Source organism: Perissodus microlepis, chromosome 3 (assembly GCF_051167445.1).
Source record: "Perissodus microlepis isolate ML-2025 ecotype Zambia chromosome 3, ASM5116744v1, whole genome shotgun sequence".
Taxonomy (NCBI): Eukaryota; Metazoa; Chordata; class Actinopteri; order Cichliformes; family Cichlidae; genus Perissodus; species Perissodus microlepis.
In genome coordinates, this window is record NC_140463.1 from 18583670 (window position 1) to 18655308 (window position 71639).

At 41.1% G+C, this 71639-nt stretch overlaps 4 protein-coding genes, 2 long non-coding RNA genes and 2 pseudogenes across 9 annotated transcripts in view; 7 read left to right on the top strand and 1 right to left on the bottom strand.

Moving 5' to 3' along the window:
• Nucleotides 1-2722: 2722 nt before the first annotated feature.
• LOC146390336 (tripartite motif-containing protein 29-like) lies at nucleotides 2723-3906 on the top strand (annotated as a pseudogene).
• Nucleotides 3907-11004: 7098 nt separating this feature from the next.
• On the top strand, nucleotides 11005-13619 carry LOC146390337 (uncharacterized). Of its 2 annotated transcripts, XR_014799820.1 has the most exons (4): nucleotides 11005-11064; nucleotides 11225-11282; nucleotides 12944-13131; nucleotides 13299-13619. It is a non-coding gene; the product is annotated as an uncharacterized LOC146390337 (long non-coding RNA). The 2 variants fall into 2 exon arrangements; XR_014799819.1 differs by having other exon boundaries at nucleotides 12944-13619.
• Nucleotides 13620-13630: 11 nt separating this feature from the next.
• On the bottom strand, nucleotides 13631-16060 carry LOC146390338 (uncharacterized). The gene is made up of 3 exons (XR_014799822.1): nucleotides 16001-16060; nucleotides 15783-15840; nucleotides 13631-14118 (listed from the first exon to the last, which is right to left on the bottom strand). It is a non-coding gene; the product is annotated as an uncharacterized LOC146390338 (long non-coding RNA).
• Nucleotides 16061-18022: 1962 nt separating this feature from the next.
• Nucleotides 18023-30121, top strand: LOC146390339 (uncharacterized). The gene is made up of 4 exons (XM_084923387.1): nucleotides 18023-18268; nucleotides 25290-25724; nucleotides 26244-26507; nucleotides 28670-30121. The coding sequence occupies exons 2-4, from the start codon at nucleotides 25514-25516 to the stop codon at nucleotides 29752-29754; spliced, it is 1560 nt and encodes a 519-aa protein (XP_084779513.1). The 5' UTR covers nucleotides 18023-18268; nucleotides 25290-25513; the 3' UTR covers nucleotides 29755-30121.
• A 91-nt stretch (nucleotides 30122-30212) lies between these two features.
• Nucleotides 30213-37574, top strand: LOC146390340 (uncharacterized; annotated as a pseudogene).
• Nucleotides 37575-37965: 391 nt separating this feature from the next.
• On the top strand, nucleotides 37966-39985 carry LOC146390341 (tripartite motif-containing protein 16-like). Its single transcript, XM_084923384.1, has one exon. The coding sequence runs from the start codon at nucleotides 38051-38053 to the stop codon at nucleotides 39242-39244; it is 1194 nt and encodes a 397-aa protein (XP_084779510.1). The 5' UTR covers nucleotides 37966-38050; the 3' UTR covers nucleotides 39245-39985.
• Nucleotides 39986-41451: 1466 nt separating this feature from the next.
• On the top strand, nucleotides 41452-51297 carry LOC146390342 (uncharacterized). 2 transcript variants are annotated; one of them, XM_084923385.1, is made up of 4 exons: nucleotides 41452-41712; nucleotides 43272-43706; nucleotides 44954-45217; nucleotides 49865-51297. In XM_084923385.1, the coding sequence occupies exons 2-4, from the start codon at nucleotides 43496-43498 to the stop codon at nucleotides 50947-50949; spliced, it is 1560 nt and encodes a 519-aa protein (XP_084779511.1). In that variant the 5' UTR covers nucleotides 41452-41712; nucleotides 43272-43495; the 3' UTR covers nucleotides 50950-51297. The 2 variants fall into 2 exon arrangements, with proteins under 2 accessions (XP_084779511.1, XP_084779512.1); XM_084923386.1 differs by lacking the exons at nucleotides 41452-41712; nucleotides 43272-43706 and adding an exon at nucleotides 44336-44425.
• A 10171-nt stretch (nucleotides 51298-61468) lies between these two features.
• The window catches only part of LOC146390343 (uncharacterized), a 21776-nt gene continuing 11605 nt past the window's right edge, over nucleotides 61469-71639 (top strand). The window contains exons 1-2 of one of the 2 annotated variants that reach the window (XM_084923381.1): nucleotides 61469-61831; nucleotides 68603-68785. The gene's annotated coding sequence lies outside the window, so the exon portion shown is untranslated. The remainder of the gene's footprint in view (nucleotides 61832-68602; nucleotides 68786-71639) is intronic. The other variant, XM_084923380.1, reaches the window with a different exon arrangement.

Consider the following 71639-nt stretch of genomic DNA (forward strand, 5'->3'; position numbering starts at 1 on the left):
ACTTGAAAGAACGTATGCTGTCATAATACTGCGTGACAACTTTGTTGCATCCTTGCAGCTGTTTGTTCAAGTTATTCAGGTGCTCTGTAACATCCACCATAAATGCAAGGTCCTGCATCCATTCTGCGGAATGAAATTCTAACACTGGTTTGCCCTTTTCTTCCATAAACTGTTCAATTTCTTCTCGTAAATCAAAGAAACGCCTCAGCACAGCACCTCGGCTCAACCATCTTACTTCAGTGTGGTATGGCAGGCCATAGATGTGGTCTTTCTCTCTGAGAAGACTGTCAAACTGACGGTGATTGAGGCTTCTGGATCGGATGAAATTAACAGTTTGGATGACCACCTTCATGATGTTATCCATTTTCAGTGACTTGCAACACAAAGCCTCCTGGTGCAAAATACAATGAAAAGTCCAAAAATCACGTCCTCCATTTGCAGATTGCACTTTATCTCTGAACTTTTTTACAACGCCTGCTTTCTACCCGATCATTGAGGGCGCACCATCTGTAGCCAGGCTGACAGCGCGGGACCAGTCCACTCCGACCCTGTCCAGCGCGCCGACGAGTGCGGTGAAAATATCAGCTCCGGTCATTGTATCTGTCATCGGTACCAATTCCACAAACTCCTCGGTGACGGTCAATGTGTCATCAACTCCGCGGATGAAAATTGCCAGTTGTGCAACATCTGTAATGTCCGTGCCTTCATCAATTGCAACTGAAAACACAATAAATGACTATTTTTTGCTTCAACTGGCTGTCCAAATCCGCTGAAAGATCAGAAATCCTGTCGGCAACTGTTCTTGTCAGGCTGATATTTGCAAAGGCCCGGCACTTTTCAGGGCACACAATCTCCGATGCCTTCATCATACATGTTTTTACAAATTCACCCTCACTAAATGGTTTTGAAGCTAGTGCAATTTCGTTAGCAATGAGGTAGCTAGCTTTCACTGCAGCATCACTGATGTCTCGGCTGTGAGTAAACACAGACTGCTGTTTCTTCAGACCCGCCAACAGTTCATTCACCTTCTCTCTTCTCCGCTGTCCTTGAAATTTGTCATATTTGTCGGCATGAAGACTCACATAGTGGCGACGGAGGTTATATTCTTTCAGCACTGCAACATGCTGGGAACACACCAAACATACAGCTTTCCCATTCACTTCCGTGAATAAATAGGAGGATGACCCTTTTTCTTGGAACACTCTGCACTCTGCATCCGCTTTTCTCTTTTTTGACAGAGACATATTGGGGCAATGACGGTGCCAAAGCACATCAGGTTTAAATTTCGCGGGCAAAACAAAGTAGCTCACAATTGCTATTGCGCCATCCAATGGACACAATTGGAACAGCAGTTTCTTTATTGAAAAATTGCTGCTCATTTTTATACTTTACATAATCATCTCACGGGCCGGATTAAACCCGTTTGCAGGCCTGATCCGGCCCGCGGGCCGTACGTTTGACACCCCTGCTCTACGCTGTAGAGGAAAGATCAGGAGCCGTTGTACTCCGAGGGTATACTGTACAGTATACCCTCGGAGTACAACGATTTGCAGGAAGTGTTTAGCAAAAGCAAACCACTCACTCGCCTCACAGACCGTATTATTTCCCCATTGAGTTACTTCCCAGTTCTCCTCTGTCTAGTCGGCTCTACAACCTTTCCCGTCTAGAATGTTCAGTCATGGAGAAATACATTAAGGACTCGCTCGCGGCCGGCATCATTCAACGTTTCTCCTCTCAGGCTGGCGCGGGATTCTTTTTTGTGGGGAAGAAGGATGGTTCCCTCCTGCCACGTATTGACTTCTGGATATAAAGATATAACAATAAAAAACAAATACCCACTACCCCTCATTAGTTCAGCTTTCAAACCCCTCTACGGAGCCAATATCTTCACAAAGTTTCATCTGTGCAACGCTTATCACCTGGTTTGCATCAGACAAGGGGATAAGTGGAAAACTGCATTCAACACACCCCTTGGACATTTCAAATTCCTCGTGATGCCGTTTGGACTCATAAATTCTCCAACGTTTTTTTTCAGGCACTCATTAATAATGTTCTCCAGGATTTCCTGGACAGGTTTGTTTTCGACTCCCACATCCCGGAAGCACCGGCAACAATTTCTCAGATTCGCCAACTTCTACCTACACTTCATTGGCAACTATAGTCACGTAGCTACATCAGTCACACAACTCAGTAAAACACAAGGTTCCTTTTTATTGTTCTTGTCAAATATTTATCAAAGTTTTGTGGAGCTGAATGTGTTTCAAAACACTTTTATTTGTTTACTGCCTCATATGCCAACTACTAAATCTAGCGCACCCGCTCACGTTTGATGGTTTTTGAGGGAGAGAAACAATTGAAATAAACATGAACTTAAATGCAACATAAGCATCATGTCAGTGGCTTCATTATCTGTATATTTAGGATTATTATCCTTCTGTATTAACTGAAACTTAAGGACTGTTTGTTAACTTCAGGGAGAACTCTGACATTTCTAAAGGGAAGTTTTCTTTATAAAGAAAAATGGGCTGACAGGTTTAAAAGTTGAGGTGAGCAGTAAATAAAAAGGGTTAAACACACAGTATCGCTCTCAAACTGCTCCTCTTCCTGGAGTGAAGCACAGCCTGATAGCCCTCCCTCTTCTTCCTGCTCTTAAACACAGCACCTCCTCTCTGTCCACATGTTTCCTCCTCATGGGTGTAACCAACATGTGGTGACGTGTAGGATCTGATAAGCTCCGTTTACTGAAGAAAAAGACTTTGTGGAGATTACACCTCAGACTAGTTTCAGTTATACGGAAGAGAAACGCACACAGTCACTGACACTGAGAGGAGAAATGGCACAGAAAGGAGTTCAGCTGGACCGAGAAACCTTCTCTTGTTCCATCTGTTTGGATCTACTGATAAATCCGGTGACTATTCCCTGTGGACACAGCTACTGCATGAACTGTATTAAAACCCACTTTGATGAAGAGGACAGGAAGGGAATCCACAGCTGCCCTCAGTGTAGGAAGACTTTCATACCGAGGCCTGTCCTGGAGAAAAACACCATATTAGCAGCTTTAGTGGAGCAGCTGAAGAAGACTGGACTCCAAGCTGCTCCAGCTGATCACTGCTATGCTGGACCTGAAGATGTGGCCTGTGATGTCTGCACTGGGAGGAAGCGGAAAGCCATCAAGTCCTGTTTATTCTGTTTGGCCTCCTACTGTGAGAAACACCTCCAACCTCACTATGATTCACCATCATTAAAGAAACACAAGCTGGTGGCCCCCTCCAAGAAGCTCCAGGAGAACATCTGCTCTCGTCATGATGAGGTGATGAAGATTTTCTGTCGTACTGATCAGCAGAGTATCTGTTTTGTCTGCTCAATGGATGAACATAAAGGCCATGAAACAGTCCCAGCTGCAGCAGAAAGGACTGAGAAGCAGAAGGAGCTCGAGGTGAGACGACTAAACATCCAGCAGAGAATCCAGGAGCGAGAGAAAGATGTGAAGCTGCTTCAAAAGGAGGTGGAGGCCATCAATGGCTCTGCTGATAAAACACTGGAGGACAGTGAGAAGATGTTCACTGAGCTGATCCGTCTCATCCAGAAAAGAAGCTCTGATGTGAAGCAGCAGGTCAGATCCCAGCAGGAAACTGAAGTGAGTCGAGTCAAAGAGCTTCAGGAGAAGCTGGAGCAGGAGATCGCTGAGCTGAAGAGGAAAGACGGCGAGCTGGAGCAGCTCTCACACACAGAGGATCACAACCAGTTTCTACACAACTACCCCTCACTGTCAGCACTCAGTGAGTCTACACACTCATCCAGCATCAATATTCGTCCTCTGAGGTACTTTGAGGATGTGACAGCAGCTGTGTCAGAGACCAGAGATAAACTACAGGACATTCTGAGAAAGGAATGGACAAACATCTCACTGACAGTCACTGAAGTGGATGTTTTACTGTCACCACCTGAGCCAAAGACCAGAGCTGAATTCTTAAAATATTCACATGAAATCACACTGGATCCAAACACAGCAAACACACATCTGTTATTATCTGAGGGGAACAGAAAAGTAACACGAATGAAACAACAGTTTTATTCTGATCATCCAGACAGATTTGCTGATTGGTGTTTTCAGGTCCTGAGTAGAGAGAGTCTGACTAAACGTTGTTATTGGGAGGTGGAGTGGAGAGGGGGAGAGGTTTGTGTAGCAGTCACATGCAAGAATATAAGCAGAGTTGGGAGCCTCAATGAATGTGTATTTGGATTCAATGACAAATCTTGGGCATTATATTGTTACACTAACAGTTATCAGTTCTTGTACAACAGTGCACAAATTGTCCTCTCAGGTCCTCGGTCCTCCAGAGTAGGAGTGTACCTGGATCACAGAGCAGGTATTCTGTCTTTCTACAGCGTCTCTGAAACCATGACTCTCCTCCACAGAGTCCAGACCACATTCACTCAGCCGCTCTATGCTGGACTTTATCTTTATGGAGATGGAGTCACTTCAGAATTGATTAAAGTGAAATAGACAGAGAAGATATGTTCATGTTGATCCCTGACCATTATATGTAGTTGTGTAATTTCTAAATGAGGCTTTACATTTTAGACGGAGAAGTTCAGCTGTCCATTTGTTCTGGATTTTTTGAGGACATGTATAACATATAATCATGTATGCTTGTACACAGTAGATATCCACACTGGAAAGTTTTTCATAGAGGATTTACCCTGCTAAGCATTTAACTCTTATAATCAAACTCTATAAGACTCATATACTTAAGTGAAATATTATCCATATTCATATCATAAGGCTGTGTCATCTGTTGAATGATTACCTGTTCATGCATACAGTTTGCTCTGTAATTTATTAAGTACAACTTATTTGTAACCTTTGACAGATTTATAGACCATGGTGACAGGTTATGACATACAGATAGTCGAACTTGGCCCACTGGAAGATGCACCTGGTATGACAGTCCAAACTGGGCCAACAATCATTAAGTTCAAACGTTTGAGCTCACTTTGGCCCTAACCCTGTAAAAAGGAGTCATAAAAGTGATGGACAATAAGGAGGGGAAAGAAAGGCAGGGCAAGTTATGTAACACAAGTATTGAATATCAGAAACACAACAACGTGGGTAAAAATTGATGCATCGGAGTTAACCAGTGATTTAATCCATAATTGTTGTAATATCAACATTTGCAAAGTTGGCAAAATACTTGTACTAGTTTAAACTTAAAACTAAATCAGTGAAAGGACAAGGAATGGTAAAGTTACTCAGCAGCTGTTTGTTGTCTCCTATTACAGGAAGGTCAGATATGACCCCACTAGCTTTTTCTTTTTGTTACTTTGTGTGTCTCTACTGATTGTGCTTAAAGGCTCTACACCCTGGCCTTTGCTTTGTTTGTTTTGCCGTGTGTTGTCTTCTTGTTTTGTGTATTGTGATGTACTGTTTTGCTGTTCATATAACTCTGTTTAAAGAACCCTGTTTCAAGAATTCTGCTCCTTTTCAGAGAGAAAATTTTTTTGAGTGACTTGATTTTAATTCGATCTAAAAAGCTGAATCTCCACACCATTGGCCGAATATCACGTTATCACGTTGGCTTTAAAATTGCAACCCACCACATTGATGTGTGAAAATAATATTGCACTGATTCAAACTGTACTTACATTTATATACCTTACATCAATATAAATCTGAATTTGTTCTTATGGCTGATAATCATGTGAGTTTAAATGATACTACTCTTCATATTCAGCATGTTTGAAATCTGTCATCAGTCTGGTTAGTGGTTTTATTCTGTAGTTGCTGTAGTGGGTTGTCAAATGCAACAATATATTGGAGCTGCAGTGATTCATCAGTTAGTCAATGATTAGAGAATTGATTGTTTTAATATTATTTTAGTCACATTTAAAGCTGGTTCCAGTTTCTGAAATGTGAAGATTGTTGATTTTCTTGATCATATGTGACAGTAAACTTAATGTCTTTGAGTTTTTAAATGTTCCAATGTAGTAAGATTTGAATCCTTGAGGTTTTTGATATTGCATTATTATTGTGTCTAGAATGATGACATTTAATGTCATTTTTTGGGATGTAAAGTTTGATCACACTCGATCATTTATACATTGTAATATAAATACAAAATAACACAGGCCTGTATATTGTGGAGGATAGACATGTTTCTTGCCCTGAGCTGTGTCTGGCAGGCAGAGCGTCTCCACAAATCTGATGCTTCTGATTTGGAGAAAATGAGCTGAAGGGAGACACCTGGTGGACAAACACAGACATGACAGGAAGAAAGACTAAAGTGCAGAGTGGAGACAAACAGCTGGAAATACTTGTTGGAAAGGATTGTCATGCTTCAGAAAAACACACAGCACACACTCTAACAGTCCTTTATTTGCACTGAAGGAGACACGTGAAGAAACCAAATCACACAATAATGAAGTGAACACATTTATAGTCAGTGTTCAAGATGATGGATAGAAATGAGAATCATGGAGCATTTATACATTTATAGGTCTGTGACTTACAGCAGAAGCAGCATTCACATGAATTCACCAACTGTTTATTTCTCTGTTATTCTGATTAAAATGTCAAATAAATATATTTTCCACTTTTGTGGCAGGAATTTCTCGGTCCTGCATGTCGATAAATCTGCTGTTAAATCAGAACATTAACAGACTTCAGATTGTATTCAAAGACATGTTACTTTGTATCATCTGTCAGCAGGCATGTGTTAACAGGGACTATCAGACAGTTTAGTGGTAAGGAGAAATATTAATCGGATTGGAATCCACAATTCCCCAAAACAGGTTATGTATACAGTTAATGAAACTAAAAGAAATAAATCATTTAAACCTGCTCGAACACTCGATGTTTGTCATACTTTTTTGTCATTTTGTTTTACTTTTGTGACTCCTGGTTTTAGGCTGATTCAAAGAGGAAAACAAGATTAACAGATTATTGCTTTGTTGAAAGCACCAATGCAGCAAAATGTTTGAAAGTTACCTCTGTGGTAGCCGTCTTGTTTGTTTCTGTAAAGAGGAAGCTTGCCTCAACTGCACTTCTTTTATAGGCCAGTTTGAATTGAGAAGCTGTGGTCTCAGAGTATATAAAGCTGGCAGGAAATGAATAGGGGGTCATTGAAAGCTGTATATACTGGGTTAATTAGATCAGTATTGGACTATGGGTGTATAGTATATAATTCTGCTGCCGAAACAAGTCTTGGAAAGCTAGATAGTATCTAATAGCTGTGTACCAATCCAGTGACCGCACGCTTCGTAGTACGCGCACTTTGTGGACTAGTGACGTGTCGGTCACGAACGAAACGGCTCTTAGAGCCGGATCTTTGACGTGAACGACGCGAGCCGTGGTTTGTTTGTTTTTTCTTTCTCTCACCCTCTCTCTCGCACTTTTTTTCCCGCTTCACTCCGCACGCGAGCCTTGTGCTTTGCACTGGGCAGAGGGGGGAGGGGCGGTAGTTACACTCGCAGTAGCACAGGAACAGAGACCCGGAGGGAGAGAGAGAAAGAGAGCCAGGGACAACAACGTCACGTTAGAAAGGTATAGTAATCATCCACAACTATTTTCAGATGATAAAGGATTCAGAAAGTTTATTCATACAGGTCTATGTGACAGAGAATGTGCATCTTCTTTTTGTTTTCATATTTTAATTTATATTTAATTGTATTGTGGTTTGCAGTGTTTTGTGTTGTTTCACTTTAAATTTGTTTAAAAGGAAAAAACTGAAAATTTAAATAGTTAAAAGTTGAAATGTGAATAGTTGGTTTTTGTATAATATGATTTATTTATTACATTTTATGTGGAGTGAATAAATGAAAGTCTATTTACGGTGGCCCCAAAGCACGTACAAACTCCGAAGCACGTAAAAACTCCAAAACACGTACAAAAGACAACAGAAGTGCTCCAGAATGCTAGGCGCAACGTTGAGCTTTTGTTGTCTAGTGCAGCGGTCCCCAACCTTTTTTGCGCCACGGACCGGTTTATGCCCGACAACATTTTCATGGACCGGCCTTTAAGGTGTCGCGGATAAATACAACAAAATAAAACTAGTACCGGTACCGAAAAAAAAAAATTTATTCATAACACATGTGAAAAGACCAAGGAAAACCGAGTAAACGATAAAAACGATAACAAAATAACGCTGAAAACCGATTAAAAACCCTGAAAACCATACATTTCACACCTGAGCCTCAACTCTCGCGGCCCGGTACCAAACGACTCACGGACTGGTACCGGTCCGAGGCCCGGGGGTTGGGGACCGCTGGTCTAGTGGCTACACAAGCCAGCAAATACCAACGACTAGATTTGGTGTGTGGTAGTAACAGGTAAATGAACTTTTTTTTAAATTATTTGAATATATATGAGTGCTTGTGTATAAATACACAAACAATACACATATGCTTTCAATTGTGTAATTTAAGTGATCTAGGTAGCTCTGTTTTGGAAGTTCAGTTAACGCTAGAAATATGTTTTGGAATTTGTACGTGCTTTGTTTCTAGGGGCCACCATTTTTAGCTCCATTCTGCTGCTGATACATACTTTAGGTTTCTGAATATTAAACTTGTTGCTGCCTTTCATAGTGTGTAACTTGAAGGCCCTGAGTACTTTCTCCCACACTGAAAACACTGGAATGATAAAATTATTTGAACATTACCTAATAAGACTGATTCAGGACAGACAATTAGTTATGTTAAACTTTTCTAGCAGTCCTTCACAAACAGGGAACAGTCTGTCTATTCTCTCCATCTGTCAGCTGCTGCTGGCTCTTCCTCCTCCTCTTACTCACACACTGCTGAGTTTGTCCTGGTGGATCATCAGGGGTGCAAAGCCTCACAGATGATGTGCAGCAGTGGGTCCCTCAGTCTGTCCTCACTCTGGACACTTGCAGTTTTCACACATGGAAATCAAATGTGTGATAAGCTGCAGGATTCAAACACAAGTGTAACTTGTAAATACATTGATAGGTTCGTAGCATAAATCTATTCGCTGGAACGTTCAAGAAGAATTTGAAGGATGGCTGGTCCAAATTCAGGGGAAGGATGCATCAAATGCCAATTTGGAAGCAACGACAGTATACTGTGTATATTTATACTGGCAGTATGGAAAATGATTATTTGGAAATGCTTAAAATGGAAATGATCATTTACCGTGAGGTGAGGTGTGGTTGGGGTATGGACAGTGGTTGTGCTTTTGTAACGTTGAGGTATGGACAGCTACAGACTGAGGCCTCAGTCCTGCCTGTTCACATTTTATTCAGTAAAAACTAAATTTTCACTGCTTTTATGGCCTTTTTAGTGGGGAGAACATAGCTAGGATTTAATGATTTAACAAATCTTTTAAATCCTTTGTCCTCCACAATGCTAAATGGCTGGGAGTCCTCAATCACCATGCTAACCAGGTCTTCATCTATTTGAGATTGTTCTCCTGAGGAAAGACAATAAAGACAAAGCACAAATATAAATATCACACACGTAACTTATTACAGTTGTATAATATTGTTATATCATTTAGTAACATTACAGCATGCTATATTATCATTGCATTTGATGGCCAGAGATGGGCAGTAACGCGTTACTTGCAACGCGTTACTGTAATCCGATTACTTTTTTCAAGTAACGAGTAAAGTAAGGGATTACTATTGCAAAAACGGTAATTAGATTACCGTTACTTTCCTGTAGGAACGCTGCGTTACTGCGTTACTAAAACTGTGATTTTTTTTGCGAGAATGTCTCATGACAGTGACATAAGCAAGTGCGACATTCGTGACAACAGCTGTGTGCAGATCAACAATGGATCATATATCGAGTGCGGGAGAGAGTATGAGCGTGCAGCGTTTAAAGCGTGGAAGTACTGACCTTACTTTAAGTTTGATTCCATAAAAAGTGATAAAAACATTAGTGTCCGTTGTGCGTGGGAAGAAAACTTCTTTTTACAGCGAAAAAAACCCCCTAAACTTCCAAGCAAGTAGTGATGGGTCGTTTGCGAACGAAATGGCTCTTAGAGCCGGCTCTTTGAAGTGAACGACGCGAGCCGGCTCTTTATCGCGAGCCGTCACGTGGGGTTTTTTTTTTCTTTCTCTCACTCTCTCTCTCTCGCACTTTTTTCCGCTTCACTCTGCACGCGAGCCTTGTGCTTTAGGGCGGTAGTTACACTCAGTAGCACAGGAACAGAGCCAGACGGAGAGAGAGAGAAAGAGAGCATGGGACAACAACGTCACATTAGAAAGGTATAGTAATCATCCACAACTATTTTCAGTTGCTGATGATAAAGGATTCAGAAAGTTTATTCATGCGGGCCCATATGACAGAATATGCATCTTCTGTTTGTTTTCATATTTTAACTTATATTTAATTGTGTTATGGTTTGCAGCATTTTGTGTTGTTTCATTTTAAATTTGTTTAAAAGGAAAAAGCTGAAAATTTAAATAGTTAAAAGTTGAAATGTGAATAGTTGATTTTTGTATTATATGATTTATTTATTACATTTTATGTGGAGTGAATAAATAAAAGTATATTTACGGTGGCCCCTACAGACAAAGCACATACAAACTTCAAATCACGTACGAACTCTGAAGCATGTACAAACTCCAAAACATGTAAAAACACGTACAAACTCCAAAACACGTACAAACTCCAAAACACGTAAAAACTCAAAAACACGTAAAAACACGTACAAACTCCGAAGCACGTAAAAACTCAGAAGCATAGAAGAAATATAGTGTTGTCAGAATTCAAGTATTTTTAGACATTGAATTTATAACACTGAATTTTTATCCTCCAAATTTCCCTGCAAAAAATTCACCTGCAAAAAATTCACCTGCAAAAATTCGCCTGCAAAAATTCACCTGCAAAAATTCACCTGCAAAAATTCGCCTGCAAAAAATTCTCCTGCAAAAATTCGCCTGCAAAAATTCAACTGCAAAACTGGTGAACTTGAATGACCCAAGCCAGAGCAATCGGCACTAGATCGAGTCGAGCGGCTCTCAGCCAATTAAATTATGCTGTTTGATCACATGACACCGTTAGCCAGCAGTGTGTCTCCTAAAAGAGAGCTGTTTAAAGGTGAGTGATTAAGTGTTTCTCCTAAATAGAGATCATTACAGAACACCTAGTCCTACTTAAAATCCCATTTATTTTTATTTTATTTTATCATCTACTCGAACTAAGGAAAACGTTTGACTAACTCAAAGACAATTTCCACGCCTCCCCTGCCTGTCTGCAGAGGCAGTTTTGAATTTAGGAGCAGCAAGATGGAAGCGGCAAACCCTGGCGATTCTCCGGTAAGTAGCCTATATTGTTTTTTATCTTCAAGTTTGTCTTTTGAAACGTTAATTTTATTTAAATCCGTTGCTCACGTATAAAGTACACAGACGGGGTCTTTGCTCAACTCGTCTGAGGCGTGTCTCACTAAGCGCTACATGCTAGCATCCTGCTAACCGAGCTACCCTTTACATGCTGTGCTTTAGAAAATAGGATACTCGTTAAAAAAAATACTCCGCAGATATTGATAGATAGACAAACACTGCAAATATAATGTTGGAAACGAGAACGGCCTTTGGTGAAGGGGTAAAATACACCATGAATAAAGCCATAGAGTGAATGGCTGCCATGGTTGCAGAACGGCCTGATTTAATGACAAGAAAGGGGAAGAGTGAGGTGAAGTGAACCAAAGCCACAAAACACGGTCAGACAAGGCGGCAAAAGGGCAGTGATCTGTCCGTCAGTATGAAGTTGGTGTGTGCTTTGGTGAACAAAAACTCGAGACCGGTAGCAGGAAGATGGGAGACTCGTGTTTCACTGGAATAGTGGTGAATTAAAACATCCTTTGTTGGGGACATTTAGGTGTAAATGCATCCATACAGGCAAGACAGAGGCAGACCAGACAGTGAAGAAAACAAGGCAAACATTAGAAATATTAAAACGGAAATATAGGATTAATATAACATACAATTAGGGAAAATGTAAGGAACACAATGTAAATGATATTGTAAAGTCATTAAAACAGCATACTCTGATTAAAAGAAACATGTAATTGGGTAGGAGGATAATAATAATAATAATAATAATATTAAAAAACATGTACAAGATGGGTATGTATACTTGTACCCAGAATTTAACAACTATAAAGTTGTAGCATGTCAGTACCTTACCCCATCCATTATATCCACACTTTCAGAAAAGGATATGGTCAGTATCTTTCCAAATACTATCTAAACTTAAACGGGATATTCCCTCTGCTTCTTCTACTTCTCGTATACACCCTCAGGGTTTGTGATCAGCCAGCGGCTGATATGATCATTAATCCTGTAAAATAATATTCTTTCGGTTTATGACTCTGTTTGCATGGATTTCTTAATCCGTTTCCACTGTTAGCCGAAGTTGTGCATGCAGTTTTGGTGTGCTGCTCTCCAAGACTACAAGCTGCGTTAAAGTTGGAAGTAACTGGCCGATGTTCCACTGTTGAAGATCAGCTGTGCCCATTTGTTGCACATTGTGGGAATGGAGAAGTTGAGGCCCTTGCAGGCTACCCACAATTTCCCCAAACTGAGCGATTATACATCTTGCTTCCATATTTGTATCTTGTGTCACTAAAAATACATTTTATTTTATACATTGATTAATGACCTGCAGAATCTCCTCATCATATTAAGTGATTCATAATTGTCACTTTATGCTTTCTCCATCTCTAAAGTGATGACATCCTTGCGTTACATACTTTAGGTTCATTTTCTGCAGGCAGGTTTCTGACAGAGAACAGGCAGATTTACACTATAACATGCAGCGTTCTATAGATGGACACATAAAGAAATGAAAAATTACATGTATGTGCTAACTTTCTAAACACTTTGTTACATTAATGATTAAGTAGATAAAACACATTTATGTCGGCCTTGGCTCATAGTTCTTGTCTTTAAATTAACTTTGTCTGTGTGTGTTTCAGGTCCTGCACTCTCAAAGACTGAATGAACCAGCATTGCAGCCATGGGTCACTGTGAGCATCACAGGGAAGGTTGTTTAAAGGTTGTCCAAGATGTTGCAAATGTTTGTTGCAACATCTTGCAGAGAACAGAGTCAAGGTACCAGCTTGGTCAACCCTGAAAGACCATCCGTTCATCAAGAAATGACCAGGTGAAAAAGTCATAAACTAAACACTCTGCATGAGCATGGAATTTAGGATGCAACTTTATGTCTTACCTGCTCTACACTCAGGGCTTGAATTACAACAACAGTCAATCACATAAAAAAAAATATACTTTTGGTAGTTCTGTGTCTCTGTCTCTCTCCTCCAAACCCAGATGGCTGCTGGTACTGAACCGGGTTCTGGTTCTGCTGGAGGTTTCTTCTTGTTAAAGGGGAGTTTTTCCTCTGCACTGTCACTTCATGCTGCTCAGTGTGAGGGATTGTTGAGGTTGAGTCCATATGTCCTGCGAACAACTGCTGGGCAATGACACCATGCAATCTTCTGGGATTCCTTAGATAGAAAACCTGTGAACTGCACTTGTCCTTGGTCTTCACAGCTCACCTTTTTACTGTTTATTGAATCAAAATGCTCCAGTGACATGGATTCTACATTGTTACTGATGTGATGTTCTATAAAGTGGTTTTAATAAAAAAAAAAAGGCAAAAATTAGTTTGTTTCTTTATTCAATTTTTGAACAGTGATACTCACTCAGTAAATGCAAATTATTTACACAGCAGTGTACTACAGGCATAAATCTAGACCCCTAGATAAAACATTATGGCATTATAGCAGTGACAACTCCTCCACAGTAGCAGGTGGGATTTTTCTTTTTACCTGTCACTACAGATGGTCTGTTTGTTTTGATCAAGAGCCTTTTTTGGGGCAGCTGAAGAGAAGTCTATCTTACGGCCAACCACTGACTGTATCTTGGTCATATTACCCAGCAAAACCCAGTATGCAGGTTCATCTGTAACAGCCCTTGTGCCACAGATCAACACTGTTGCTTCTACATTAAACAGAAGAGCAGTGACATGGCTGCAGGTCTCTGCGACTCCGGCCTTACAGGTGCAGTGGGCGGCTTCAACCTTCCCTGTGATGCTCACAGTGACCCATGGCTGCAATGCTGGTTCATTCAGTCTTTGAGAGTGCAGGACCTGAAACACACACAGACAAAGTTAATTTAAAGACAAGAACTATGAGCCAAGGCCGACATAAATGTGTTTTATCTACTTAATCATTAATGTAACAAAGTGTTTAGAAAGTTAGCACATACATGTAATTTTTCATTTCTTTATGTGTCCATCTATAGAACGCTGCATGTTATAGTGTAAATCTGCCTGTTCTCTGTCAGAAACCTGCCTGCAGAAAATGAACCTAAAGTATGTAACGCAAGGATGTCATCACTTTAGAGATGGAGAAAGCATAAAGTGACAATTATGAATCACTTAATATGATGAGGAGATTCTGCAGGTCATTAATCAATGTATAAAATAAAATGTATTTTTAGTGACACAAGATACAAATATGGAAGCAAGATGTATAATCGCTCAGTTTGGGGAAATTGTGGGTAGCCTGCAAGGGCCTCAACTTCTCCATTCCCACAATGTGCAACAAATGGGCACAGCTGATCTTCAACAGTGGAACATCGGCCAGTTACTTCCAACTTTAACGCAGCTTGTAGTCTTGGAGAGCAGCACACCAAAACTGCATGCACAACTTCGGCTAACAGTGGAAACGGATTAAGAAATCCATGCAAACAGAGTCATAAACCGAAAGAATATTATTTTACAGGATTAATGATCATATCAGCCGCTGGCTGATCACAAACCCTGAGGGTGTATACGAGAAGTAGAAGAAGCAGAGGGAATATCCCGTTTAAGTTTAGATAGTATTTGGAAAGATACTGACCATATCCTTTTCTGAAAGTGTGGATATAATGGATGGGGTAAGGTACTGACATGCTACAACTTTATAGTTGTTAAATTCTGGGTACAAGTATACATACCCATCTTGTACATGTTTTTTAATATTATTATTATTATTATTATTATTATCCTCCTACCCAATTACATGTTTCTTTTAATCAGAGTATGCTGTTTTAATGACTTTACAATATCATTTACATTGTGTTCCTTACATTTTCCCTAATTGTATGTTATATTAATCCTATATTTCCGTTTTAATATTTCTAATGTTTGCCTTGTTTTCTTCACTGTCTGGTCTGCCTCTGTCTTGCCTGTATGGATGCATTTACACCTAAATGTCCCCAACAAAGGATGTTTTAATTCACCACTATTCCAGTGAAACACGAGTCTCCCATCTTCCTGCTACCGGTCTCGAGTTTTTGTTCACCAAAGCACACACCAACTTCATACTGACGGACAGATCACTGCCCTTTTGCCGCCTTGTCTGACCGTGTTTTGTGGCTTTGGTTCACTTCACCTCACTCTTCCCCTTTCTTGTCATTAAATCAGGCCGTTCTGCAACCATGGCAGCCATTCACTCTATGGCTTTATTCATGGTGTATTTTACCCCTTCACCAAAGGCCGTTCTCGTTTCCAACATTATATTTGCAGTGTTTGTCTATCTATCAATATCTGCGGAGTATTTTTTTTAACGAGTATCCTATTTTCTAAAGCACAGCATGTAAAGGGTAGCTCGGTTAGCAGGATGCTAGCATGTAGCGCTTAGTGAGACACGCCTCAGACGAGTTGAGCAAAGACCCCGTCTGTGTACTTTATACGTGAGCAACGGATTTAAATAAAATTAACGTTTCAAAAGACAAACTTGAAGATAAAAAACAATATAGGCTACTTACCGGAGAATCGCCAGGGTTTGCCGCTTCCATCTTGCTGCTCCTAAATTCAAAACTGCCTCTGCAGACAGGCAGGGGAGGCGTGGAAATTGTCTTTGAGTTAGTCAAACGTTTTCCTTAGTTCGAGTAGATGATAAAATAAAATAAAAATAAATGGGATTTTAAGTAGGACTAGGCGTTCTGTAATGATCTCTATTTAGGAGAAACACTTAATCACTCACCTTTAAACAGCTCTCTTTTAGGAGACACACTGCTGGCTAACGGTGTCATGTGATCAAACAGCATAATTTAATTGGCTGAGAGCCGCTCGACTCGATCTAGTGCCGATTGCTCTGGCTTGGGTCATTCAAGTTCACCAGTTTTGCAGTTGAATTTTTGCAGGAGAATTTTTTGCAGGCGAATTTTTGCAGGTGAATTTTTGCAGGTGAATTTTTTGCAGGTGAATTTTTTTTACAGGGAAATTTGGAGGATAAAAATTCAGTGTTATAAATTCAATGTCTAAAAATACTTGAATTCTGATGACACTATATTTCTTCCATACAGAAGCACATAAAAACTCAGAAGCACATAAAAACTCAAAACACGTACAAAAGACAACAGAAGTGCTCCAGGATGCTAGGGCGCAGTGTTGAGCTTTTGTTACCTAGTGGCTACACAAGCCAGCAAGTACCAACGACCGGATTTGGTGTGTGGTAGTAACAGGTAAATGAACTTTTTTTTTAATTATTTGAATATATATGAGTGCCTGTGTATAAATACACAAACAATACACACATGCTTTCAATTGTGTAATTTAAGTGATCTAGTAGCTCTGCTTTGGAAGTTCAGTTCATGCTAGAAATGTGTTTTGGAGGTTGTACGTGTTTTGTCTCTAGGGGCCACCGCATATATTTATATATAAACATATATAAATAAAACCACTTTTTTTTACGTTAGTAATTCCTTTTGTGCATAATTTTATATTATTGTTAATAATAAATTAATTAAAGCAACAAAACAACCTGAAGAGCCGGTTCGGAGCCGAAAGAGCCGGCTCTTTTTAGTGAGCCGAACCGAAAGAGCCGGATCTCTAAAAAGAGCCGGAAATCCCATCACTACAAGCAAGCACAGAGTAGCTACAACGCAATGGGAAACTCACAGAGAAACTTGCGGATTCTTCCACTGACCGCCGCGGCACACCTGCACCAGGGTAAACCTCCGCCTAACCTACTCCTGCTTTACAGGTGAAAATAGAGCAAAAGGACCGCTAGTCTTTGATTTTATTTATTTTCTGCTGTTTTACTTGCATCTATTTGAAAGACTGAGTGTAAACACACAAAAAAAAATTATTTTATTTTATGTGCTGGAATGTGCAGAAAATAGGTTTAAATATTAAACAAATTTCTTCCAGTCAGAGAATGTTGGATATAATTAAATTTTTGCTTGATGCATAAAGTTAAAAGATTAAAACAAATAAAACAAGTTTTAAAAAGGGACTTTTCCATTTGATTACATTTTGTATGATGGATTATGTAGAAAAAGTAGAATTGGGCTGAAAGATCTATCGCTTTATCACCTATTCAGGTTGTAAATCGTGTTTTTAAAAAGTAACTAAGTAACTAAGTAATTAATTACTTTTGAAAATAAGTAATCAGTAAAGTAACGGGATTACTTTTTTGGGGAAGTAATCAGTAATTAGTTACTGATTACTTTTTTCAAGTAACTTGACCAACACTGTTGATGGCTCACCTGGTCTTGCTCCACAATCGGTGTTCCCCTTATTCTCATGCAAAGCTCTGTAGTGCCTAAGCATGGATGAGGTGTTGTTGTTATATCCCAGCTCCCTGGCACATAGCAAACACTTCACCTTGTACAAAAGTAAAGCCGCTTAACATAAACTGTATTGCACCATCAGTATTATGAAAATGCATCTTCTGTAGAAATTTACATACCTTGTTGGGAGGAATGAAATCAAAATGTTCCCACACAGGGGAGGACATCCTCCTCTTCTTAGCTGGCTCCATTCTCTCCTGACTTTCTCTCCTCACTCTCATAAACCTCCAAACTGTCTCCAAACTCTCACTAACCGCAACTCTCCATCAAACACCCACATTTTGAAGTCTGAGGGGTTTATATCTCTGTCATAGCTCGCGGCAAAGTTCGAACCACTTCCTGAACCAGTCACGTGGTACAGCCGGGCAGCGAGGCTTCGGACGTCATCATTTTCAGCTCCTCCCATAAACGAAGCAAGCCCCGTTACGCGCATCGCGGAAACGCTTCCTCCATTACTCAACACAAGCTTTGAAGCCTCGATACAGAACGTCACATCACTAGTAAATATCATAAAAGATACTAACAAAGAACAAAGCGTAAAAAGAGAGCAATAACAAGAGTGAAAGTAAACCTGCAATGTGGAGGAAACGGACAGTGAGCGCAGTGTAACCGTGACAACGAGACACGAGGACGGATTTAAAGTGATCATAAAATCGTCTCCAGACGGTCGTCGTTCGGTGAGTGGAACCAGATTCAGCTACAACAGTGATAAATACGCCTGTAGGGAGATGAAGAGTGCTAAAATACTGAGAAACGGATCTCTGATGAGTGTTTGTAGGGGTGTGGTTCAGCAAGATAAAGACATCCGACTCTAAAACATGCTGGCTTATCCATAAGATAATAATTTGGTGTGTATTGATGTTGAAAGGGAGAAAGAGAGTTCACAGAGTGTTACTGATTTAATGTGCGGGTCAGCTGTGACAGCAGGTGTTAGTACCTGGGAAAGTCTGAAGTATTTATCACTATTCAATAATGCTAAATAAATGCAACTGATGATGAAGAAAAGGCTGAAATTTTAGTAAAGGCGCAAGTCACATCAGCTTTTTTTACATAGCACATTTAAAAGACATCAAGTAAGTAAAATTTGTTTATATATCACTTTTCACAGATAAAAATCCCAAACTGCTCCACAATAAAACCAGAAATATAAATAATAATATAAAACAATCAGAAAATTAAAAACGAGAAGAAAGAAAAGCATGAATAATCATCTCAAGTTCTGCCTTTGACACCAGTAGTCTGAGTTTATAAATGTTTCTTTAGATGATACAAACAGTTACGAAACAGTAGTTTTGAGTGTTTCTCAAGTGACAACTTTTCTGAGATTCGATTGAACTGAAGGGTCTAAAACCTGATATGCTGCTTAATTTCTGAAAACATGTAATCAGGAGCACAATTAAAGTTTCTGTTTTATCTGTATTTAACTGGAGGAAATTTATGGGCAGAACTTTGTGCCATCAGAAACTGAATTTGACTAAGTTAAGTTTGAATTTTAATTGCTCAGATTGAATCTGAATTCTAACTTGAATAAATACTTTTTAAAACTGAATATGAATTAGCCTAATTTGAAATTCAATTTATTGGTTTGAAACTGATTGTGACTAAATTAAAATTGAATTTTATATTTTGAAAATGAATTCATTTGCTTTGAATTCAGTTTCAGTTCTAAAATTCAGTTTTGGCTCAATGCTTACATATATGTATAAAAATAAAATTTACAAGCTGTGATAACTGTTTCTGATAAAATGAAGAGTAGACCGATATATTAAAATTTTCCTTTATTGGGTGAGAAAATCATACCATGTCATCTTACAGAATAGATATCAGAGCCTTAAACAGGCTGACTTCTGCTAAATGGGTCAAACTGGGCAAAAATTATACAACCTGGGCTGACTTGCACCTCTGCATGTCAGTCCGTTTCAATATGTGACCCCGCCGGGGTCTTGCTCTTGACGAAGGCAGTCACACTTTTCTCCTCTCCTCCTCTCCCTTAGCTTCCCTGCTTAGCCTCTTGTGTCCTTGTCTAGTCTCGTGTTTTATGTATTACTTTTCCCTGGAACACTCTCTCACAGTCTGTTCTCTAAAACCTAAAAGAGGAATTATGGATTTGATCAACTGGTCCCTAAATGCAATTGACACCCCTTTCTCAACGAGAAGTCTGGGCTCGGGTGAGCCTGAGTGCTGAAGATATCTACCTATTCGGAACCATGATAACAGGGTTCTTGCTGATCGGAGCTGGCTTGGCCCTGGCTTATCGAAGAATTAAGGAAGCGGAACCGGCTGTTCAAACCCCCACAAGGCTGCTCGCTGGGATTGAAACGATGGGAAGAGGCGTGAGTTTCTCAAAATGAGCTCATTGAGTGCAGCATGGATAAGATCTTGGAGAGGCTTACGGCTGCCGTGAATACTCAGAATAAGATCTCTGAGTGCAGACTGGATTACATCTTGGAAGGGCTCGCTCGGAGTAACACCTCGGGGCGCAAATTGGATGACATCTGTAACAGTGTGTCACTGTGGTCGTGAGCAGTGTTGGTCAAGTTACTTGAAAAAAGTAATCAGTAACTAATTACTGATTACTTACCCAAAAAAGTAATCCCGTTACTTTACTGATTACTTATTTTCAAAAGTAATTAATTACTTAGTTACTTTTTAAAAACACGATTTACAACCTGAATAGGTAATAAAGTGATAGATCTGTCAGGCCAATTCTACTTTTTCTGCATAATCCATCACAAAATGTAATCAAATTGAAAAGTCCCTTTTTAAAACTGTTTTATTAGTTTTAATCTTTTAACTTTATGCATCAAGCAAAAATGTAATTATATGCAACATTCTCTGACTTGAATAAATTAGTTTAACATTTAAACCTATTTTCTGCACATTCCAGCACATAAAATATTTTTTTGTGTGTGTTTACACTCACTCTTTCAAATAGATGCAAGTAAAACACAGCAGAAAATAAATAAAGTCACAGACTAGCGGTCCTGTTGCTCTATTTTCACCTGTAAAACAGGAGCAGGGTAGGCGGAGGTTTACCCTGGTGCAGGTGTGCCGCAGCGGTCAGTGGAAGAATCCGCGAGTTTCTCTGTAAATTTCCCATTATGTCATAGCGCACTCGGTGCTTGCTTGGAAGCTTAGGGTTTGTTTTTTTTCGCTGTAAAAAGAAGTTTTCTTCCCACGCACAACGGACGCTAATGTTTTTGTCACTTTTTATGGAATCAAACTCAAAATAAGGTCAGTACTTCCACGCTTTAAACGCTGCACGCTCATACTCTCTCCTGCACTCGATATATGATCCATTGTTGATCTGCACACAGCTGTTGTCACAAACGTCGCACTCGCTTACGTCACTGTCATGAGACATTCTTGCAAAAAAATCACGGTTTTAGTAACGCAGTAACGCAGCGTTCCTACGGGAAAGTAACGGTAATCTAATTACCGTTTTTGCAATAGTAATCCCTTACTTTACTCGTTACTTGAAAAAAGTAATTGGATTACAGTAACGCGTTACTGCCCATCTCTGGTCGTGAGTTCTCAGAATCGGCTCTTTGAGCACAAGAATGACAACATCACAGAGCGCAAGTTTGATAACATCATGGAGAAGCTCACGGCTCTCCAACGGGAGATTGAGAGACCAGTGTTGGACTGTTAGAACAGCTTTGAAATTCATATGAGCTGTTCGCACTAAAGTAAAAAGCACCATCACTTCATGCGGATACCCTTTCGGCGCCAGCTGCGGTGGCAAGGCTGAGCCGAACAAAAACACCCTGATAACGACTGTGTTTAGTCTGTTCCTTCCCATTCCATGCAAGGCCACCTGGGTTGGCTGGAAGACTGTTTACTTAGCCTAGCAGGGCGAAGGACACTGTCTCAGCTGAACTCTGGACACGCAGACACACACATACACTGATATGCACACACTCATCCCCCCTCCCTTTCCAAACGCCTTCGATGCTTGTTCCCTCCTGGGGACACGGCGGGTCTGAGCCCGCACTGGAATGGTAGCGCTGGGCAGGATGGCTGCTGTGTTTGCTTCGGATTACTCCTCACCCCCCACCCGACCCTGTGGTATGTCACGTGTTCCATAATGTTGTGCTGTGGACATTTATGTGCTTTTTTGTGCAGAGGAGTTTTTTTGTTTCCTGTTCTCATGCTGTCCTCCCAGGAGCCCAGCATGAGTAGAGGTCTCTTTTTTTCCTCTTATACTTTCCCATTGTAGTGTATATTTCAGTGTTTTTTCTGTAATGCCTCCCTGGTCTTGTCACGTTAATCACCCCCAGCTGTGTTCCCCACCTGTGTGTGATCTCCCTGTGTTCTCTGAGTGTTTTTAAGTCTTGTCTTCTGTCTTAGTCGTTGCTGGTTCGTCTGCGTTATTCCCCTCCGTCATTCTGTGTTGTTTCCCCTCGGTCTCCCTGCGTCTCTCCGTATGTATTTCCCCGGACCTCCCTGCATCTTCGTTTCTGGTTTGTTTTGTTAGTTTTACCCAGTTTAGGTTTTCCTGCTTCACCTTCACCCACGCCATTGCTGTTTGTATTTTCTTTTGTTAAATAAATACTCATCTGCACCCGAGCTGCCGCATTTTGGGTCCTATCTCCAATTCCACACGTCTGCCACCGCGGTCGTGACAAAGCTGGAGTAGCTGCAGGATTCAAACACAAGTGTAACTAATAAATACATGTTTATACTTTTACTAAACAATCAGAGAGAAAGGAAAATGGAGAGAAGGGAAATGTGCAGCACAGACAGATCAATGGAGCACCCTTATTTTAGCCTAACAAGATAACCGTCAGCTTGATAAAACTAAATAAGTGACATGATATTCAGTACTTTCTTTTAAAAGTTTACTCTTTAACCATCCCACTTGAAGCAGGGCTCGCAAAATCGCTAGCCCGACGTCCCGGGGCCGGCAATTTTTCCAGTCGGGCTACCAAAATCTATCTCTGTCCTGCCCGTCGGGCTATCATAGGAAGGAAAAATGTGTGTCAATGCTTTTGCATTCTTTCAGAAATGTAGCTGGGTAATTATGTCATTGGCATCGGTGAGCCACTGTCAATATGTGACATATTGAAATCGCGTTTGAATTTGCGCTTGTTTTTTGCTTTCACTTTGCAATCGCGCAAACTGTGTATAGAGAGCGACAGTACTGATTGGTGAGTGACGATAATTTGTGCACCAATTCCTCTGACATCGTCTTATCAATCGTTAGCTTACTATGCAAACATGACAAGTGAAATCTCCCACAGCAAGCTTAAACATGTGAGAGGTTGAACGTGCAGAGAATCGCTGAGCATTATGTGAGTGCGTGTGTAAAAGCAGCAGGATATATATTTTAGTTCTGCTGAGCCAAATAAGACAGGTCAGGGTGAAGAAGTGGCAGCCAAAGAAAAGCTTACCACAAAACGGAAAAATTATGACAAATCAGACTATAAGGCAAAAAGAAAGTGCAGCTTTATGGTTTCATGGACAAAAGAATTTCTGTGGCTGCAATATGACGAGCTAAATAACCAGGGGTGCACATAAGTGGTCCGCAGGTGCGCATTCGCTGTCAAAATAAAAAACGCGCACAAGATAAGAAGTTGCAACACGTGTCGATTTCTGAGTCGACAAGCGCCTTTGTTACTGGGACCAGTCATTTTAAGAAAGGCCCCCATTAGAACCCATGAGAAATGCAAGAAATGCATTATTGCTCAGTCTGCAATATCTTTCCCGGAACAAACACCAATTGCAAATAACATACTAAAAATAAACCTGAAAAATCTCTTTAGAACAGCGTACTATGTTGCAAAGAGTGAACTACCACTGGCAAAATTTAGCAGTCTTTGCAAACTTCAAAAAGCAAATGGCCTAGATCTTGGTTCCACTTGCCTCTTACCCGTGACTTCAGTGGAAATTTCAAATTCAGGATCTGACTCAGACTGATTAATGTTCTACACAGTTCTTACAAGTTCATAGAAATTCAATTAGAACCAAGTATTTGAGTTGATGATTGTAATTTTTATACAATGTTGTAATTTCTGTTTCAACAATTTTTTGATTAATGTTTTGTTTCCGTTATAATATTATACTTTAATGTATAATATTGTAACGGAAACAAAACATCAATCAAAGAATTGCTCTCTTTTTTAAACTGAAGAGTTCCTGCCCGAAGGGCTACCAGGGATTTTGAAATTTTGCGAGCCCTGTGAACCGTATATCCACAGTCACCGCAACGCTATGAATCCTGGGATAGGTTGAGCCACCAAGGATATACGCAACCCATCCTTGAAATCCTGGGAAAAGGAGGACGCATCTGTGGGCTGCATTTGGAGCAGACTTTAAACTGGGATAGCTGTTAGATTTGTATTGTTTATTGTCATTTATGCTTAGAAATATTTAACCATATATGCTTAGAGGTATATAATCGATTGTGTAGTGATAGGATGTGTGATCCTTAATAGTCTGCAAAGGCTTTGTGCGCATTCCAGAGTGTTCTGGCATTCACATCCACATTCTGGGAGCATAGGAGAGGGCATACCTTCTCTTATTGTTTTATGGTAGGATAAACGTGTCTATATCTGTTTTAGGCTAAGTGCCTTTTGTTTAGATGAACTGCTGGATTTCCAGACCAGCAGGTTTAGGGAAGTCATTTATGGGGTCACACTCTGACCACACACACACACACACACACACACACACACACACACACACGCAAGACACTTTTTGTGTTATGTAGACGTCATATGTTAATGAACCTATGTATATTCATGTCACCTCAATAAAAGAGCAGTGTTACGGGGGAGCGGACGAGAGCGACTGGGGCCAAGCGAAGGAACGGCGCTTGTCGTTGTTCTCTCCCTCATGCATGAGTAACACGAAGAACTTTGCCTACTTGGTGTTTAATGCTTTTTGCTGTGTAGTTGAATTGTCCTTAACGTTCCAGCGAATAGGTTTATGCTACAAACCTATCAATAGCCTTCATCACCTGGCTGTGGCATAATCGGCCTCCAAAGGATGCGGCCTATGAATTGGGACACAGCTATTGACTTATCTTGGACTTTATTTCGTTTAGACACACAGTCAGAAATGTTTTGAGATTATTTAAAAGATGATATTATGCTCATAAATATACTATTTGTTTGTAATATTGATTAGTATATAATTAAATTGTCTAGTAAATTGATGCGTTCTCATAAACGTGTTGGATGAATTCAGTGTGCATTTTAAATGCAAAGCAAACTGCAAGATGAAAGGATGGTGTGTGTTACAACATGTTAGCCCACATGACACCGTTGACTTCAAGTGATATTAAACTGTTTAATATTGTATATGAAAAAGGCACAATCCCATCAGTCAGGAAACAGATAATAGGAAACTAGTTAAAAACCCATCGTATTGTTGGGGAGAGAATGAAAACAGATGAAACTGATTTTTAGATACTAACAGTCTCCTCTCTGGGGATCAGAGTGGGTTTCATAAAGAAAGAGGGACGATGGATAGTTTATTATATTTGGAATCAGAAATCAGGAAAGCTCAAACAAATAAGGAAATGATGATAGCTGTCTTCTTTAATACAGCCATACAACATGTTATGGAAAGAGAGACTCCTCATTAAACTCAGAAATCTACGAGTAAATGGATGATTGTTCTATTGAATTATGAGATTGATGAAAGAATATAATTATCCTTGTTTTTCCTGCTATTCTCCTGTCCACACTCCAGTCCAGTAGGCGGGATTAATTCACCTGTAAGCTGATTTGTCAAATGCCATCAAGCCCCGAAGAAGAACGGAGGAGGACAGCACTACTGTGGTAGAAGAGTGGTGTGTGTGCAGACATGGCTGCTGTTGATGAAGCAGACTGAACTTAGAGGAGAGACACAAACTAAAGTATCAATCCCATCACATCAGTGTGGATCTGATACCAACGTCTGTATCGCTTCTATTGATGCTTGTATCGATCCGCTCAGCCCCAGTTGAAGCAGCAATGAGTTCAGTTCAGTATCTGAGAGAGTTCATCAAGGAGAGACTAACTGCTGTTTGTGAAGAAATCTTCTCAGAGGTTCAAAAAACCATCGTCCAGTATGAGGAGGAGATCAACCGTCAGCACAGACTACTGGATATCAGCCGGAAACCCGACAGAAACTCACACATCATAGGTATGGAAATGTTTTTAACTCTGTGCTGTTCAAGCTCAGATTCTTCAGTGTGACTGACTTTACTAGAAGATGTTAAACTGGGTATTTATCAGTGCTGTGGGTCAGTGTCCAGTGATGGACTATGTTGGACGGGTGCAGGTCCATGGTCACTGATAGATTAGTTTTTAAAACATTTTAATTGATTTATTTATTAAACTTTTTTTTTCTCTAACATATTCCACTGTTGAGTACATCAGGCGTGTGTTGGATCCTCTGTAAACACTGAAACTGTGCAGTAAAGATCTAGTTAGATGTCAGCAGAAAACACATTTAACAAGTTGTTAACAGACTTCTCTGAAGTTGAAGTGAAGCTTTGCTTAAAGAAGGATTTCAGACACTGATGTTTTCATGGTGTCACCCTGCAGTTTAGTTTGGGAAACTTCGATGCTAACATGTTAGCATGTAGCTTTTAAAAGATAGTTTGAGTTTTTATATCAACACATTTGTAATTATTGTTCTTGTGTTTCTTTGTTCCTCAAGACCTCCCACAACAACATGACTGTGAGGAAGAGGAGGGTCTGGATGAGCAGCAGGTCTGTAACCAGGAGAGGAACTCCAGTCTGGACCAGGAGGACCCAGAGCCTCCACAGATTAAAGAGGAACAAGAGGAACTTTGCAGCAGTCAGGAGGGAGAGCAGCTTGGACTGAAGAAGGAGGCTGAAGGCATTATTGTCTGGACTGATGAAGAGCAGCTCAGACTGCTGGAGACCATCTGTAAACCTGAGATAAAGTTACACAGAATAGGTATGTAAAACTGTGATGTTTTATTTATTTATTTATTTATTTATTTTTTTGCCTGTCCCGTTTGGCTCTTTTGCCATCAGAATTATTGTCTAAAGGCGAAGAAAGATGCCCAACGGATTTACTTTACCAAATAGACCATCCCGGCCTTGCCATAATGGTCTATTTGATTCACCTTTTATTGTTTATTTTATTTTTTCTTTTCACTTGCTAGATACGGGACAGACTTGGATGAGGAAAAGAAAGAGGGGAAAAAAACAGCGGAGAAGAGGGATGGGGATAAAGGGCAAAAAACAAAAAACAACAAAATAAGTGTGATGTTTTATTAAAAGTGAATATGACTCACAGGCGTCACAGTGGAACAGTGGCTAGCGCTGTTGGCTCACAGCAAGAAGGTCCTGAGTTTGACTCCACCATGTGGCCGGGCCTTTCTGTGTGGAGTTTGCATGTTCTCCCCTTGTTCACTCTCCAGAGACATGCAGACAGCTGGGTTAGGTTAGTTGGTTGCATTTATTTTCAGAGTCACAGGAAGAATTGAAGGTCCAAAAGTAAAAAGCAGCATGATTTAATCTCTTTGGCATAATTTTCTGTTTTCATTTACATTAACGCATTTCCACCATTAATTCATGCAAAAAGGTGAAAAATTAGTGCATAAGAATTCAGCAGAATGAAAGATGTGAAACATCTGAGTTTCAAATTTCCACCCACTGCTCAGACAAAATCTGCACAGAGACACAAAGCCAACAACACAAGTTTCATTTTGTTCTGTTATCAGTTTAAGTTAAAGAATAACATGTTTCCTCTGCAGCATGGAAATGGTGAGTTTTGAACAGTTTACAGGTCTGAGTAAGTATGAATAAATATTTCTATTCTGTTTTGGAAAATATGAATTCAGAGTTTCTAAACTGAAATTTATCAGACGACGAGAGTTTTCATGGCATTTCAGGCACAGCCAAAACACTGTGTAAGAGAGCTCTGCCCCAGCATGCCTTCTTATAACTATAGCCAATCCAGACATCCACATTCATTTAACAAAAAACATTTAGTTATTTCAGGGCTGCCATGATTAGTCTACCATCAAAATCGTCCACCACTAATTTAATAGTCAACTTGTCGTGTGAAGTTTTGTAAGATTTAAGATTGTAATAACGGACTGAAACAGAAGATGGCAGCACTGCATGTACAAGAATGACAGCTGCCGTTATACCCCGAAGAAGAAGCAGTGTCCGGTATCATAGCTGTGTCCAAATTCAGGGCCTGCATCCTTCGGAGTCTGCATTTGTAGGCCGATTAAGTTTGCAGCGATGCAATGAAGGCTGTCCAAATTCGAAGACTCCTCCAAATGGTAAATGGCCTGTATTTGTATAGCACTTTACTAGTCCCTAAGGACCCCAAAGCGCTTTACACAACCAGTCATCCACCCATTCACACACTGGTGATGGCAAGCTACATTGTAGCCACAGCCACCCTGGGGCACACAGAGGCGAGGCTGCCGGACACTGGTGCCACCAGGCCCTCTGACCACCACCAGTAGGCAACGGGTGAAGTGTCTTGCCCAAGGACACAACGACCGAGACTGTCCAAGCCCGGGCTCGAACCGGCAACCTTCCGATTACAAGGTGAAGTCCCAACTCTTGATCCACGATCAAGAGTTGGGCCGCATCACCATGCGGCCGACAAATGCGTCCTTCATTTCCCCAGATATGAAGGCTGGGTCGGGTGTATCCTTCGTGGCCCAACCTATCCCAGGAATCATAACGCGCCCCTGCCAATTTACGTTCCCAACAATGGCGGCAGCTACTTAGTTTTAATATTACTCTTTCTGGGTGACAAAATTAACTTTTAACATATTTTCAGGCGAGAAATGTAGCTGTGCAAACTTCAGATATCTGCACGGTTTATCAAGACATCACCTATTTGCAAAAGTGCTCTGACGTTTTCAGAGACGTCTGTTACCCACCAGCTCGATAGCTAGCCAGGGGTTCAAGGCACAAGAAGAACTCAGAGTTTTCAAACCTCCTAATTTTTCACATTGTTACGTTTTAAATTTCAGTGGTATATGTGAGCAACATACTCAAGATGTAGAGATCTGCTAATGGTTTAGACCAGTAAATATTTTCTCAAATGTTTGTTTTGCTATCATTTTGTCCCCTTTGTGCCTTTAGATGTCCATCAGCAGCATGCTTTTAAAGAAGAGGATGTTCTTACAGACCAGCAGGTCTTTAACCAGGAGAGGAACTCCAGTCTGGACCAGGAGGACCCACAGCCTCCACAGATTAAAGAGGAACAGGAGGAACTATGCAGAAGTCAGGAGGGAGAGCAGCTTGGACTGAAGCAGGAGACTGATACTTTCAAGGTGACACCCGCTTATGAGAAAAGTGACCACAGTGAACCAGAACCAAACAGCGAGCAGCTCCTTTCTCACAGCTCTCCTGAAGCAGAGAGCCGAGATTATGAAGAAAATGGGCATGTGGACTCAAGATCAAATAGAAATGCAGAGCTGAAGAAGAGACATCACAGTCAGAGAGTAGACAACACTCCTGTGTCAGTGAGTCAAAGTAGAACAGACACAAAGAACAAGTCTGTACAATGTGACGTGTGTGGAAAAACTTTACCTGATAAATACAAACTGATTGCACATCTAAGAGTTCACACAGGTGAGAAGCCGTATTCTTGTAGCACCTGTGCGAAAAGATTTTCTGACTCATCAGCGTTAAAAAAACACAGGAGAATTCACACAGGTGAGAAACCTTATTCTTGTAGCACCTGTGGGAAAAGATTTTCTGACTCATCAGCGTTCAAAACACACACGAGAGTTCACACAGGTGAGAAGCCATATTCTTGTAGCACCTGTGGGAAAAGATTTGCTACCTCATCAGCGGTGAAAACACACACGAGAATTCACACAGGTGAGAAGCCATATTGTTGTAGCACCTGTGGGAAGAAAATTTGTACCTTGTCAGCATTCAAAACACACACAAGAGTTCACACAGGTGAGAAGCCATATTGTTGTAGCACCTGTGGGAAAAGATTTTCTGACTCATCAGGATTCAAAACACACACGAGAATTCACACAGGTGAGAAGCCACATTCTTGTAGCACTTGTGGCAAAGGATTTATTCAGAAGTCACGTTTGGACTGCCATGTAAGAATTCACACAGGTGAGAAACCGTATCCTTGTAGCATCTGTGGGAAAAGGTTTGTCGATAAGCTACAATTGAAGAAGCACATGAGAATTCATACGGTGTAAAACGTATATACTTAGAAAATGTGGGACAGCTGTGAGTCATTGCTGAACACCTGAGTGAAAAGATGATCCATATTCAAATCTTTTTTTTTTCTTTTTTTCCAGAGCAGTAAAGAACTCTCAGCATTGTTTGTTCAGTTTATTACATTATTCTATTAATTGTATCAGGAAAACTGATCTTACATTTCACGAGGGTCAAGGTTCAGTATGCTCTTTTCTATTGGTTCATTGTTTAGCTCTGTTGTTTATTATTATTGCTTTATATCCTATAATGGGAGAAATGGACCCCAAACCAGTATTCTGGTTAATAGTTTTAATCCTTTGCTCAACTGAGTTTAAGTCACAATAAAAATGAAGAAAGTGAGCAACAGTCAAGAATTGTGTTTATTCTTGTAAGGGAGCAAAAGTATCAAATACCAAGTTTCATGCTTGAAGGGGGAAGTCCCCAGTATATTTTGTCAGTCCCACCTAGGGATGGGTATCGTTTAGGTTTTATCCGATACCGGTGCCAAATCGGTACTTTTGAAATGGTGCCGGTGCTCAAACGGTGCTCAAACCGGTGCTTAAAGAATGGAGAACACAAAATTGGTCCAAAAACCTCTCATGTTCAGCTGTTTGTTTGTAAAAAGATAACAATGTTAGCCTTTTCTGCAGCTATGGGGCATATATGGTATCACTCTTGGCTGGAAGCAGTGCTTAAACAATGGAAAAAACACAAACTTTGTCCAAAAACCTCTCATGTTTAGCTGTTTCCCTCTTTTTCTTTGGTCATTTTAGCCTTTTTGGCCAGGGTGAAGGGAGTATCTGCCATCAAACAAGAAGACAGCCGCATGTAGCTATGATGATGTTTGCTAGTTCACCTTACATGCATTAATGTAATAACGTGGTTAGCCTACTCAACGTAAATTACACACGAACAACATTAAGCTACTCACGCAGAGAAGAACAGCTGCTGCTGCCATCATCATCCATCATCATTTCTGCTACACTGGCAGGGCTAGGGGCCAGGACTCTCCTCTTCGGGTTTTTGGAGGATGTTGCTAAATCCGGGTCCGATAACAGGCACCACACCCGCAGTAGATGTGCTCGGTGTGAGGTCTCGCAGCAAGCTATCAAATACGGCGCATTTCTCAGCTTTTAAAAAAAAAACGCTATGCGTCGCCAGGTGTTTCATCGGATTCGAGGTGTTACCTCCTTTGACAGTATCACAGTATCAGCTTAAAGCACTTGTTGCAGGCTGCTGAGTTTGCATATTTTGCTGTGAAGTACAGCCAGACTTTTGACCGCTTCACCTTGGGCATTTTTAATCTGTAGCTCTGCTCTAAAAGAACGTACGTACCTGGACCCACCTACTATCCTCGGAAACGTAAAATGATTGGCTAGAAGTGTATCACAGCTCAGGAAAAAAAAGCACCGAAATAAAGCACCGAAATGTGCGCTGCTTTTCGGTCTGGTTACTACCGTTTATGTCAGAACCGGTGCCATGACACCGGTACCCATCCCTAGTCCCACCCTCCTTTGCCATAAAACTGTCACACGATAACTAATTTCCTTCTAGAGGCTTTTGAGAAGCCTCTAGAACAGGGGTCTGAAACTCGCGGCCCGCAGGCCATTTGTGGCCCACGTCACCTGTACTTGCAGCCCGCATACTGATGTGAAAAATTTTTTTTTTTTAAATTATTATACAAAACAAATGATTTAATACGACGGCAGAGTGTTACAGGCATGGCCCTTTAAGACTGTAGCCTCATGGTGTAGTCCGTGCTACAGGGAGAACGTGTGGGACCACCCCTCCCGCTGTGTGTGTGTGAGCGTGAGGGAGGGGGAAAAAGTAAAGTCGAAAACTATGAGGTGCTACCGAGCAGAAATGGGAGATGGAAGCATGTAAATATGCTGACGAGCCCAGTTGTAAGTAAGCTAGCTAGCTTAGCTTAGCTCATCGCCGACTCGTTAGCACCATGGCTACTTCACCTGTCCCTCCTGCACTTTCCTGCTCATTGTGTCAGATGTTTAGTTATTCCTCGGCCTCCTTTAGCAGTAATGATACTTGTAAGAAATGTATCATATTTGTAGCTCTGGAGGCCAGGATTACTGAATTGGAGACTCGGCTTCGCACCCTTCATTCACCCATAGCTAGCCAGGCCCCTATAGCTGGTGCAGCCGAAGATAGTGTAGGCCCCGCTAGCTGTTCCCCGGCAGATCTCAAGCAGCTGGGGAAAGAGGGCGGCTGGGGGGTCAAACTCTGGTAATTGGTGATTCTGTTCTCAGACATGTGAAGCTAGAGACACTGGCAACCATAGTCAATTGTCTTCCAGGGGCCAGAGCAGGCGACATTGAAGGAAATTTAAAACTACTGGCTAAGGGTAAACGTAAATACAGTAAAATCATAATTCACGTCGGCAGTAATGACACCAGGTTACGCCAATCGGAGGTCACTAAAATCAATATTGAATCGGTGTGTAACTTTGCCAAAACAATGTCGGACTCTGTAGTTTTCTCTGGTCCCCTCTCCAATCAGACCAGGAGTGACATGTTTAGCCGCATGTTCTCCTGAAATTGCTGGCTCTCTGAGTGGTGTCCAAGAAACGATGTGGTCTTCATAGATAATTGGCAAACCTTCTGGAGGAAACCTGGTCTTGTTAGGAGAGACGGCATCCATCCCACTTTGGATGGAGCAGCTCTCATTTCTAGAAATATGGACAAATTTATTAAACCCCCCCCAAAATATGACAATCCACAGTTGGGACCAGGAAGCAGAGTTGCAGTCTTACACGCCTCTCTGCAGCTTCTCTCCCCCTGCTACCCCCCCAAAAACCCATTTCCATTGAGACTGTGTCAGCTCCCAAAAAGACAAAAAATAAACTAAAAACCAGCAACAAACAACTTAAATATAAAAAATCACAAAGAAAGAACACTACCTGGTTGCAGCCAGATGATTATGTTAGTTTAAATGAATCAAAACTCCCGAGTCATTCTAACTACCAGAAACCTCAAAGCACAGGCCGAGGGGGCGGTGTGGCAGCAATTTTTCACACCAGCCTATTAATTAACGAAAGACCAAGACAGACTTTTAATTCATTTGACAGCCTGATGCTGTCAAATGAATTAAACCTTGTCCACCCCAGCTGTAAAACTCAGAAACCAGCCTTACTTGTTATCATCTATCGTCCACCTGGGCCTTACACAGAGTTTCTCTCTGATTTCTCAGACTATATATCTGATTTAGTTCTCAGCTCAGATAAAATAATTATTGTGGGTGATTTTCACATCCATGTAGATGCTAAAAATGACAGCCTCAATATGGCATTTAATCTCTTATTAGACACAATTGGCTTCTCTCAAAATGTAAAAGAACCCACCCACCACTTTAATCACACTCTAGATCTTGTTTTAACATATGGCATAGAAACTGAACATTTAACAGTGTTTCCTGAAAACCCTCTCCTGTCTGATCATTTTCTGATAACATTTACAATAATTGATTACACAACAATGGAGAGTAGACTTTATCACAGTAGATGTCTTTCTGAAAGCGCTGTAACTAAGTTTAAGAATATAATCCTTCCACTGTTATCATCTTCAATGCTCATAGAGCAGAGCAGCTATCTGAACACTACCCCATCAGAGATCAATTAACTTGTTAATAATTTTACCTCCTCACTACATACGACTCTGGATACTGTAGCTCCTGTGAAAACTAAGGCCTCAAATCATTACCTGACTCCATGGTATAATTCTCAAACACGTAGCCTAAAGCAGATAACTCGTAAATTTAGAAGATCATCATTTAGCCTGGAGAAATAGTTTGCTGCTTTAAAAGAAAGCCCTCCGCAAAGCCAGAACATCTTACTATTTGTCACTGATTGAAGAAAATAAGAACAACCCCAGGTTTCTCTTCAGCACTGTAGCCAGGCTGACAAAAAGTCAGAGCTCTTTTGAGCCAACCATCCCTTTAACGTTAACTAGTAATGATTTCATGAACTTCTTCACAAATAAAATTTTAATCATTAGAGAAAAAATTACCAATAATCATCTCACAGATGTAATATTATCTACAGCTACTTTTAGTACCATTGATGTTAAGTTAGACTCCTTTTCTCCAATTGATCTTTCTGATTTAACTTCAATAATTACTTCCTCCAAACCATCAACGTGTCTTTTAGACCCCATTCCTACAAAACTGCTCAAAGAAGTTCTGCCATTAATTAATGCTTCAATCTTAAATATGATCAACCTATCCTATCTCTAATAATCAGTCAATGTACCACAGGCCTTCAAGCTGGCTGTAGTTTAACCTTTACTCAAAAAGCCATCCCTAGACCCAGCTATCTTAGCTAATTATAGGCCAATCTCCAACCTTCCTTTCATATTAAAAATCCTTGAAAAAGTAGTTGTCAAACAGCTAACTGATCATCTGCAGAGGAATGGCTTATTTGAAGAGTTTCAGTCAGGTTTCAGAGCTCATCACAGCACAGAAACAGCTTTAGTGAAGGTTACAAATGATCTTCTTATGGCCTCTGACAGTGGACTCATCTCTGTGCTTGTCCTGCTAGACCTCAGTGCAGCGTTCGATACTGTCGACCATAATATCCTATTAGAGCGATTAGAACATGCTGTAGGTATTACAGGTACTGTGCTGCAGTGGTTTGTATCATATCTATCTAATAGACTCCAATTTGTGCATGTAAATGGAGAGTCCTCTTCACACACTGAGGTTAATTATGGAGTTCCACAGGGTTCAGTGCTAGGACCAATTCTGTTTACATTATACATGCTTCCCTTAGGCAGCATCATTAGAAGACATAGCTTACATTTTCACTGCTATGCAGATGACACCCAGCTCTATCTATCCATGAAGCCAAATAACACTCACCAATTAGTTAAACTGCAGGAATGTCTTAAAGACATAAAGACCTGGATGGCCGCTAACTTTCTGCTTCTTAATTCAGATGAAACTGAGGTTATTGTACTTGGCCCTGAAAATCTTAGAAATATGGTGTCAAACCAGATTCTTACTCTGGATGGCATTACCTTGGCCTCCAGTAAGGAACCTTGGAGTGATTTTTGACCAAGACATGTCCTTCAACGCACATATTAAACAAATGTGTAAGACTGCTTTCTTCCATTTGCGCAACATCTCTAAAGTTAGAAATATCCTGTCTCAGAGTGACGTTGAAAAACTAGTTCATGCATTTATTACTTCCATGCTGGACTACTGCAATTCTTTATTATCAGGATGTCCAAAAATCTCTCTGAAAAGCCTTCAGTTAATCCAAAATGCTGCAGCAAGAGTACTGACAGGCAGTAGCGGTTTTTGATACGGGCGACACGGGCAGTTGCCCGGGGCGGCATCGTGGTGGGGGGCGGCATCACGGGCATCGGCAAAAATAAATAAATAAATAAAAAAATTGCTTGTACTCATGCTGCCCCGACGTCATGCCAGTGCATATTGGGAATGGCATAGGCACCGATCGGTTTTCTTATCGCCCATTTGCTGGGAGTAAGGGCGCCCTCCGTTTGCGAGGTGCGCCTGCTGCTTGCGGCACAGGGAGGAGAGGGCGGGGCGGCGGGGGATTCACTGGCTGGCTGGAGCAGCGTCTAATAACCCACCCCCAAAATAAAACAAAATAAAAACAAACCAACAAACACGAAAACACCAGACATTATGATACAGACTTATGATTTGCACCAATGTTTTTTCGAAATTCTATATGTTCAGAGTGAGTGCGAGAGCCCTCGGTGCGCCTGCTTGCTGCTGAAGTCAAAGTAAACTTTGTCATCTCCGCTACATACAGTCCAGGATATAGAGAGACGAGACGACGAGGCTCCAGTTACAGCAGTGCAAGTAAACAAACAATATATATATAAGAAGAGTAAGAAAATAAATATACACTTTAGGACTAGTAGTAAAGGGATTAATAACAATTTAAAACTTATCATTTACAGTTTGATGATTTAAAGTCTCACACACAACACATCGAAAGGTGAGGGGGCCGGCTGCTTCCAAATAGAGCACATTTCATTCAAAATGCTGTAAATCCAAGCCCATTATGTACTCTTGATTTGAATACTGGGTTGTGCGAAATCCCAGAAATACACCTTGTGGTGATTCTCGAGTTGGGGGATGGGTGTTCATACTGGAGTGCAAAATTAAAACCAAGATGGACAAGAAAAGTTCAAAGCCATCAGGTGCTCAGTTTAGAAAAAAAAAAGACAAAAGAAGAGGAGGATAAACGAGCAAAAGATACAGGTAAGCAGATGTGTCATTGGATAATGGCAGGTCATCCTGAAACAATCAGAATCAGTATACTTTATTAATCCCTAAAGAAATTATGTGGGTTACAGTTGCTCCAAGAAGAATTGGTAAAAATAGTAACAGTAACAGACTAAAATCCAAACAATACATTATGTTACAGATTTTAATATTAATTAGTCATTGTCAGTTGTTGATTTGTCCTGTTCTCATTGTATGACGAATTATGATAGCTGTTTGGTAGCCGTTTGCATACTATGCATAGTCTCTCTCTTCGTGTGTGTGTGTGTGTGTGTTTCTGTAGTGAAATTCAGTATCGTTCCGACAACAGTTTTTTGTTTATGTACAATCGTTAATTTTTATGTATGTATGTATGTGTGTGTGTGGGGGGGGCCAGAGGGAGTGTTCGCCCAGGGCGCCAGACAGGCTAGGACCGCCACTGCTGACAGGGACTAGAAAGAGAGAGCATATTTCTTCTGTATTGGCTTCCCTTCATTGGCTTCCTGTTAAATCCAGAATTGAATTCAAAATCCTGCTCCTCACATACAAGGTCTTAAATAATCAGGCCTCATCTTATCTTAATGACCTTGTAGTACCATATCACCCTATTAGAGCACTTCGCTCTCGCACTGCAGGCCTACTTGTTGTTCCTAGGGTATTTAAAAGTAGAATGGGAGGCTGAGCCTTCAGTTTTCAGGCCCCTCTTCTGTGGAACCAGCTTCCAGTTTGGATTCGGGAGACAGACACTATCTCTACTCTCAAGATTAGGCTTAAAACTTTCCTTTTTGCTAAAGCATATAGTTAGGGCTGGAGTTAGGTGACCCTGGATCCTCCCTTAGCTATGCTGCTATAGACGTAGGCTGCCAGGGATTCCCATGATGCATTGAGTTTTTCCTTTCCAGTCACCTTTCTCACTCAACATGTGTTAGTAGACCTCTCTGCATTGAATCATATCTGTTATTAATCTCTGTCTCTCTTCCACAGCATGTCTCTATCCTGTCTTCCTTCTCTCACCCCAACCGGTCGCATCAGATGGCCGCCCCTCCCTGAGCCTGGTTCTGCCGGAGGTTTCTTCCTGTTAAAAGGGAGTTGTTTCCTCCCCACTGTCGCCAAAGTGCTTGATCATAGGGGGTCATGATTGTTGGGCTTTTCTCTGTATCTACTGTACAATATAAAGCGCCTTGAGGTGACTTTTGTTGTGATTTGGCCCGATATAAATAAAATTGAATTTAATTGAACTTAAATAGAAGAAAGGGTTAACAAGCTTAAAAGTTGAGCGTAGCAGTAAATAAAAAGGGTTAAACACACAGTATCGCTCTCAAACTGCTCCTCTTCCTGGAGTAAAGCACAGCCTGATAACCCTCCCTCTTCTTCCTGCTCTTAAACACAGCACCTCCTCACTGTCCACATGTTTCCTCGTTCCTTTCCCTTCAGATTTGCACGTTGTGGTGACGTGTAAGAGCTGACAGGCTCCATTCACTGCAGAAACATGTTGTTGAGATCAGAGCTCAGACTAGTTTCAGTTATAAGGAAGAGAAACTCACACAGTCACTGACACTGAGAGGAGAAATGGCACAGAAAGGAGTTCAGCTGGACCAAGAAACCTCTTGTTCCATCTGTTTGGATCTACTGAAGGATCCGGTGACTACAGCATGTGGACACAGCTACTGCAGGAACTGTATTAAATCCCACTTTGATGAAGAGGACAGGAAGGGACTCTACAGCTGCCCTCAGTGCAGGACAACTTTCACACCGAGGCCTGTCCTGGAGAAAAACGTCATGTTTGCAACTTTAGTGGAGCAGCTGAAGAAGACTGGACTCCAAGCTGCTCCAGCTGATCACTGCTATGCTGGACCTGAAGATGTGATCTGTGATGTCTGCACTGGGAGGAAGCTGAAAGCCATCAAGTCCTGTTTATCTTGTCCAGCCTCTTAATGTGAGAAACACCTCCAACCTCACTATGATGCAGCTCCATTAAAGAAACACAAGCTGGTGGCCCCCTCCAAGAAGCTTCAGGAGAACATCTGCTCTCGTCATGATGAGGTGATGAAGATTTTCTGTCCTACTGATCAGCAGAGTATCTGTTATCTCTGCACAATGGATGAACATAAAGGCCATGAAACAGTCCCAGTTGCAGCAGAAAGGACTGAGAAGCAGAAGGAGCTCGAGGTGAGACGACTAAACATCCAGCAGAGAATCCAGGAGCGAGAGAAAGATGTGAAGCTGCTTCAACAGGAGGTGGAGGCCATCAATGGCTCTGCTGATAAAGCAGTGGAGGACAGTGAGAAGATGTTCACTGAGCTGATCCGTCTCATCCAGAAAAGAAGCTCTGATGTGAAGCAGCAGGTCAGATCCCAGCAGGAGACTGAAGTGAGTCGAGTCAAAGAGCTTCAGGAGAAGCTGGAGCAGGAGATCGCTGAGCTGAAGAGGAAAGACGGCGAGCTGGAGCAGCTCTCACACACAGAGGATCACAACCAGTTTCTACACAACTACCCCTCACTGTCAGCACTCAGTGAGTCTACACACTCATCCAGCATCAATATTCGTCCTCTGAGCTACTTTGAGGATGTGACAGCAGCTGTGTCAGAGACCAGAGATAAACTACAGGACATTCTGAGAGAGGAATGGACAAACATCTCACTGACAGTCACTGAAGAGGATGTTTTACTGTCACCACCAGAGCCAAAGACCAGAGCTGGATTCTTAAAATATTCACATGAACTTACACTGGATCCAAACACAGCAAACACACATCTGTTATTATCTGAGGGGAACAGAAAAGTAACATTTATGAAACAACAAAAGTCTTATTTTGATCATCCAGACAGATTCACTGTATGGTATCAGGTCCTGAGTAGAGAGAGTCTGAGTGGACGTTGTTACTGGGAGGTGGAGTGGAGAGGGGGAGCAGTTTATGTCGCAGTTGCATACAAGAATATCAGCAGAGCAGGAAGGGGCAATGAATGTGGATTTGGATGGAATGACAAATCTCAGGCATTATATTGTGACACAAACGGTTATAAATTTCAATATAACAAAGTCCAAACTGTCCTCTCATGTCCTCAGTCCTCCAGAGTAGGAGTGTACCTGGATCACAGAGCAGGTATTCTGTCTTTCTACAGCGTGTCTGAGACCATGACTCTCCTCCACAGAGTCCAGACCACATTCACTCAGCCGCTCTATGCTGGACTTTGGCTTTTAGATTATGTAGCCACTGCAGAGTTGATTAAAGTCAAATAAACAGAGAAGACAGGTTCATGTTGATCTCTGACCATTATATGTACTTGTGTAGTTTCTAAATGAGCTGAGAAGTTCAGTGGTCCATTGATGTGTGAAAATAATATTACACTGATTCAAAATGAACTTACATTTATGGGCATTTTTTACGATTATGTAATCGTGCTACTAAGAACCAGTTATTGTATTTAGAGTAAAATCATTTAAAGACATTTTTAGATGAAAGGTTTCTACTTGATAACTACTTGAACTGCATTGTTTGAATTTCAGAAGATTTGGCAGGAATTTTCCTTTTAGGCTTTTCAGTTTTACAATCCAGACTTTGGAGGAGAACAAATAAAATCTAAAAGTGAGCTGTAGTGAGTATTGATTTCTTCTCTCAGTACATAAGATAACCAGTCCCAGTTCAAATCTGTTGCCAGAAGACTCATTAAAATCATGGTAGATAGTTACTCTGTATCTGATGCTTTAAAAAAAAAACCTAGTTTAGAATAAAGGTTTCTGATGTTTAGAGGAAGAATACCTGGACCAGATGTGAAAAGCAGTTAAAAACAGAACATTGATGAGAGCAAACAATAGGGGCATGATATCAGCAAACATTATGGTTTAAAATAAAAATAATAAAACTCCAATAAAATTTAGGCAGATATTTCTGCTTCCTACTCGTCTGCAACACATCCACCATGTTTCAAATATTCCTGCTGTTTTTGCGCTAATTTTAGTTTCTGCTCGCAGGAAGTTCATGTTGAGCTCAGTGAGTCTGATCTGAATTCATATGTGAGAAAATGATTACCAGAGATGGGCAGTAACGTGTTACAAGTAACGCGTTACAAGTAACGCGTTACTGTAGTCTGATTACTTTTTTCAAGTAATGAGTAAAGTAAGGGATTACTATTGCAAAAACGGTAATTAGATTACCGTTACTTTCCCGTAGGAACGCTGCGTTACTGCGTTACTAAAACCGTGATTTGAGAATGTCTCATGACAGTGACGTAAGCGAGTGCGACGTTCGTGACAACAGCTGTGTGCAGATCAACAATGGATCATATATCGAGTGCGGGAGAGAGGGTGTGAGCATGCAGCGTTTAAAGCGTGTAAGTACTGACCTTACTTTGAGTTTGATTCCATAAAAAGTGACAAAAACATTAGCATCCGTTGTGCGTGGGAAGAAAACTTCTTTTTACACCGAAAAAAACCCCTAAACAAGCACCGAGTGCGCAACGACTTAATGGGAAATTCACAGAGAAACTCGCGGATTCTTCCACCGACCGCTGCGCCACACCTGCACCAGGGTAAACCTCCGCCTACCCAACTCCTGCTTTACAGGTGAAAATAGAGCAACAGGACCGCTAGTCTTTGACTTTATTTACTTTCTGCTCTGTTTTACTTGCATCTATTTGAAAGACTGAGTGTAAACACAAAAAAATATTTTATTTTATGTGCTGGAATGTGCAGAAAATAGGTTTAAATGTTAAACTAATTTATTCAAGTCAGAGAATGGTGCACATAATTAACTTTTTGCTTGATGCATAAAGTTAAAAGATTAAAACGGATAAAACAAGTTTTAAAAAGAGACTTTTCCATTTGATTACATTTTGTATGATGAATTATGCAGAAAAAGTAGAATTGGGCTGAAAGATCTATCGCTTTATCACCTATTCAGGTTGTAAATCGTGTTTTTAAAAAGTAACTAAGTAATTAATTACTTTTGAAAATAAGTAATCAGTAAAGTAACGGGATTACTTTTTTGGGGAAGTAATCAGTAATTAATTACTGATTACTTTTTTCAAGTAACTTGACCAACACTGATGATTACACACAAATGAACCTGGAGCAAACATTCAAATGAGCAGAGAGACTGAAAGAAAAATTGATCACAGCTTTATATATTTGTGATAATGATGTGAAAGAAAAATGTTCAAAGAACAATATTAGTAATATAATTAATTATGTTACTGTATCTGCTTCTAAACACTGCTGCTCTTCCTTATTTAATGACATACAGCAGCAGAATGATGGAGGACTTGTGATAAATATTGTATCAATAGTAAGGTTAAGCAAGTGTCTTTCAACATGTCGCAGATTTGTTGTACGGGCCTCTTTACACTGTCTCTATAAGTTTTATAAACCAAAAAACAAACAAACAAAGGTGTCTGCTCAGTCAGGAGTGTAGGGGGGAGGGGCTCTAAGTTGACCTAACGGGCTGTGAATGGACAGCAGACTGCAGAGGGAAGTGACGTCTCAGGAAGTGAAATGAGAATAGAAGTGGATGGTGAGCGATGTAGCGGTGAAATAAGATAAACATAATAAGACAAACAAACAGAAAACAAAGCGGAAAAGGAGAACAACAAGCAGAGTGAAAGTAAACCTGTAATGAGGAAACGGACAGTGAGCGCAGTGTAACCGTGACAACGAGACACGAGGACGGATTTAAAGTGATCATAAAATCGTCTCCAGACGGTCGTCGTTCGGTGAGTGGAACCAGATTCAGCTACAACAGCGATAAATACGCCTGTAGGGAGATGAAGAGTCCTATAATACTGAGAAACGGATCTCTGATGAGTGTTTGTAGGGATGTGGTTCAGCAAGATAAACACACCCTGAATGTGGAGAAGACCAACAGTCAAAGGAGCTTGCAAAGAAACAGCGACCAACAGCGACTCTACTTCCTGCATGACACTCATGGCCATTGATCAGTAGGCCTTGATCAGTAGTCGTTGATCAATGGTCATAAGAATTTGCATATTAACAATCATGGAACTAACCTCCCAGCCCTTTGTTCATTCAGTGGTGCTAGTTTCAGTCACTGTGCAAATGTACTGCTTGTAAGGTTGGGGAAACCTGCAGTCAGCTGAGACTGAAGAAGTCACTTGGATGAGTGAGGAAAAGTTTCTCCCACTGAAAACGCTACGTCCAGATGAACAGAATCAACCTTTTGAGATTTACTTACCTGGATGATTAAGCACGCACGAAGACCTTATTTTATTAATATATTTTAAATGATTGCAGCACAAACGTAGCACAAATGTTTGACATCAATTTTGTTTGATTTGGGTAATGTGGGGGGGCTGGTTGACCTTTTGACCTTTACATTTTCATTAATATCTTTAAATCAGAAGCAGCACAAACCAGCACAAACATAGCACAATTGATTGACACCAGTTTTGTTTGATTCCATTAATGGGTGTGTGTGTGTGTGGGGGGGGGGCTGAATGACCTCTGATGACCTCTAGAAATTTTTATTAATATCTTTAAAATGATTGCAGCACAAACATAGCACAAACGTTTGATCCCACTTTTGTTGGATTTGAAGAACGTGGCGGGGCAACTTCACTCAAATCCACCGCAACGATATTTCTAATCCGAGGAAAAGGAGGACGCATTTGTGGGCTGCATTTGGAGCAGACTTTTAACTGGGATAGCCTTCATCACCTGGCTGTGGCATAATCGGCCTCCAAAGGATGCGGCCTATGAATTGGGACACAGCTATTGACTTATCTTGAACTTTATTTCATTTAGACACACAGTCAGAAATGTTTTGAGATTATTTAAAAAATATTGTGCTTATAAATATACTGTTTGTTTGTAATATTGATTAGTGTGTAATTAAATCGTCTAGTAAATTGATGCGTTCTCATAAACGTGTTGAATGAATCCAGTGTGCATTTTAAAGACAATAGTAAACTATTTAAAAACCCATCGTATTGTTGGGAGAGAATGAAAACAGATGAAGCTGATTTTTAGATACTAACAGTCTCTTCTCTGGGGATCAGAGTGGGTTTCATAAAGAAAGAGGGACGATGGATAGTTTATTATGTTTGGAATCAAAAATCAGGAAAGCTCAAACAAATAAGGAAATGATGATAGCAGTCTTCTTTAATACAGCCATACAACATGTTATGGAAAGAGAGACTCCTCATTAAACTCAGAAATCTACGAGTAAATGGATGATTGTTCTATTGAATTATAAGATTGATGAAAGAATATAATTATCCTTGTTTTTCCTGCTATTCTCCTGTCCACACTCCAGTCCAGTAGGCGGGATTAATGCACCTGTAAGCTGATTTGTCAAACGCCATCAAGCCCCGAAGAAGAACGGAGGAGGACAGCACTACTGTGGTAGAGGAGCGGTGTGTGTGCAGACATGGCTGCTGTTGATGAAGCGGACTGAACTTAGAGGAGAGACACAAACTGAAGTATTGATCCTGTCACGTCAGTGTGGATCTGATACCAACGTCTGTATCGCTTCTATTGATGCTTGTATCGATCCGCTCAGCCCCAGTTGAAGCAGCAATGAGTTCAGTTCAGTATCTGAGAGAGTTCATCAAGGAGAGACTAACTGCTGTTTGTGAAGAAATCTTCTCAGAGGTTCAAAAAACCATCGTCCAGTATGAGGAGGAGATCAACCGTCAGCACAGACTGCTGGATATCAGCCGGAAACCCGACAGAAACTCACACATCATAGGTATGGACATGTTTTTAACTTTGTGCTGTTCAAGCTCAGATTCTTCAGTGTGACTGACTTTACTAGAAGATGTTAAACTGGGTATTTATCAGTGCTGTGGGTCAGTGTCCAGTGATGGACTATGTTGGACGGGTGCAGGTCCATGGTCACTGATAGATTAGTTTTTAAAACATTTTAATGGATTTATTTATTAAACTTTTTTTTTCTCTAACAGATTCCAGTGTTGAGTACATCAGGCGTCAGTGTTTTAGATCCTCTGTAAACACTGAGACTGTGCAGTAAAGATCTAGTTAGATGTCAGCAGAAAACACATTTAACAAGTTGTTAACAGACTTCTCTGAAGTTGAAATGAAGCTTCATTTAACCTCCTAGGACCTGCCGTCCACATATGTGGACATCACATTTTGGGTTATTTAGAACAAAATACTCAATTTTGCTCTACAAGGGCCTGATATCCACTTACGAGGACATTGGTAAATTGACTGATTCTTATATAGCGCTTTTCTACTCTCACGGAGTACTCAAAGTGCTCTATACAACATGCCTCATTCATGCCTCATTCACACAAGCACTTTATCTATACATAGTGCTTTCTAACGACATTCATACTCCGATGGATGCATCGGCGAGCAAGTGGGGGTTAGTATCTTGCCCAAGGATACTTGACATGCAGACTGGAGGAGGAGGAGCCAGGGATCGAACCACCGACCTTCCGATCAGTAGGTGACCAGCTCTACCTCCTGAGCTACAGCCACCCCAAATTACCCCCCATTATACTGTCAAAATTTTAAACTAATATCCTTATATGTGGCTCTTATTTTTCTTAAAAACAAAAATAAGGTAAAAAAAAAAAAAAATCTGGTAATTCTTTGTTTTTACATTCATCGGGCCCCAATATGCCCAAATATCAAAGTGAAATTAAAAATGCATGTCGTGGAAGAGTTCGGGTCTTAGGAGGTTAAAGAAGGATTTCAGACACTGATGACAGACATGGTGTCACCATGCAGTTTAGTTTGGTGAACTTTGTGACTTTGCTCACAGTGAGGAGCTTCAATGCTAATATGTTAGCGTGTGGCTGTCAGTGTGAACAACTATTTCACTGAGCTGTTGTGTGTGTGGCTCATAATGGGTCATATGACAGGCTGATCATCATTTATTCAGGTTTTGAGTCATGCTTTTAAAAACAGTTTGAGTTTTTGTATCAACACATTAGTGATTATTATTCTTGTGTTTCTTTGTTCGACAAGACTTCCCACAACAACATGACTGTGAAGAAGAGGAGGGTCTGGATGAGCAGCAGGTCTGTAACCAGGAGAGGAACTCCAATCTGGACCAGGAGGACCCAGAGCCTCCACAGATTACAGAGGAACAGGAGGAGCTCTGCAGCAGTCAGGAGGGAGAACAGCTTGGACTGAAGAAGGAGACTGAAGGCATTATCGTCTGGACTGATGAAGAGCAGCTCAGACTGCTGGAGACCCTCTGTAAACCTGAGATAAAGTTACACAGAATAGGTATGTAAAACTGTGATGTTTTATTTATTTATTTTTTTGCCTGTCCCGTTTGGCTCTTTTGCCATCACAATTATTGTCTAAAGGCGAAGAAAGATGCCCAACAGATTTACTTTACCAAATGGACCATCCCAGCCTTGCCATAATGATCTATTTGATTCACCTTTTATTGTTTATTTTATTTTTTATTTTCACTTGCTAGATACGGGACAGACTTGAATGAGGAAAAGAAAGAGGGAAAAAAACAGTGGAGAAGAGGGATGGGGATAAAGGGAAAAAAACAAAAAACAACAAAATAAGTGTGATGTTTTATTAAAAGTGAATATGACTCACAGGCGTCACAGTGGAACAGTGGTTAGTGCTGTTGGCTCACAGCAAGAAGGTCCTGAGTTTGACTCCACTATGTGGCCGGGCCTTTCTGTGTGGAGTTTGCATGTTCTCCCCTTGTTCACTCTCCAGAGACATGCAGACAGCTGGGTTAGGTTAGTTGGTTGCATTTATTTTCAGAGGCACAGGAAGAATTGAAGGTCCAAAAGTAAAACGCAGCATGATTTAATCTCTTTGGCATAATTTTCTGTTTTTTATTTACATAAACACATTTCCACCATTAATTCATGCAAAAAGGTGAAAAATTAGTGCATAAGAATTCAGCAGAATGAAAGATGTGAAACATCTGAGTTTCAAATTTCCACCCACTACTCAGACAAAATCTGCACAGAGACACAAAGCCAACAACACAAGTTTCATTTTGTTCTGTTATCAGTTTAAGTTTAAGAATTACATGTTTCCTCTGCAGCATGGAAATGGTGAGATTTGAACAGTTTACAGGTCTGAGTAAGTATGAATAAATATTTCTATTCTGTTTTGGAAAATATGAATTCAGAGTTTCTAAACTGAAATTTATCAGACGAAGAGATTTTTCATGGCATTTCAGGCACAGCCAAAACACTGTGTAAGAGAGCTCTGCCCCAGCATGCCTTCTTATAACTATAGCCAATCCAGACATCCACATTCATTTAACAAAAAACAACATTTATTTATTTCTAGGGCTGCCACAATTAGTCGACTAGTCATGATTATGTCAACTATCAAAATCGTCAACCACTAATTTAATAGTCAACGTGTCATTTGAAGTTTTGTAAGATTTAAGATTGTAATAACGGACTGAAACAGAAGATGGCAGCACTGCATGTACAAGAATGACAGCTGCCGTTATACCCCGAAGAAGAAGAAGAAGCAGTGTCCGGTATCATAGCTGTGTCCAAATTCAGGGCCTGCATCCTTCGGAGTCTGCATTTGTAGGCCGATTACGTTGCAGCAATGCAATGAAGGCTGTCCAAATTTGAAGATTCCTCCAAATGCGGCCTACAAATGTGTCCTTCATTTTCCCAGATTTGAAGGATGGGTTGGGTGTATCCTTCGTGGCCCAACCTATCCCAGGAATCATAGTGCGCCTCAGCCAATTTACATTCCCAACAATGGTGGCAGCTACTTAGTTTTAATATTACTCTTATTACTCTTTCTGGGTCACAAAATTAGCTTTTAACATATTTTCAGGCAAAAATGTAGCTGTGTAAACTTCAGATATCTGCACGGTTTATCAAGATATCACATATTTGCAAAAGTGCTCTGACATTTTTCAAGACTTCTGTTACCCACCAGCTCGATAGCTAGGGGTTCAAGGCACAAGAAGAAAGAAGAACACTGAACTCACAGAGTTTTCAAACCCCCTCCCCCTTTCGTTACTCATGTTAAACATGATATATAAGCAGTGTTGGGACTAACGCGTTATTAAGTAACGCGTTACAGTAACTACGTTATTATTGTGGTAACGAGCACGGTAACTAGTTATTATGCCAAAACCGGGAACGCGTTACTCGTTACTGGGATTTAAATAGGTTCGTTATTCGTTACTTCGTGTAGTGGCTATCGCGGAGCTTCCACAGATTCAATAACATTAGCAAGTGGTGGAAGCCAGCAGGTGGATGAAGGAAAAGGGAGGCAAGAGGAGAGACCCGAAGCGGCCACTGGTCCGAGAGTGTCAGGTGAACTGAACTTCAGGTAAGAAGTTTTAACCTGCAGTCCATCTCGGTCAGATATGTTTAGGTGGAGTTTATTTTCGTTATGCTGACTTTTTCGTACTGCGTGCTAGCTAGCATGACGAAGTTTCTATACAGCTAGGTGGGTGCTATGTTACTGATGTTGAACTTTATTTTGTTCATAAGGTTAATTATTAGAGTTGCCAACCGTCCCGTAAAAAACGGAATCGTCTCGTATTCAGAGAAAATATTACGCGTTTCGTATTGAGGTGAAAAGGAACACAGTTTGTCCCGGACTTCAGCTACAATGAAAAAGACACAAAGCTGGAGTTATTCTGTCTTTGCTGCACGGCTGCCTCTTCTTCTCTCATTCTCTCACCCTCCCTCTCTTGATACTTCAATCATGAAACTGATCAGTGATCAGCTGATTGGCTTTTCTCTCTTGTTTATTTATCGCCCACTTTGCGCCAGAAAGAGGAAACCAGCGGATGTCGCGGTAAACAACAGCAGCACGTTTAAGCTTGATTAGCTGTTGTTAGAATTTATTTAATATTAATTACTAGTATCAGCTGATGTTTGCTGGAGCCACAGCTGTAAACCTGCTGGTCATGATATCGGTTTGGTTATCTGGTGAGAGGGAAACATGAAGAGGGAAACATGAAGATGAAACCAGGCGATGTCCTTACTGAATCATCAGAGCTGTGATGGAGAAACAGGTTTACCTTTTAGTTAACATGAATGAGTTGAAGGGAGGTTATGAACTGTTTCTGAGAGACAAATAACACCAGGATCCTTTTCTAAGTAGCTGACAGCTGGTAACTGTGCAGGGGCGGGTCTAGCAAAGTGTTGCCAGGGGTCCATGTAGGGCATTAAAAGGGAAAGGGGGGCACAAGGAAATACTTTCTTATTCTTATTTAAAATGTCTCACTTTTAAAAAAAATAATTATCTGAGTCTTACAACAAACAATTGATAGATTGATACATATATACCATCAGAACAGTGTACATCACTGTCACAACAGTGTTTATTTTCATTCAAAGGTTTTATGATTTTTCCTATAATGGTGGGCCGGTCTCTAGTCAAAATGCCCGGGACGATTTTTTTGTCCCAGTCCAGCCCTGTATGCAGCTCATCTGCAGTCTGGTGTTACCTACATCTTCCTATTCAGAAGGCAGAATTTCCGAGTTCTGAGTACAATCGAAAGCACCACGACTGCAGTTTTTGTGTTGGATGTAAAAAGCAGGCTAGGATAGAATCAGGTGTGGGATTTCTCTCGTGGAAATGTGCACATTATTTTTTCCTTTCTATTGGTAGGTGGCACAGTGCACTTGTGGTAAGTAAGCAAGCTAGAAGACTGGCAATCTTGCTGGGTATCCAGTTACGGAAGCAACACATTAACAAGAGAATTCTGAGTAAAACCGAAGTTACTTTCCCTAGTAACTAGTTACTCTGAAAGTAACGAGTAACTTGAAGTAACTGAGTTACTTTTGATAGAAGTAACTAGTAATGTAACTAAGTTACTAATTTAAAGTAACTTACCCAGCACTGTATATAAGTCACTCAGATACCTTGAAAATGTTGTTTGTCTTTTTTCAGTGTTTTGTTCCTCAGTAAATCAGTTAGGCTGAGATTAAAGTTGTAATTTTTACACAGCTGAATAAATGTCAAGCAGAAAACTGATTAAACAGAAGTGTGAGATGGTTGAGAATTTACTCCAGTTATATTTTAGATAGCAAGGAGCAGACGGCCTTGTTTATTAAACTTCACTGAGACAATCTGCAGATTTCATTAAAATTGAATAAACTATCATCTTGTCTTTATTTTTAGTTAGCACATACCTTAAACACTTCAAGCTGTAAGCTAATGATTGTTAAATAAGAGCAGACACATGCTGGTGCAATAAGTTGTACATTTTACGTCCAATGGACGCATGATCTGATTAGTCAACTAATCAGCCACCCACTAATTTGTGGGTGGCTGTAGCTCAGGTGGCAGAGCAGGTCAGCCACTAATCAGAAGGTCGGTGGTTCGATCCCAGGCTGCCTCCTGGCTGCATGGCAACATACTAACCCCATGTTTTCCTACTGTTGGTGGTCAGAGGGCCCGGTGGCGCCTGTGTCCGGTAGCCTTGCCTCTGTCAGTGCGCCCCAGGGCAGCTGTGGCTACAATGTAGCTTGCTATCGCCAGTGTGTGAATGTGTGTGTGAATGGGTGAATGACTGAATGTAGTGTAAAGCGCTTTGGACTAAGGACTAGAAAAGCGCTATACAAATGCAGGCCATTTAATCGCAAAAATAATCAGTGACTAGTCGACAATCAAAATAATCATTTGTGGCAGCCCTAATTACTTCATACATCATAGACATTCAGGTATGTGACGTCAGTTGAACTTTGAGCTTTACTAATAAGAGTGTCAGAACTAAACATTTGCATCAGTGCCCGAATACTCACAGTTTTCAAACCTCCTAATTTTTCACATTTTTACGTTTTAAATTTCAGTGGTATATGTGAGCAACATGCTTAAGATGTAGAGATCTGCTAATGGTTTAGACCAGTAAATATTTTCTCAAATGTTTGTTTTGCTATCATTTTGTCCCGTTTGTGCCTTTAGATGTCCATCAGCAGCATGCTTTTAAGGAAGAGGATGTTCTTACAGACCAGCAGGTCTTTAACCAGGAGAGGAACTCCAGTCTGGACCAGGAGGACCCACAGCCTCCACAGATTAAAGAGGAACAGGAGGAACTCTGCAGAAGTCAGGAGGGAGAGCAGCTTGGACTGAAGCAGGAGACTGATACTTTCAAGGTGACACCCGCTTATGAGAAAAGTGACCACAGTGAACCAGAACCAAACAGCGAGCAGCTCCTTTCTCACAGCTCTCCTGAAGCAGAGAGCCGAGATTATGAAGAAAATGGGCATGTGGACTCAAGATCAACTAGAAATGCAGAGCTGAAGAAGAGACATTACAGTCAGAGAGTAGACAACACTCCTGTGTCAGTGAGTCAAAGTAGAACAGACACAAAGAATAAGTCTGTACAATGTGACGTGTGTGGAAAAACTTTACCTGATAAATACAAACTGATTGCACATCTAAGAGTTCACACAGGTGAGAAGCCGTATTCTTGTAGCACCTGTGCGAAAAGATTTTCTGACTCATCAGCGTTAAAAAAACACAGGAGAATTCACACAGGTGAGAAACCTTATTCTTGTAGCACCTGTGGGAAAAGATTTTCTGACTCATCAGCGTTCAAAACACACAGGAGAGTTCACACAGGTGAGAAACCATATTCTTGTAGCACCTGTGGGAAAAGATTTGCTACCTCATCAACGTTAAAAACACACACAAGAGTTCACACAGGTGAGAAGCCATATTGTTGTAGCATGTGTGGAAAAGAATTTATTCAGAAGTCACATCTGGATTCTCATGTAAGAATTCACACAGGTGAGAAACCGTATTGTTGTAGCACCTGTGGGAAAAGATTTTCTGACTCATCAGGATTCAAAACACACAGGAGAATTCACACAGGTGAGAAGCCATATTGTTGTAGCACCTGTGGTAAAGGATTTATTCAGAAGTCACGTTTGGACTGTCATATAAGAATTCACACAGGTGAGAAACCGTATCCTTGTAGCATCTGTGGGAAAAGGTTTGTCGATAAGGTACAATTAAAGAAGCACATGAGAATTCATACGGTTTAAAACGTATATACTTAGAAAATGTGGGACAGCTGTGAGTCATCGCTGAACACCGGAGTGAAAAGATGATGCATATTCAAATCATTTTTTTCTTTTTTTCCAGAGCAGTAAAGAACTCTCAGCATTGTTTGTTCAGTTTATTACATTATTCTATTAATTGTATCAGGAAAACTGATTTTACATTTCATGAGGGTTAAAATTCAGTATGCTCCTGTTCTATTGGTTCATTGTTTAGCTCTGTTGTTTGTTATTATTGCTTTATATCCTATATTGGGACATATGGTCTTCTGGTTAATAATTGTAATCATTTGCTCAAGTGAGTTTTTGTCACAATAAAAATGCAGAAAGTGAGCAACAGTCAAGAATTGTTTATTCTTGTAAGGGAGCAAAAGTATCAAAAACCAAGTTTCACGCTTGAAGGGGGAAGTCCCCAGTACATTTTGTCAGTCCCACCCTCCTTTGCCATAAAACTGTCACACAATAGGGCTTTTGAGTTGATGTCACGCTGCAATGCATTGTGGGAGCGCAGCACCATTTCCGGGGTCTACGAATCAAAACAAACACACTGTGTTGGAACGACGACTACAAGATGCTTAAAAGCACCTCAAAGAAAACGGACGGTATTGACACCAATTGCGTCCAGAGGCAAAGCAGCGGTACTTGAAGAAAATGGCGTGCATTGGAAATGTGGACCCATATGAAATACGGCCGTGGAGTAGAAACCCTGAAGACCAACCACTATTGACGTAGCCTGACATATTTCGTACCTTGTCTGTGGAGTCAGCGCGTACAAGTGGTCATTCAAAGAAAGCTAAGTCAGCTCGTGTACTGCAAGTGAAATGCGTTTGATTTTCCCCCGAACATTCAAATTAGTGCAGCATAAATTCATTCATGAGGGGGAAATTACAGTGAGAAAATGTGGAGGCTCTGTTACAGGGATAACATAGTGAGTTCAGTGCATTGATGTGATATTGTCCTGAAGGATTTAGTTATTCTTTATGGTTAAAGAAATTGCAATGATTTATTCATATTTATTATAAATAATTCTAATTATACATATTGCTTCCATGTTTGTATCTTGTGTCACTAAAAATACATTTTGTTTTAGTTTTATACATTGATTAATGACCTGGAGAATCTCCTTATCATATTAAGTGATTCACAATTGTCACTTTATGCTTTCTCCATCTCTAAAGTGATGATATCTTTGCATTACATACTTTAGGTTCATTTTCTGCAGGCAGGTTTCTGACAGAGAACAGGCAGATTTAGAATATAACATGCAGCCTTCTATAGATGGACACATACAGAAATGAAAAATTACATGTATGTGCTAACTTTCTAAACACTTTGTTACATTTATGATAAAGTAGATTAAACACATTTATGTCGGCCTTGGCTCATAGTTCTTGTCTTTAAATTAACTTTGTTTCAGGTCCTGCACTCTCAAAGACTGAATGAACCAGCATTGCAGCCATGGGTCATTGTGAGCATCACAGGGAAGGTTGAAGCCGCCCACTGCACCTGTATGGCTGGAGTCGCGGAGACCTGCACTCATGTCACTGCTCTTCTGTTTAATGTAGAAGCAACAGTGCGGATCCGTGGCACAAGGACTGTTACAGATGAACCTGCATACTGGGTTTTTCTGGGTATTGTGACCAAGATACAGTCAGTGGTTGGCCATAAGATAGACTTCTCCTCTTCAGCTGCTCAAAAAAAGGCTCTTGATCAAAACATAAACAGATCATCCATATTGAAAGGTAAAAGGAGCCGTCCTCAAAAAAAGAAAAAAGTCCCACCTGCTACTGTGGAGGAGTTGTCACTGCTATAATGCCATAATGTTTTATCTAGGGGTCTAGATTTATACCTGTAGTGCACTGCCATGTAAATAATTTGCATTTACTGAATATGTACTGACTGAGTCCCACTGTTCAAAAGTTGAATAAAGAAACAAACAAATTTTTGCCTCTTTTTTTTTTTTTAAATTAAAACCACTTTATAGAACATCACATCAGTTACAATGTAGAATCCATGTCATTTATAGTTTACAAATGACAAAATGTTTACACCAAATCATGACAGTGTTTCTTGTAGAGATGGCACGATACCACTTTTTTATGACCGATACCGATGTCATAAATTTGGATATCTGCCGATACCGATATGAATCCGATATAGTGTGTTTTTTAATCAACTAAACAGTTTTTTTTAATATCTTGCTGCATTTTGTATAAGTTCATACTCAAGTTTAAATAAACAACACTAAAGCTATTCTGTTATACCTGTATGTAAAAAATACACTGCACCCAAAATATTTCATAGTTCAGCAATACTGATCAATCTAATAAACTTAAACCTACTCAATCCTTACTATTCTGGTATTTTAAAGAGCGCTTAGCAGAAATATTAAGCAACCTAACTAATAGGGTTGCAAACTCCCAGCAAAAAAAAAAATAGGGAACCACCCCCCAACCTCCACCTCATGATTCTTAATCGACGTAATCAACTTTAATTTGATGCAGTGTGGAAAAAAATGCACAGAAAGAAATTATTTTTCAAGAATAATTAAATAGATTCAACATCTTTCTTCAACAGAATTGCAGACTGCACAGATGGTGTCTTCCCAAAGGAAAAAGTAGTATAGCTTACTAGGGTATATTAGACTTAACAGTTACTATATACAGTAATGGACTTCTATATATTTTACATCAGATTAAAACTTTGGGTGTAAGATTCAGATAATTATTTATTAAAAGCGAGACATTTTAAATGAGAATAAGAAAGAAAAGTATGTCTTTGTGCCCCCTTTTCCCTGTTCATGCCCTATTGGCCCCCTGGCTAAACTTTGCTAGATCCGCCCCTGCACAGTTACCAGCCGTCAGCTACGTAGAAAAGGATCCTGGTGTAGAAAGTAATATTAAATAAATTATAACAACAGCTTATCAAGCTTAAACGTGCTGCTGTTGTTCAGCTGCTGGTTTCCTCTTTTTGGCGCGAAGTGGGCTAAAAACAAAGAAGAGAGACGGACTTGCGACAGAAAAACCGATCAGCTGATCATTGATCAGTTTCACGATTGAAGTAGCAGCAAGAAGAGGCAGTCGCTCCATATATCGGTTGTTAAGCTTAACGCGGGAATGCTTTACAAACATTCAGAGATGAACTTACACACTTGCTTTACTTCTCTCTGGGATAACTTCCTCGGAGATGAAATGCTGGTTTGGTAGCGAGGCTTCAAATACACACAGCCGCTCTATCACGTGAGCACACTGCTCCTACGTGCTACGGTTATGTGCCGAGTTACGCCGTGTCGCAAGTTTTGTGAGGTGCTTTTTTGATATTTAATGGATCGGATTGCATTTTTTTATTTCTCTCCGATATCCGATCCAGTAATTTACGTCAGTATCGGACCAATACCGATACGTAATATCGGATCGGTCCATCTCTAGTTTTTTGCGGCTGAGCCCCAATTTGGAGCTTAAGGTACGATCTGATATGAGGCGGACAACAGACCGGTCTAAAAGATTTAAAGGTAGGCACAAGCCTGTTCAAAGCAAATTTGTGCATATTGGATGAATTCTAAATTATTTGTCCACCGAGTTGATGATCGTCACCGTTAAATTGGCTCAGTAGTGGTGAAATTAAACTAAATTATAAAATCTGTTAAGTAGATTTTAGGTGACATGTCCATGATAATTTGGGGTAATTTGGGATAAATAAAAGTAAAGTTTGGGGATATTTGACAAAATTTATTGTGATTAATCCTGGGGTGAAGTTGTGACGTATGTTTGAAGTTGATGTGTTATGTGAGCGTGTGTTACGTCAGTAAAAAAAAAGAGAGAGAGAGATTAGGTTAGGATATTTGGTTAAGGGATTTATCCCTGCATTGATTAGTAGAGTTGGACTCGGGCACCAGATAATTTAACTGTGGAATCCCCACAGTGGTGCTTTTAAATGTATTTAATATTTTAGGACAGAAGTTGGACTTCTAGGGGTGCAAAATGTTCTGAGTGTTATGACTCCATCTTGTGGTGGATGCGCAGCAATTTCCTCCGGCGAGAGGCTTACTTCGGGTGATACCCGCGACAGGTAGGAACAGTCGTTAACAGTCGTTAATAATCAGTGGTCAAGGTCAGGGGATTATGTTTTGTGTTTTGGTGAGCTAATAATTAGCTCTCTTTTTCTCATTTTTGTTCTAAGCAGGCCTGCAAGATTGAATTAACAGCACTGTAAAAAAAATTTCAGGAGAGCAAATATAAGGTGAGCTTTTCCAGATTACAGGGGTTCCTCAAGGATCTGTTCTTGGGCCCTTATTGTTCTCTCTTTTTATCAATAACTTACCTGAAGTCTGTCCAAATATATTTACTCAAATGTATGCGGATGATGCAGTTATATATACGCAAGCAAATAGTGTCCAGCAGGTGGCAAAAGATCTTACAGCTGCTTTAGCATTAATGCATAGCTGGCTGGAGGACTCATGCCTAATGTTGAACACCTCAAAAACTGTCTGTATGTATTTTTCAAAACACCCCTTAAACTTGAAGCAGTCAAACATATTCCTGGATGGAGTAGAGCTTGAATTAGCTCCAGAATTTAAATATCTTGGGGTCATTCTAGACCCAACATTATCCTTCAAGAGTCACATAAATAAAGTGTCCCAGGTACTTAAATTTAATAATCGAAATTTTAATCATATACGTAATAATTTAAATATGAATGTTGCAAAAACTTATTTTTACTCAATGATCATCTCTCATATGGACTATTGTTTGACGTCCTGGTCACTTGCTTGTCCAACAACACTTAAAACTATTGAAAACATTTATAAAAGAAGTTTAAAACTACTTGACAAAAAACCGACTTCCCACCACCACTGTCATGTGTTAAAAAAACATAAATTACTGAACTTCAATAACTTAGTGAAACTTAAAAGAGTGTGTTTAATATATAAAGTCTTACACTCCCTTGCTCCACCACCACTAAAGCAGTTCATTAGGCATAAAGAAAGCTAAGACAGGACCACTCGAGCTACAATCCGAGGAGACTTGTTTATACCCCACAGACGGACAGCATTTGGGCAGAACGTCCTCTCTGTCAAGGGAGGCCATCTGTGGAACAGTCTTCCTCAACCCATTAGAGAATGCTCTACACTCAATTTGTTTAAGGCAAAGGTTAAAAACTGGTTATGGACAAATCAAGTGTGTGATCATGTATGAGTTGTATAGTTTTAATGTTTTATTTGGGAACAGAATGGTGTGTATGTGTAAGTTTGGTGATGGAGTTTTTATTATGAATGAATGATGAATTTTTATGAATTATTATGTCTATTTTTTATGCTTAAGGACAACAGATGGAAATTAGCCCTTGGCTATAATCTGGTATGTTTACATTCATGTAATTTTTTTTTACATTTATGTTCATTAACATGCACTGTCCTAAATAAAATAAATAAAAAAATAAATAAAATGGGCTGAGGAGAAGCCATCTGTGGGAACCTGGGAGTTCCTGTCTAAAAGGATTGCCGCGAGTCAATCCAAACCAAAAATGATAGACAATTGTTTTTTCTTTTGAGTGAATGTGTGTGAATGAATGTGTGTGACTGGATTGACGATGTGGACTAAAGGTTTGACTGACTTGACACTGAGACAAAGACTGGACCAAGGTTAGGATGAATAAATGTTGACAAACAATTCACCATGCCGGCATGAGAAAGGGGGGATGCTTTGCTTTGCTTTGTATTGCTTTTGGCAGGGGCAGGAGGAGAAGAGAGAGAGGGAGACTAAAAGGTTCACATGAGAGTGTGGAGCTGGAGACTTTTTTGGGTTGCTGATTTCTGCTTTAAGAAAATTCTGTTGTATTGACTGGGTTTAGATTATGGTATTACATTATATAGTGGGGAAAATGCCAAATGCTAAAGGGGAGAAAATGTTGGACGTTACTCATGTTACTATTAACAAAAGCAGGCCACTGTAGAAGTCAATTAAATTTTATAGAGAAAAATAATTACAACCAAAGTAATATTTATGAGTCACACAGGAGATTGCTAGACTTTTCATATAAAAATGCAGTTATAGAATAACAAACACTTGTCCAAGTGACCAAGGTTTTTTCCTTTAAAACAGTAAATTATTAAAAGAGCTGATAGTGGAGGGAGACAGGAGCAAAGTGAGGAAAGCATATATATTTTAGTCTGATAAAGTAAACTTAAAATGTACCATTACATTAAGAGGAGCAACATGAAATCAAAAATATGGAAATTCTGTATGAAGAACATGACTGATAACTGTTCTGTCTTAAGTTTTGTTATAACACAGATTGCATTACAAGTGGGAAAATTGAGTTTTGTTAACACATAGGTTTTGTTTCTAGGCAGCTCTGAATGGAGCCAGGAGTTTAAAAGATTTAACATGAGGATGAACACAGGTTTGGAGGTCTGGAGGAGAATTGCTGAGGGTTTTTAGAGAAATAATATGACTAACCTTTTTCTTTTAATTTCCTAAGATGTGGTGAAGCATTTTCAGTTTCAGTAGCTGGTCTCTAGCTTATTTGACACGTAAAATGTGTCAAGAAGGGGGGACTTTGGGTTTAATTTGAAGTAAGGGGCTTTATGACCATTTTATGACTTTCTGGGCGTTTGATAATTTAGATACGGTAAAACTTAGGCAGAAATTGTTACTTTCATGTTTAAGCCAAAGGATTAAAATAAACTGAATCCTGTTTAGAAGTTAAAATGCCGGTGTTCATAAGAAGCTGAATACCAAACTTAAGGGGAAACTTGAATAAAACATAGGCTTTGGTGAAAGGAGGGAAGATGTTAGGATTGAAAATGTTTGTTTTCTCTTTGATCTTTAAGTAGAATAAGCGGTTATAATGATTTTCTTACATGAAGAGATGATCTATTGTGAAAGGTGACAGTGTGTAGTAAAAGGTCAATGTAAAAATGCTTGCAGAGACAGATAACAAGAAGTTAAGACACAGTTTGCTTGGAAACTTTGCACTTGCAGAGCAACAGAGGGTGTCAAAGGTTGTTAAAAGTGCCGATTACCTAAATAAATAAAATTGAAGATTATATATGTATACGCACATTGCAATCGTGCTCATAGGAGTTGTCACTCGGTCATGAAGGTCAAAAACTTCATTCAGCGTGACTGACTGAACTGATATATTTTAGGGATGACCTAGAGTGCCGATGGGTAAATGCCAACACGCTTACCCGCATAATTAGGCTAATCCTTTTGATTAGAGTCCCGAACATGATAGGTTGACCAAGTTTGAAGAATTAAGAGAACAATTGATGGAAATAATAGGTTATGGAGGCGTAGCAGGGAAAGGTGTTTTGTTTATCCTTTACAGGAGATTTCAGGACCACAGCGACCATAGGGGTTGGCGAGAATCCAGGAAGCCCCAGACCGAATGGAACCAACCAGAGAAAGGGGGACCCCAAAAAGAAGCACAGAGCACAGAGAACCACAGTTCCAGAAAATGTGCTGTTTAGGAGACTAAAAGCTCATTAGACACAGGTTAAACGTGAGCATAAAAGTAATGAAGAGTAATGAGAGGGACTTTAGTAATAGTTTGCAGGATTTCTATGTTATGTAAATTGCCCAAAAATAGTGTTAAGGCTGGATATATGTTACACCTAGAGGGGGTGAAAAAACCAGGAGTAAATTTTAAATTTTAACTCTATAGAGGCTGTTTCCAAAGAATGACAAAAGTAATGTAGACCCTTTTACCTGTGTGTCCATGTGTTGGGTCTACGCTTCCACAGGCCCCGCTAGTTTAGAGACTTATTCTCATTAACAACAAAAATAAGACAAACATCTTTTACTTGCTAGCAAGACAGGTTCATGTTGATCCCTGACCATTATATGTACTTGTGTAGTTTCTAAATGAGGCTTTACATTTTAGAAGCTGAGAAGTTCAGTGGTCCATTGATGTGTGAAAATAATATTGCAATGATGCAAAATGAACTTACATTTATGGGCATTTTTTACGATTATGTAATCGTGCTACTAACAACCAGTTATTGTATTTAGAGTAAAATCATTTAAAGATATTTTCAGATGAAAGGTTTCTACTTGATAACTACTTGAACTGCTTTGTTTGAATTTCAGAAGATTCGGCAGGAATTTTCCTTTTAGGCTTTTCAGTTTTACAATCCAGACTTTGGAGGAGAACAAATAAAATCTAAAAGTGAGCTGTAGTGAGTATTGATTTCTTCTCTCAGTACATAAGATAACCAGTCCCAGTTCAAATCTGTTGCCAGAAGACTCATTAAAATCATGGTAGATAGGTACTCTGTATCTGATGCTTTAAAAAAAAAAACCTAGTTTAGAATAAAGGTTTCTGATGTTTAGAGGAAGAATACCTGGACCAGATGTGAAAAGCAGTTAAAAACAGAACATTGATGAGAGCAAACAACAGGGGCATGATATCAGCAAACATTATGGTTTAAAATAAAAATAATAAAACTCCAATAAAATTTAGGCAGATATTTCTGCTTCTTACTCGTCTGCAACACATCCACCATGTTTCAAATATTCCTGCTGTTTTTGCACTAATTTTAGTTTCTGCTCGCAGGAAGTTCATGTTGAGCTCAGTGAGTTTGATCTGAATTCATATGTGAGAAAATGATTACACACAAATGAACCTGGAGCAAACATTCAAATGAGCAGAGAGACTGAAAGAAAAATTGATCACAGCTTTATATATTTGTGATAATGATGTGAAAGAAAAATGTTCAAAGAACAATATTAGTAATATAATTAATTATGTTACTGTCTCTGCTTCTAAACACTGCTGCTCTTCCTTATTTAATGACATACAGCAGGAGAATGATGGAGGACCTGTGTTAAATATTGTATCAATAATAAGGTTAAGCAAGTGTCTTTCAACATGTTGCAGATTTGTTGTACGGACCTGTTCACACTGTCTCTATAAGTTTTGTAAACCAAAAAAACAAACAAACAAACAAAGGTGTCTGCTCAGTCAGGAGTGTAGGGGGGAGGGGCTCTAAGTTGACCTAACGGGCTGTGAATGGACAGCAGACTGCAGAGGAAAGTGACGTCTCAGGAAGTGAAATGAGAATAGAAGTGGATGGTGAGCGATGTAGCGGTGAAATAAGATAAACATTAGTGATGGCCAAATGAAGCTGTCTGAAGCATTGAAGCTTGTATTGAAAAACGGTTCATTACTCGAAGCTTTTCAACACAGTCCTCTCTGGTGACATCTGGTGGCCAAAAATATGAAGAGCAGCTTGAATCCACAAAATAAAACCAACTGCAATGATTGCCCACTCTACAGAGTGGAATTCTGTCTGATATTGGGCCACCGTTGTGTTGCTTTAAACGTGTATTTTTGGGGTGACAAAAATGTTGTTTATTTCTATAATAAATAATTTTGACCAGTAAACTTTCCTTGTTTAAACATGCACCATGGCGTGGTCTTTCTTTGCTTGTGACTTCTTGATGTTGGTAAATACAATAATTGAAAAATACCACGTTACATATAATATACATATAATAATGTACAACACATTATGGAGTAGGCTTCTGCTGTGAGGTCCCGCCTCCATGTACTTATGCAGTTAATCGCTAGACGGGTATTTTTATAAATAATTTTACATTAGGGAAATTTTCCTATACATATTTTTGACCTGGGGGTAGAATTGATTGTGAACTAGAAAGGGAAAATGCTTGTGAACTTGGAAATTAAAAACATGATGCATTTAAGGTAACCCTTTTCCATTTGTATTTAAGAAGAAAAATTTGTTCCACTGTGCGATGGCCGAACCTGTTCCTTTTCGTGGAGATAATTTCTCCTGCCTTAAGGAAAATCCCTTCACATGGAACAGAAGAGGCTGGAGTGCACAGAAACTGGTAGAGATGAAGTTATACAGTCTAACTGGGCCCCACAAACTATCAGCTAAAGAGAATAAATAAATTAAATTGCTGCACATTTTGCAGACTAACAGTTTAAGATTATTTAAAACGTAAAATATATATTTTTAGAACATTAAATATAAAGAGTCAAATAGAAGTCTTTCTAAAGTTATTTAATGATATATATATATATCATTAATATATATATATATATCTCATAATAATTTGACAATACTATAATATTGGCCATATTATAATTACATTACCACAGTGAGATGACTTTAGTCTCATGAACAACATCAGCTAATTGTTATTTACTAACTAATCTTGAAATGACTGTTCAGTATAGAAATGAAGCCCAACAATCATGTTTTACAGTCCCGTGGTCTCAGCCTCAGATACTCAACTAATCAAAGTGATGTCATGACAAAAATGAATGACCAACAAAACATTTTTCTCCTTCATTTATGTCACACAATGCTGTGTGAGACGTTTCTCGCGGTTAGTATCATGGTTGCTAGGCAACCTGAACAGCGCGACGAAGGCTAGACCGTCCCATTTCACAAGCCTCTCACTTCCGCACTTCTCGTACTTATAGTAGGCACCGTACGTAGTACGCGTAGTGCGCGTACTTAAATCGTGCAGACCCTGAATTGGGACAGCCATTGAATCAGATACCGAAGCAGTTAGGTTCTAAATGAAGCTTCGGACGTCACTGATCACGTGGCTGTGGCTAAACGAATCAAGATACGACACAGTGCTTCTGAAGCAGTGTGTTGATTTTTTTTGACACAGGCACCGGAGCATCAGCTTCAAGCGGACCACAACTAATAAACATAATAAGACAAACAAACAGAAAACAAAGCGGAAAAGGAGAACAACAAGCAGAGTGAAATTAAAACTGTAATGTGGAGGAATCGGACAGTGAGCGCAGTGTAACCGTGACAACGACACACGAGGACGGATTTAAAGTGATCATAAAATCGTCTCCAGACGGTCGTCGTTCGGTGAGTGGAACCAGATTCAGCTACAACAGCGATAAATACGCCTGTAGGAGATGAAGAGTGCTAAAATACTGAGAAACGGATCTCTGATGAGTGTTTGTAGGGATGTGGTTCAGCAAGATAAACACACCCTGGCTGTATCCCAATTCAGGGTCTGCAGCCTTAAAGTATGCAGCCTCAACGGTCCTCAAGGGCCGCGTACTCAAAGACCGCTAAGACCGGAAATGTGAGGCTTGTGAAATGGGACAGCCTCCGTCGCGCTGCCCTGGTTGCCTAGCAACCATGATAGCTGGAAACGTGTGGTTGACAGAAATGAAGGAGAACATATTTTGTTCGTTTGTTTGTTTCTACATGAGCTTTGTGTGATTTAATGAGTATCTGAGGCTGAGACCACAGGACTGTAAAACATGATTGTTGGGCTTCATATCTGTACTGAACAGTCATATAAGATTAGCTAGTAAATAACAAATAGTTAATGTTGTTCATGAGACTAAAGTCAGTGTAAATATGATATGGCCAATATTATAGTTATTATATTAATCATTATTAGTTATTACAGCAGTGAGTTTGAACTCCCAAATCAAATCACTTCTATTGTCACATCACATGTGCAGGTACTGTAGTGGAGATATCAAAGATAGGCACGGCTGTGGCACTGATTCAGTCTTTGAGCACTACGGTCACCCCGGTGTGTCGGCCAGAACACCACTTAAGGCCAAATTGTCCCAGAGTATGAAAGAAGGAGGGAGCTTGAGGTTCCGTTTGAGGCACTTTATTGTCACCACTCAATTTCTGGGGCTGTAAACACAGCGGATGTACATAGGTGTGTGTCTGTGTGTGTGTGTGGTTTCCTACAAAGGAAATAAACAAGGGAAATAACGATAAATAAAGAGAATAGACAAGTCAAATACTCAAATATAAACATAATACAACATAGTTAACATAATCACATATAAAGATCAGAAAAATATAATACACTTCAAACTGCTCACACTATGCAACTAAATAGCATTAGTGCAAGGTTAAGCAACCGTCAGTACACAAGAACTACTTCCGGTAGTTGTACAAAATAAAAGCGTCCCCCATTATAATCCGCCATAATGCTCTTATTGTGAAGGGCAAGCGGGACGCCATACTTCCGGTCGAACTACGTCCGCTATTTTATTAATCCACGTACCTAATTGTTCGCTACAAACTCCGCTACTTCAAAGTAAACAATCACAAGCATCACATACAACATACAGAGAAGGTCTGATAACACAGGAATGACATTATGGACATATGAGCGACCGTACATGCGTCAACAAAGCTAAACCGGGGTAAGCTAACAACATAAATTAGCATATGAAATGAGGGTGAACTCACGCGTTGCGTGCGTGGCCTACCGCTCCAACTACGGACTACATTAGCTCCTAAATGGTAACATACTACAGTACTGACACAAACAAAGGCAAAATACAACACAGGTCACTACTTACTTGTCATTTACGCACACCTAACATTCCCCAGGAATCAGTGCACCCCCTCCGGACCAACACTGCTCATCCGACATTAAACTGCCCACCTTACTAACCGGATGATGTCACTAGAAGGTGGGCTGGCCCAAACTGACAGAAGACTGAATATTACATGAACTTATATAAACTTATAAACACCAGTAAAACTATTCTATAAACTTTGGGGCCTTTTATACAGCCGCCCCCAAATGTATGTAAGACATTTGCTCATCAATAAGGCAACAAAGTTCTAGGGTTGTGGTGAGTTCGACGCAGAGCTGTCCTCATCTTCTCCAGAGGGCAGCGCAGGGAGGACAACCAGTCTGGCAACTGGCCGAGTGTAGACTCTCTGCTTCACCTTCACGTCAGCTGACCTGATGCGTCCATCAGGGCTAGGATGAGTTTTAATCACCCTCCCCACAGGCCAGAGAGCCCTGGGAAGCTGTGGATCAGCGATCATCACCACAGAGTCCTCAGCCAAATCAGCTGCCGTTGTTTGCCACTTCTGGCGAGTCTGCAGACTGGGAATGTACTGACGGATGAAACGTGACCAGAAATGGTCAGCCAAAACCTGGGAGTAATTCCAGCGACGGCGACTGAGGAGCTCACTCTCTGGGTATACTATATGAGGTAGCGATCCATCTGGCCGCCCCATCAGAAGAACATTGGGAGTCACTGGATCTGCATCTCTGGCATCGGAAGACACATACCCCAGGGGTTTACTATTGATTATCCCTTCCACTTCGATGAGTACAGTGCGAAGCACTTCTTCTGGAACTGACTGAGCACCAACGGTGGCATAGAGGGCATACTTAACCGACCGGATCTCCCTTTCCCATGCTCCCCAAAGTGTGGGGCACCTGGGGGATTAAAGCGGAAGCTGATCCTCTGGGGTGCTAGAAGCTGTTGTAGTTCCGGGGCCATCTTCAGAAAGGTCTCACGCAGTTCCCTCTCACCTCCCCTGAAGTTGGTCCCCTGGTCTGAAAACAACTCGCCAGGTGTTCCTCTACGGGCGACAAATCGCCGAAGAGCCATCAGGAATGCATCTGCATCAATGGTGTTAAGAACATCCAAGTGGACTGCCCTGGTGGTAAGGCACTTGAATATGATTCCCCATCTCTTCTCAATACGCCGACCAACCTTGACCTCAAACGGCCCGAAGCAGTCCATTCCCGTAGAGTAGAAAGCCGGTTTATATAGACGTAGCCGGGCTGCTGGCAGGTCTGCCATCCTTGGCACTGTAGGCCTAGCTCTCCACCTTTGACAATCAGCACAGAGGTGTTGGTAGCGCCGGACAGCTTCACGCCCTCGCAGAATCCAGTAGGAGCGCCGAAGTTCTGCGAACACCCGCTCCGGGCCAGGATGATGGAGGCGGCGGTCAAAGTCTTGGATCAGGAGTTTGGTCACTGGGTGGCTTGGGTCTAGGATAATCGGATGGAGTGTCTCCAGAGCCAAATCTTCAGATCGACGAAGTCGTCCTCCAACACAAATGAGCTGTCTGGTCTCATCCACCTCGGGTGACAGAGAGAGAAGACGACTGCTCCTGGGAACTGGCTTACCGACTTTCAACAAGTTGTACTCCTCCGGGAAACTATCCATCTGGGCCCTCTCTAGGATCAGCCTCTCCGCCTTGCGATAGTCCTCAACAGTGGGATGACCATCTGGTTGGGCCGCCCCATGTAGCTCCCGCGCTGTAACCTCTAACATCTCACTCCAGGTTTTGTAGCGGCTCAAATCTGAAGTTGGCTGACCTGACGGAGTAGTTGCTGTGGTCCCACAGAACACAGCTTTGCGCAGCTCCGAGGCATCTCCTGCTTGGTCAACCGTGAGATCCTCTGGCCAGGAGTCTGGACTGCGCAGGAGAAAGGATGGTCCTTGGCTCCATCTATTTGGTACAGTGAGCTCCTTCAGCTTCTTCCCACGTGTCACATCGTCGGCTGGATTCCTTCCAGAGTCGACGTATCTCCAGGAGTGCCTGTCTGTCAGCTCTTGTATCTCGGCTACACGAGTGCCCACGAAGACCTTAAATCGACAGGATTCAGACCTCAGCCAGGTCAGCACTGTTGTAGAATCAGACCATAGGACCGTCTGGTTGATTCTAAGGGTGAGCTCCCTTTCCAGCACTTGTGAGAGCTGTGCCCCAGTGAGTGCAGCACAGAGCTCCAATCGGGGCATGGAGTGGAACCGCTTAGGGGCAACCCTGGAACGGGCCACCAAGAATGACAGATGCACTTCACCATTTCTGCCAGTGGTCCGGAGGTAAGCTACTGAGCCATAAGCTTCTTCAGAGGCATCACAAAATATGTGCACCTCTCTCTGACAGCTGAAGGGGTCCACTTCCTTAGGCACATATGGTCGGGGAAGAGTAATTTCAGGTAGAAATTGCAGCTCTTCCTCCCAGGCTGTCCACTGCTGCATAAGCTCCTGAGGTAGGTGTGGGTCATCCCAACCCCTTTGCTTGTCCCAAAGATGGCGGATGATTACCTTCGCTCTGATTGTGTAGGGTAAGATGAACCCTAGGGGGTCGTACTGGCTGGCCAGGACCTTGTAGATATTGCGCATCGTGGGGACTGCATATGGAACTTGACGATGCTTGTAGCCTAGGACATCTGTGTGGAATAGCCAACTCAATCCCAGGGTAGATTCTGGGGTATCTACCTTGTTCTGGGCCAGCCATAGCTCCACACTAGCGGAGCAGCTCTCTTCTGGTAAATGACTGATGACGTCACGTTCATTGCTGGCCCACTGTCGTAGGTCAAACCCTGCTGAGGCTAGGATGGCCCGTAACTTGTCGACAAGGTTCCTTGCCTCTTCCACGGTGGGGAAACTCTGAAGGCAGTTGTCCACATAAAAACACCTTTCGACTGAGAGTCTCACGTCATCATCTGGCTGGCTGTTATCCATGACATGACGCTGCAGGGCAAATGTGGCACAGCAGGGGCTACACGTGGTTCCGAACGGGAGCACCCGCCACTCGTAGACTGCTGGAGGGCTCTCGTCGCTGATGTCTCGCCAGACGAATCTGAGCAGGGCACGATCTTCTGGTAAGAGATGAACCTGGTGGAACATGCCTTTAATGTCCCCACTCATTGCAACTGCATGCTCTCGGAAGCGTAATAGGACTCCCAGAAGCGACGCACCTAAGGTGGGCCCAGGCAGCAGGTAGTCATTCAAGTTCTGTCCTCTGTACTGAAATGAGCAGTTGAAAACCAATCGGTTCTTGCCATTATGGCTCACCATGTGATGAGGGATGTACCACACCTCCTGACCTTCTGTCACAGGTGTCCCAGAGCCACACTTAATGATGGAGCCAGCCTTGATAAGCTTCTCCATCTCCACCTTGTAGGCTTCAGCTCGTTCTGGGTCTTTGGCCAGCCTTCTCTCCACACCCCGTAGACGCCGTGTCTTTGGTTGCCTGCAGTAGAGGCATCCCCTTCCGGCGAAGCAGTGGGGTGGCATAGCGACGTATGCCTTCAACCTCTATTCGGACAGTTCTGGTCTCCAGAATGCGTATGGCCTCTTGGTCTTGCCTTGAACGAGTAACGACCTTTCCGTTTCGGAATGGAACGACCTGCCACAGTTTCTCCACATGTTTCATTAACTCACTGACCTGAGGTGCAACAGTCGTCAGTAAGCACTGCTGCGGTTGGGTAAGCTGGCCAACTATACTTGCTGGCCCTTGTAGCGCCCAACCTAGCCTGGTACGAATAGCAGCAGGCCCTCCTGGAGGTCCCAGCCTGGCTGGTTCAACGGGGGTAACCAGATGGGGATGGTCACTGCCAATGAGTAGCAAAGGTTTTACATTTATCAAGGTGTGGATCGGAAGGCCAATCAGGTGCTTATACCTTTCTCTGAGTTGCTCCATGGGATAAGTGTGGCCTGCAAGTCCGATGCGTGCAGCAGTGAAGGCCCCAGCAATCTTGAACCTGGTCCTGGGCCTTGAAAACAGAGAACGACACTGACTCACCTCTGAGAGTCTGCACGTCCTGCCTAATTGTGCGTAGTGGGACGTCCTCTGCCATCCCTTGCATGCCTAACTTCTCGGCAGCCTCCGGCAGAAGCATTGTCCTCTCTGACCCGTCATCCAGTACAGCATAAGTGCTGATTGTTCGCTTGCCATAATGAATGCAGACTTTGACGATCTTCAGAAGGACTCTGCAGCCTTCAGTGGGTCTGTCTAGATACAGGACGTCGGTCGCTGCCTTCGAGTCACCGCTCACCACCGCTGTTGTTAGTGATCCTTTAGGTGTTCTAACATTGACATCATGCAGTACCTGCAGGTGCTTCCCTTGGCAGAGGCTGCACGTCTTCCTCAGATTGCCGCCTGGTGTGACCGTGCGCTGGTGTGTTACTCTTTATCAACTCTGTTAGCTGGTCCTTTGTCAACTTGGATACCATTGTGCACTGACTGAGATAGTGCTCTTCCCTGTTACAGAAAGGACAGTATGGCTTGTTCTTACTGGCCACACCACCTGGCCTCACAGCCTGTGGCTTTGTCGGTACCTCCTTTGCACCATGAAGGACTGTGATGGATCTCTTACCCTGGCGCACCTCAGGCCTGGGCCACTGTTTCTCCTTTGTCCCTTTCACTGCTAGCTGCCCTTCAGAGTCTTGGCACCAGGACTCGTACTTAAGCCACCCTGCGAGATCTGCCAAGGTATGCATCCTCACACCTTGTTGGAACATGCAGCGGCGGAACTCTGCTCTCTGCTCAGGGGGTAGTTTACTAAGCAGACGAGCAACATGTGAACCACAGTGCAGTTCCACTTCTCCTTCTGGGCCTAGTGTCCTTAACATCCCCACAAGTGACTGTATCTGGAGGGCAAATCTCTCAAATGCCGAGACGTCTCCACGTCTGATGTCAGGTGAGTCCATCATCGCAGCAATACGCCTCAGCACTATCTGATGTGGCTGGCCGAATTTGTCATTGAGGGCCTCCATCGTATCAGTGAAGGGTGTGGTAGAGTTGAGGTAAGCATCGGCTATTAATCTGGCCTCCTCTAGGTGCAGGTGATCAACCAACACTTGATACTTGAACAGCTCAGTCGCGTCCTCAGGTAGAAGATTCCCCAATGCCATCTTAAGCCTAGCAAACTCACTAGGGTCTCGACTTGAGAAGTTGGGAATTGTTGGGCGGGGACCACGGTAAACTGTCTCTGAGGTGATAGAAGTCCTGCCCGGATTTGGTCTGTCCGGCAGTGTCTGTGGAGAGGACAGATTGAACTGCTGCTCAGGGGATGCTGGATTACAGTCATACTCAGTCTTACTGTCCCCATAGGCGGCGCGCGGATGCTTGGACCCACCCAGTGGGAAACTGCCTGAGCGAGGTGGAAGATGAACCGGCTTGAACCAAGGAGGTGAATTATGGGAGGCTTTATCTGGAAACCTGAGAGCTGGTGGAGGATCTGATGACAGACTCTGTCCTGGGTGGTCCACGACCAGGTACACTGGTACAGCACATGTGAGTGAACTCTGTGTCAAATACTGAGCTTCAGGAAAAAAAAAGTTGCAGCTATTTATATGTCCTATCACCTTAAATCTTCACTCAAAGACACTCAAGTATCTTTGACAGTGTATATATAGATGTATTATATATAAGAGACAAATGTTGTTCCTTCAGTATGTTGGCATTATTACATTTGGCTCAATGCTTACATATATGTGTAAAAAGAAAATGTACGAGCTGTGATAACTGTTTCTGATAGAATGAAGAGTAGACTGATATATTAGATATTCCTTTATTGGGTGAGAAAATCAGACCATGTCATAACTGCTTTAAGTCATACAGAATAGATATCAGAGCCTTAAACAGGCTGACTTCTGCTAAATGGGTCAAACTGGGCAGAAAGTATACAAACACATAACATCCTTATAGAATATGATGTAACATATAGATCAACTTACCTCAGAATATATAAAGCATATAAACAATTACAACAATATAATGCAACAAACACAGCAGTACTACTAATCCAAAATACTCAAAGCTTCATAGAACTGAAACAAACATTTATTTTTGGGTCCATTCTGCTGCTGATACATACTTTAGGTTTCTGAACATTAAACTTGTTGCTGCCTTTCATAGTGTGTAACTTGAAGGCCCTGAGTACTTTCTCCCACACTGCAAACACTGGAATGATAAAATTATTTGAACATTACCTAATAAGACTGATTCAGGATAGACAATTAGTTATGTTAAACGTTCCTAGCAGTCCTTCACAAACAGGGAACAGTCTGTCTATTCTCTCCATCTGTCAGCTGCTGCTGGCTCTTCCTCCTCCTCTTCCTCACACACTGCTGAGTTTGTCCTGGTGGATCATCAGGGGTGCAAAGCCTCACAGATGATGTGCAGCAGTGGGTCCCTCAGTCTGTCCTCACTCGGGACACTTGCAGTTGTCACACATGGAAATCAAATGTGTGATAAGCTGCAGGATTCAAACACAAGTGTAACTTATAAATACATGTTCATACTTTTATTACACAATCAGAGAGAAAGAAACAGAGAGAGAGTGCAGGACAGACAGACAGGTGAGAGTCTCAGGTGTATACACTGCTACAAACAGGAGGATTTAGTGTTTGTGTTATTACGAGTGCTAAACAAGAAGAGTTCCCAGCTGGTACAGTGGACACATGTGTGACTCCTGTGATTAACCCTTTAGAGCCGGTCGGAGCGGGCACGCTCTGTTTTGCGTAACTATTTTTAAATCCCGGTAGCTCTGCAACCACGTAAGCTAGCGCAATAATTTTTTTTGCATATGAAACCGGAGGAGTTGTACTTACATCTTATGCCATCAGCTTGTCCTAGGTCACAGTTTCCTTCCACATACAAACTGCATAAAAAGCACTTGCAGCAACAAAAACATAATATTCCAGAAACACGCTTTGCCGATCCGATCAGCTGTTCATAACACTTCCTACGTTGGAATAGACGTCAGCGCGAACTTTTGCATGTCCGCCATTACCTACCCGAAACCGGAAGTGACGTCATTTTCGCGGAAATGTAGGTTTTTTTATCATCAGGGCCTCAGGGCCTATACTGGTGTTTTTATAAGTTATCTTTGACTTTATGACTTTCTGTGTCTTTTCTGGGATGCTTAGGACTCATATTGCACTGCTGGAAATAGTTTATTTTGATGCATATGCTGCTTTTTTGCAAATTTGCAGTATAATATTTATTTTCGTTTTTCCTGCAGTATATAAAAATTGGTGTATTTCAAAAATAAAACTATGAAGACACTCAAAATAAATTTCCTGTGGTAGGAAACTATTTTGTGCAACTTTTTTGTATTTACAGTTTTGAGGGATAAGCCTCTTAAATTTCTCTAACTAGAAATATATGTTAAAAAAGCAAAAACGATTTTCAATTTTTTTGTAGTTTATTGCACTTTTTTGCAATTTATGTAATTACTATGCACTTAATGAATACATATTATTAAAATCTGGGCTATAATGGTTGTATTGATGTATAGCAACTTGAAATGCTCCCAAAAATGGCTCTACAGCATGTAAACATATAATATAAGCTCTGGCGGACTTGGTTCTATGGTAGGTCTTAAAGGGTTAAAGCATCTTTCTTTAAGCTTAATGGCTCGACACCACCGAACAGAGGCAGCAATATAACATAGCTAACATTAACAGTGCAGTGAATCCTGCTTGTGCCGGGATATTCAGGACTGCAAACCGAGCAGCATCACTGACTTTCAGCTTGTTGTGTTTGTGGATATGTGACTGACTTTAATTATCCACAAAATCATCACATTGTCTGTAAGATTAAGGTCGACTATTGTATTATTATACTTTAAAGGCTTTAAAAGCAAGTAAAAGCTGAATGTACAAACATTGCTAATGGCAAATAACTTTGCCGACATGTGGCCAACAGTAATGTTTTAATGTTCCTCATTATTAGACATTTGCACATAAATAAGTGACATAATATTCAGTACTTACTTTTCACAGTTTACTCTTCGGCCGCTCCGCTTCTGCGGCAAAATTATCCACACCGACTGCCGCGCTATGAATTGTGGGATATATGGAACCACGAAGTCTACACTGCCACAGCCTTAAAATTCAGGGAAGTGAAGGACGTATTTGAGGGCCGCATTTCGAGCAGCCTTTGAATTGGGACAGCCTTCGGTGCGCCACTGTGACGTAATCGGCCTTAAAATGCAGCCTTTAAGCCTGCAGACCCTGAATTGGGATACAGCCCCTGAATGTGGAGAAGACCAACGGCGACTCTACTTCCTGCGTGACACTCATGGCCATTGATCAGTAGGCCTTGATTAGTAGTCGTTGATCAATGGTCATAAGAATTTGCA

Excerpts from the sequence above, each read along its gene's own strand:
- LOC146390339 (XM_084923387.1), top strand. The coding sequence starts at position 25,514 with ATGCTTGTATCGATCCGCTCAGCCCCAGTTGAAGCAGCAATGAGTTCA. Across the intron at positions 25,725-26,243 it reads CAGAAACTCACACATCATAG|ACCTCCCACAACAACATGAC; the intron begins GTATGGAAATGT and ends TTGTTCCTCAAG. Across the intron at positions 26,508-28,669 it reads GATAAAGTTACACAGAATAG|ATGTCCATCAGCAGCATGCT; the intron begins GTATGTAAAACT and ends TTGTGCCTTTAG.
- LOC146390341 (XM_084923384.1), top strand. The coding sequence starts at position 38,051 with ATGAAGATTTTCTGTCCTACTGATCAGCAGAGTATCTGTTATCTCTGC.
- LOC146390342 (XM_084923385.1), top strand. The coding sequence starts at position 43,496 with ATGCTTGTATCGATCCGCTCAGCCCCAGTTGAAGCAGCAATGAGTTCA. Across the intron at positions 43,707-44,953 it reads CAGAAACTCACACATCATAG|ACTTCCCACAACAACATGAC; the intron begins GTATGGACATGT and ends TTGTTCGACAAG. Across the intron at positions 45,218-49,864 it reads GATAAAGTTACACAGAATAG|ATGTCCATCAGCAGCATGCT; the intron begins GTATGTAAAACT and ends TTGTGCCTTTAG.